The sequence below is a fragment of the Gossypium hirsutum genome, chromosome A07 (assembly GCF_007990345.1).
Source record: "Gossypium hirsutum isolate 1008001.06 chromosome A07, Gossypium_hirsutum_v2.1, whole genome shotgun sequence".
Taxonomy (NCBI): Eukaryota; Viridiplantae; Streptophyta; class Magnoliopsida; order Malvales; family Malvaceae; genus Gossypium; species Gossypium hirsutum.
The window spans coordinates 50,123,735-50,195,823 of NC_053430.1; the positions used below are offsets into that span (position 1 = coordinate 50,123,735).

The 72,089-nt window shown below is 33.7% G+C and overlaps 2 protein-coding genes and 1 non-coding gene across 4 annotated transcripts; 1 reads left to right on the top strand and 2 right to left on the bottom strand.

Moving 5' to 3' along the window:
- Positions 1–8,180: 8,180 nt before the first annotated feature.
- LOC107956831 (auxin-induced in root cultures protein 12) lies at positions 8,181–8,891 on the top strand. The gene has a single exon (XM_016892334.2). The coding sequence runs from the start codon at positions 8,181–8,183 to the stop codon at positions 8,889–8,891; it is 711 nt and encodes a 236-aa protein (XP_016747823.1).
- A 3,769-nt stretch (positions 8,892–12,660) lies between these two features.
- Positions 12,661–13,829, bottom strand: LOC107956833 (ras-related protein RABA5b). Of its 2 annotated transcripts, none has more exons than XM_016892336.2 (2): positions 13,278–13,829; positions 12,661–13,187 (listed from the first exon to the last, which is right to left on the bottom strand). In XM_016892336.2, exons 1-2 carry the CDS (start codon positions 13,615–13,617, stop codon positions 12,889–12,891), a joined length of 639 nt encoding a protein of 212 aa, XP_016747825.1. In that variant the 5' UTR covers positions 13,618–13,829; the 3' UTR covers positions 12,661–12,888. The 2 variants fall into 2 exon arrangements, with proteins under 2 accessions (XP_016747825.1, XP_016747824.1); XM_016892335.2 differs by having other exon boundaries at positions 12,661–13,202.
- Positions 13,830–31,309: 17,480 nt separating this feature from the next.
- LOC121204113 (small nucleolar RNA R71) lies at positions 31,310–31,416 on the bottom strand. The gene has a single exon (XR_005899041.1). It is a non-coding gene; the product is annotated as a small nucleolar RNA R71 (small nucleolar RNA).
- Between the last annotated feature and the right edge of the window lie 40,673 nt (positions 31,417–72,089).

A 72,089-nucleotide genomic window follows, 5' to 3' on the forward strand; every position in this document is an offset into this window, starting at 1 on the left:
AAAAAACACATTTTCTTTCATGGAAAAACCCTAGACTCTTAATTATTTTGCAAAATAGTCCCCTATTTTGAAAGCTCATGCTTTAGGGGTTCCAAAAATGTAAAAATTATCAAAAGAATGCATTAAAAACACTTACTTACTAGGGAAATATGTTGTTGAAATTTTCCAGCTCTCAAACCCCCCATGTTGCTGCCATTTTCGGTGAAAGAGAAGAAGAAAAATGAAAGAAAATGTCAACTTTTTCTTTATTTTATTTTATTACCAAAAAGTCACCTAATATCCCAGAAATTTTGGCTTTTTGACCAGTCTTGTCTCCCTTGGCCGGCCATCACACTTTCAATGGTCTAATTTCACTTTAAAGACCCCCAATTTAAGATTTAAAGCAATTTAACACCTTTAGGCATCAAAGCACAACTTTTACCTTTTATTCAATTTTGTCTCTTTTCGAAATTGGACTAGAAATCGCTAAAATTAATATACCAAAAGTTTTATTCACCTTTATAAACATGCTATATCACATAAAATAACATCAAAATAATTTTCTTCGGCCTCGAAATAGTGGTTCCGAAACCATTGTTCTAACTAGGCCCAAAATCGGGCTGTTACACATGTCTGGGACATGTATCGGCCATATTATGAAAGGCTAGTGTAAGACATGTCTAGGACATGCATCGACTACAAGATGTGTCAGTGTAAGACCATGTCTAGGACATGGCATCGACACGGATATGTGAGAGCTAGTGTAAGACCATGTCTGGGACATGGTGTCGGCCTCGATTTCGATAGTCAGTGTAAGACCATGTCTGGGACATGGCATCAGCATTATACCCTATGTTAAGGCTTAGTGAATATCTGATAGCTTTTCGAATGGTTCAACGGTGAGAGTTACGGTTTAAGCTAAATGAGAAAGGTTATGACCATATTGTGAGTGGTACAGGTACTTACATGAAGTTGATGATATGTTAATTCAATTCATGTTATATGATTTGTAAGGAATGAATATGAGCATGTTGAGTAACACAAGTATGTATGCCAAGCTCATGAGAAATGATTTCAGTTTATGATGCATATTTAGTGAAGATGTAAATAGACAATTCATGCTTCTGAGAATGATTTTGTGATGACCTTGTGATTATAGGTTTATACTTATGATGTATGAATATGTAACCTAACTAATGTGGTGAAAATGAATTAGTATGGTGTGAAAAACGTAGCATCGTTAATTTACATTAAAACAGTTTTGGACACCAGCCATAGTTTGACTTTAAAAATCTACCAAAAATTTTGGAAATTGAGTTAGAGGCTGAATAAAATATGAAATTAAATCCTAATGAGTCTAGTTTCACATAGAAGAAATGGTGTAAGCAAAAGAGCTTCATATTATAAAATATTTTAATTGTTGTGAGACAGAGTCAGAATGACTTCGAAATCCCCTATTCTGAATTTAGAAAATCATTGAAAATTTTTAAAAAATATTTATGAGTTATAGTTTATATTATTAGAATTCTTAATGAGTCTATTTTCAAGATAAATAGATGAGAACATCATTTGAGTCTGGTATTATGAGATAATTAATTTTTAGTGAAGAGGGGTCAGAATTGTCAGATAGTGAAAAAGGGTAACTTTAAGGAATAAACTATACTAATTGGCTGAACCAAAAATTCTAAAAATTTTAGGGTAATAAGATATGTGAACCTAGTTTCAGGGAAAATTTGCAAAACTTAATTTTGAGTTCTGTAGCTCCAGATAAAAATAATTTAGTGACTGTGACTCGAGAAAATAGCTTGACTTGAACATGAGTGAAAATGCAAATAGGGCTATATTACCATGAGAAGAAAGTTGAAAAATTGCTTATTATTTTCATACAGCCTTACTAAGCTATAAAGCTTACTCCCTTCCTTTCCTTTCCTTTAGTGTTTTTAGGTTAGCTCGGAGTTGGAGATCGTCAGAGGCAGCATCACACTATCAAGTCGCTATCTTTGGAATAATGAAGCATATATTAGAAATTTCAAATGAGTGGCATGTATAGGGATCTAGTTGATTGACATGTATTATTTTGCTTTGGCCAAATGTGTTGGCTTATATTGAGTTATATGTTTATGGCCATGAAATATGGCTCATATTGATTATGGCTTGTAAGCCTAGCTATTCATGTCATGTCTAATGTTTATAATGTGATTATGTTTGTTTTCCATGCACGGTTAGTAATATGACATGTGTGTTGGATGTATGCTCTATGACCAATTGAGGTGGTCATAGCCATATAGTAATTGCACGTTATAAACACAACGTGATAATGATTGAACATGAGTGCTTGATGAATAAGTTGGTAACCACAGTATAATGATAAAAGTGGTCATCAAAATAACAAGTCTTATGAATATGAAATAAGGAGTCTAGACTTAGTATTGCACGAGTAGATGCATTACTTGTAAGAGGACATGTTAATGTTTAGGATGTGTCTTAATAAAGAGTGTTTAATCATTAAAATGATGCCATGATTTGCGATTTTGATGTGCATAAGGTTGTAAAATATTATGGGTAACATGAAGGCTTGGAAAATAGCCTAAGTGTTGGCCACACGGCCGTGTGTCTCAACAGTGTGAGGGACATGGCCTGGAGACATGGGCATGTGGCCCAGCCGTGTGGTTTGATGTGCATGCTAACATCATACACAGAGAGTTACACGCCTGAGGACACGGGGGTGCCAAAGGCATATGGGCGTGTCCCTATGTACACACGAGCGTGTGACCTTGTTTCATGGGAAAATTTTCTAAGTTTTCCTGAATCTTCTTAAAGTTCTTGGTTTAGTCTCGAATCTATTCTGAAGAATGTTTTGGGCTTCGTAGACCCAAATAAGGGACGACATGCATGTGTTTGAAATTTTTTGAATTAAAAGAGATTTTATGGCCCGATTTTTGCATGAATGTGTATGTTTAAGTCCGGTAATGCCTCGTACGCTATTCCGGCGTCGGACATGGGTAAGGGGTGTTACATGGATTTAGAGGAATCCTTCTTCTACGCACTTAAACTAATAAAGCTTCTGATGATGTTAAATTAGAATAAAATTCCTGAACAACATCATCACTAAGGATGGATTGAACATCAAAGAATGAATTCTATTTTAGCTCTTCATTGGTTTCTCTAACATATTTTGACACATTCTCTTCATCATCATTCGCAAGTAGGAAACCTTTCTCTGGAAGCATCAATTTCTTTTTCAAGATTGTCTCATAACATTCTCTTGTGGTCTCATTATAAAACCATGGCTAAAATCTATCATTTTGCAAGGCTGAACTTTTCTTCTTATGTGACATAATGCGTGACCGAAAGATTTTTTCAACAGAACACAAATTAGCAACAATAAAAACTGACAAATGCTAAAGTAAAAGTACATAGGAATCGATAACTTCAAACATGGTTGCTGCTTCTTAGGGGTGGTGCAATAGGGTGACTTCATATGGTGTTAACGAAGTGTGGCGACTAAACACTATTGACTAGAAGAGTTGTTGATGGCTAAGTGTGGTGGCTAAGGAGAGCTGTCGGCGACAAATTATGGCCAAGAACCACAAATGGCTGACGATTTTGGGACAAGATGGGAAGAGAGAAAAAAAAGTAAGGGATGACAAGAGGGTTTTTAAGAGAGGAAACAATTGTTGATGCGTTTAAAGTAAGAGGGTGGTGTATTTATAGGAGGGTGGAGGCTAAAGAGATAAAGCAACAAAATTTTAATTAAATTAAAACAAGGGAGTTTCTTCAATAATTTAAATACAAAAACAAAGATAATCAATTTTAAATAAATTTAAATAATTGATAATTGTTAACTAAATAAACAAATTTAAAAATGATTTTGGCTGCCAACAATATAAAAATAAAATTTAACCATTATTTCAAAACAATTAAAATACCTATTTTTAGAAAAATTGCTCATTGGCCCAAAATTGATCATTTATTCCACAAATTCCCATATTAATGGGTTACTCGAAAAATAATTCCTAGAAATTTATAATAGAATAGATTCCCAGGAAAGATTTGAGGATTACAAAATGGTCTTACTTAAAGTCCAATCTCCTAGACAAAATTTTTTCTATTATAGTGATATCTGATTTATTGTCTAAGTAAATTATTTTAATTCAAAGTAACACTGATGGATCCAATACAGTGAGCGAATTCTCATTCTGTTCCATTTCACTATTCCAATAGTGTTTAAGACGCTAACCATTTACCTTAAAAGTTCCTCTTTTTCCATTATGCAATTCCACTACTCAATATGGATACACTCGGTGAATCATGTAAAGTCCAGTCCATCAAGACTTAAGTTTTTCAAGAAATAATTTCATCCTAGAGTTGAACAATAAGACTCGTTGACCTACTTTGAAATATCAAAACTGAATGTGCTTGTCATTCAATCTTTTTACCCTTTCTTTGCAAATCTTTCCATTCTCATACGAAAACTTAATTCTTTCAATTCATCTACTGAAACTTCCGTTTGTCCAAATTGAGTTGTTTGAGAGCTCAATAAGATCTGTGTTCAAGCTCTAAAGGTAGATGACATGCTTTTCCAAACACCAAACGATATGGAGACATCCATAACAAAGTTTTGTAAGTTGTTCGATAAGCCCATAGAGCTTCATCGAGTGTTCTAGACCAGTCTTTTCGATTAGGTCTCACCACTTTCTCAAGAATGTTCTTTATTTCTATGTTCGCCAACCCTTCTTGCCCATTCGTCTATGGATGGTAAGTTGTTGCAATCTTGTGCTTCATGTCATATTTATCGAGTAACCACTTAATCCATCTATTCACAAATTGAGACCTTTCATCACTTATTATGGCTTTTGGGGTTTTGAACCTAGTGAATATGTGCTTATGCAAAAAGTGCATAATTGTCTTGGCATCATTTACTAAACAAGCTTCTGCTTCGACACACTTAGACACATAATCAACTACCACTAAAATGTACTTGTTTCCATACGACGAAGGAAATGGATCAAAAAAATTAGTGCCCCACACATCAAATAATTTTACCTCCAGGATATTATTTAATGGCATCTCATTCCTCCTTGATATATTCCCTACTCTCTAACAACGATAACAATTCTTCACATGGGCATACGAATCCTTAAATAGGGTTGGATAAGTGATGATACGTTAATCGATTAGAGCCTAAAATGATAACTTGGTCATTTTTAGATAGTGGCCGGATAAGTGTTGGTATTATCTACAATAATGTTAATTTTAATTAATAATTAGATTAGATGTTTATATATCGTAAAATAGTGGATGGAAAAAGGGAGTTCATTTTTCTTTCATCCTCTCCATCACCTTTTTCTTCTTTATTGAGCTAGGAAAGTTCGACCAAGTTTTGTGCTCTTGCATGGTAAGCTAATTCGAGCCTGTTTTGCATGGAATTTGTGTTTTTAATATTGTTATACTTCAATCTAGCTAACTGTAGTGTTCGTTTCTAAAACTGTTAAAGATTTTATGAGTTTGCTATTGTTGAATGCTTAAAACTTTGGTGTTAAATGATTAGATTAGAAGAGATGTTATAAAAGAGGATCACTTGTTAAAATGAAAATTTGTGATTTTTGAATATCAGTTCTAAAATGTAGGTATTTTGAAACCAATTTAATATTTTTATAAACTTTGTTATAAAAGGGCCCAACTATATAGTGAGTTAGGTTTAAGGGAATTTCGAGTGATAGAATTGAGCTGATTATATGATTCATAAGCTGATGAGTGATATTGGTTGATGAAAAAATTTAATTTAATTATATTATAAATCAAAATTTGAATTCATTGAGAGAAGATCACGGGAAAGGGAATGTTGTTGAGTAGACTCCATTGTGGCGTGTTATCATTTCGTCGGGTAAGTTCATACAATATAAACATTGTTTAACTTTCTTTTATTTTTTTCTTTAATTGTATAATTGAAAATTTTGCAAGTCAGATTCAGTTTGTTGAGTATATAGAGAGAAGATATTAAATCATGACATAAAGGAATGAGAATGGGATTATAAAATGAAAGCATCCCGATGAACTTGGTAAAATACTTATACACAAGGTTGCAAGTTATTTCTTCATGATTCCGAGATCCAACATTTTTTACGGGCTTGAAGATACATGTGACCCAGCATTTCATTTTAAAGGTTTAGCATGCACTGGTAACCTTACATGGAAGACTTGATTATTAAAATTGGCGTCCGCAGTAGTGAAAGGAATGAGAATGAATCAAATATGAAAGTGTTAACATATTATGTTGTGCACTCGATATAATGCATGTTGATAATGTATACTCACGTACCTTGTTGACAATTTGTGTTGGTTGATAGGTAAACTATGTTCGAATATTTTAATTATCACATAATTATTATGTGAGGTAGGTTAATATTGAATTTGTATGAGTTTACTGAGTATTCTTAATACTTACGCCTAGGTTGCTTTTATCTTGTAGATTTTGAACGTTCAAAACATTTCAATCAGATAACAAGAAGTTCACACTATCCGCCTTGAGTTGTGGTAGACTTTTTATTTGATCTGGTTTGATCTAAATGGCATGCATATAAATAGTTGGTTATTTTGTAAACAAATATGTTAAATTTTGAAAGTGATTATTTGGGACCCTCTTAATGTATGTAAATAAAATGAACATAAGTTATATTATGTTATGCATTATAAGTTCTGTTGGACCTATCACAGTGTGGGATATTCGCAAAATATTTTTCCATTTCGATGTCCTTAGAAAATTACAAAATTAGATGTCTGCCTTACTTTCCATAATATTTGTGTTTGGGGGATAGTTCGTAGCTTAGCCATCTGCTATCTAATACGCAATTGGACTACCTTCAGGATCAGTCTGCGACATATTAGTCTACTACCTTCAGGATCAGTCTGCGACATATTAGTCTACGGCATGGTCCACCATGTATGTGTCAAGTATGTGTAAGTTATGTGAGCCTCGTGTGGTAACATCCTGTAATTTAGGTCTGACGACTGGACCGGGTAAGGGGTGTTACAACTTTAAACTTGACAACATGTGTTGAGTTGTTTAAATGAATTTATTAGGATTATGTTTACGGTAAACAATGAATATTGATGACATCCATGAACTCAATGACTGAGGGTGTCATGTTTATGCATTTATTTGGATTAGGTTTATGGTTACCTGTGAAATATTAAATACTTGCAAAATCAACAACCATATATGTTGAGATTCACACACTTGTTGTATTAAGTTTAAGTAAAATATTTAAAGTTTGAACATCCCTTAACTCCAATTGTAACCTTGAACTCAACACCACTTGGGATCGAGGAATTTTAATTATTATATAATTATTATATAGAATACTTAGAACCCATTGGGACAATAAAAAATTTACAGATCAAAATTTTCTATAGAACTCAACACCTAATTTTCTATAGAATTCAACACCTATGAATATCAAAGTAACCTTCCAAACAACATATTTCGAAAAATAAATTTCCCACTTACACATATCAATAAATAATATGAAATTCATTAATGTTAAAGTAAAAAAAAAAAAACTCTTAAGTCCTTTAAATAGGTGGCTAGAGCTCAGGACTGTATTACTGTAGAAAAAAAGAGTAAAATTGCATAACTTGGTGCACATTTACGAGGTATGCAACATTTTCAAGTGGTGTGGTTGAAATTTTGAGAGTAAAATGCATTGAAACTGTGTGCAGGTGAAAACAGCTTGGCCTTAAAAAATAAAGAGTTCAATACCTGGAAACAATATTAAATTCTTGTCTTCAACAAAAAAATGTATTATCTACAAGTATATTTTGTTTTAACAAAATGTTTACAAATATGCAATATATACTACCTAACAACAAAATTAAATATGCATATTCCATCAAAATACCAAAACAAACTAACAATCAATTATACAACCAACCAAACTACAAAATAAAAGCATAATATAGCTATAATAATATTAAAATAACATTTTCAAACTTAAATAGAATTCTAAAACAACTCATCTCTTAACTATAATAGTTAATTCAATAAATTTTGGTTAACAAAATCATGATTGTTTATTTTAATCGATTAATTAAAATTTAACCGAATTAGTATATATATTCCTCTTAAAAATCATAATACACAGCTCCATTCTCCCCTTTATATTCTCTCTTACCGAAGTAATCAAAAGCCAAAATTAAAAATGGGGTTTCTCTTTTCTCCATCTTGGATTCTATTGTTTTCTTATTGCGTCATTTTAATCTCACCCACACAATCATTGGTTTGTTCATCATTAAAAATTCGCAATAGCAATAAAGAATACGCCAATTGCATCCAACTCCCAACGTTTAACTCCACCCTACATTTCACCTACAATGTCATCAACTCCTCCCTTTCCATTGCGTTTTCAGCCACTCCGTCCGACACCAATGGTTGGATCGCTTGGGCCATCAACCCCATGGGAATAGGCATGGTTGGTTCTCAAGCCCTCGTTGCATTCAAAGACAAAGGCTTCGTGGTAGCTAAAACCTACAACATAAGCTCTTACAGCTCTATTGTTGAAGGGAAGCTATCTTTTGAGATATGGGACCTGGAAGCTAGGGTTGCCAACGACGGGAAGATGGTTATATATTGTTCTTTGAAAATCCCGGCCGGTGCCAAAAAGTTGAACCAAGTTTGGCAGGTAGGAGCGGCGGTGTCTAATGGTCAATTGATGAAGCACGAGCTTGGTAAAGCTAATCTGGGTTCAATGGGAGAATTAAACTTGGTGGAGACCGTAAGTTCGATTTCCACACCCCCTGAGCTTGAGCCTTTTCCAAAACTACAACTTTCTAGAAAATATTCGGGACATGGATCCAGGGTTAATGCGGGAATGTGGATCTTCGGTTTAATTTCCTTACTCCTTTTTATGTGATTTTTAGGATTACACTTATAATAACACTTTGTATTAGAGGGCAAAAGGTGTTCATGGATCAAATTGCTTTTTAGATTTTCCTTTTTTTTTTCCAGAAAAATCTAAATTTTATTAGGATGGATCCAAAACTCTAAACATTAGTCGTCATAAAATAGTAATATATATGTAAGTTATACCAATATTTCTATTTTTTAAAGGTAAAATTTAAATAATTTTATTATTAAATTATAATTTTCAATTTTCAATTAAAAAAAGTTAAAATCATATATTAAAAGATTAAAACATTTAATATCCAATGTCATCTCAACCTAAAGTTGAGTACACCCTCATTTTGTTATCTTCTTCATTTAATAAAGTTTAATATTGCTTTTCTTTTTCAAGTGTTGTGAAATTTTTTTAGTATTTTTGTTAAAAAAATACTTGTTGAGAAATAAATTTTTAATTTTATGAAGTAAAATATATATTTAAATAATGTTTAAGTTCATTAATATTATGATATTTGAATAATAATATAAAAATAATTTATTCTAACTCATTATTAATATTTTGATTATAAAATATATATTTTAAATATTTTAAAGCAATTAATATTAATAATTTTTAAAATTTAATTTGAATATATATATAAATTATATTTTAAATATTTAACAAATAATCATTACAAATTTAAATATATATGTTATAAAATTGTACTAGTTTTCTTTACTCGTGTGATGCACAGATTGATTGTATATATTATTAAATTATATTTAATTATTTCTTAAATTTTTATAATCTTTCGTTAATAATATGGTTACAAAATTAAAACATATTTGTAAAAATAATGAAAAACTTAAAAGTACTTTTTAAATGATTTTAAGGCTTACTGTGATTTATTATGTAAAATTGTAAATTGAATTATTTTAAACAACTTGGAAAATAAACTCATATTTCAATTTTACTTTTAGAAAATCATTTGTTAAAATTTTAAATTTAAAAATATTATACATTTACAAACATATTTTTAAAAAGGGAGCAAATATTAGACCTAATCGGGTAGCCCGACCCGAAGGATCGCTTGAAAAGTGAGAGAGTTTGAGCAAAAATATAGGTTTAGAAAATGGACTTGGACAAAAAATAAAGCTTATCTTCTAAAAAGGTCAGGCCTCGACTAAGCTTTTTTTTTTCTCAAGCATGACCCGACCAGAATTTCTAAAAAAAAATATTTTTTTTTTTACTTTTTTCATTATTTTGCTATCGTTTTACTATCATCTTGCTATTATATTGCTACTATTTTGTTATTATTGTTTGAATATTATATAACTCTTGTTTTATTATTAATTTTCTTACTATTTTAGAGATATGTATTTGCTAAGTTGCACCTATCTTAGTATTATTTAAGTTTTTTTTTCATTTGTTGGGAAATATTTATTTTAATGTTTTTAGTGTATTTGATGTAGTATATTTTTTTAATTTATTTTTATATAAAAAATTTAATACGGGCAGACCAGGTCGGCTCGGTTTTAGCATTTCTATCTAAGCCGGGCTTAAGTGAAATTTTAGGCTCATTTTTCAGGCCGGGTCTGGGCTTAAATTTTTTATTCAACCTAGCTCGAACTCGACTCGACCCATAATCAGCTTTAATAAATATCCATGTACAATTATTAAAAAAAAAGACAAAACTGTTGGAAAATTATTTACACTTTTTTCAGAAAAAAAATGTTTTTAAAAGCTTATTATAAAACTATGATTGAAAACATATTTATTTTTAATCAATTTTATAATATTTAAAAGTTCTAATTTAGATACTTTCTAATATAATTTAATTTGGATTATAGGAAATGCATTTTTAATTAATAATATTGAAAAGAATACTAAGAGAGTTAAATTACCTTATTGTATGGTTTTAAAAGTACATTTTTTAACTCGTGTGTTATGTTAGTTAACTTTTAAACATAATTCAGTAAAATATGTTTTATTTTTAAAATAAGTGTAAAAAATTTATAAAAATAGTTTTAATTTTTATATTTTTTAATTTTTAAGTTATTTTTTAACATTGTATTTAAATTTTAAATAAATTAACTGAAAATATAGATATTTATTAAACAGATTTTTAAAAAATATAAAAAAATTATATGTTAAAATTCTTTTAAGAATTATCATTTAATTAATATTGTTGTGATTTAGCAATTAATTGGTAATGCTCTTATCGCCTACAATAATACAAGAGTTTCAAAATGAAACCCAAATTTAAAATCAATGGCCTTTATTAACTCAAATTCGAGATGTTGAAAGAATTGTGAATTTTCATGTATTTTTTTAACATTAATCTTATTATAATTTTTTATTATGATATCTACTATTTTTGATATAATGCCTATAGAAAGATAATGCGATTCAGTGTACTCCAACTCATGTCTTTCTACACTGACAATAATATCAATACCAATTAAACTAAAACTTGATTGACTTATATATATATATCACTTTAGGTGGAAGCAAGATATATTATGTAATTGTTGATATTTTAATATTAATATATAATTCAAACTTAACAAACTTAAGTGATATTTTGAGTAAAAATATAAGCTTGAAAAATATATTCTAACAAAAAATAAAGCCCGTTTAAAAAACAGGTCGAGACTCATGTAAGACTTTTTTTACTCGAGCTCGGCCTGAATATGCAAAAAAAAAATTGCAGCTCTTTTTCCTTTTTTTAAAGAAAAATTATTTTGTTGCTATTTTCTTTTCTTTTTTTCACAATTTTGCTATTATTTCATAATTATGTTACTACTATTTTGTTATTATTATTTGGATATTGTATAACTCTTGTTTTATTATTAATTTTGTTATTATTTTAGAGACATTTGCTTGTTAAGTTGCATATATCTTAGTGTTATTTAAGTATATATATATATTTTAAAAATTTATTTTCAATTTGGTAGAAAATATTTATTTTAATATTTTTAGTATTTTTGATGTATTATATTTTTTATAAAAAATAATATAAAAAATTAATACGGACGGGCTGAGTCAAGCCCAGATTTTAGCATTTTTATTTGATTCAAGATTGGGTAAAAAATTAAGCTCAATTTTTAAGCTGAACTAGACCCATGGCCTAACAAATAGGCCTAAAATTTTGATTGAGCCCGGTCTATGAACACATATTCATGTATATATGTGTGATATTATTTTTTATATAGTGGATTATTTTTTATGTTTTTTTAAATGTTTATATATAAAGGATAAACGTGGATTGTATTCTAGTAATTTAAAAATAAAAGTTGGTGATTATAATTTTAAATTATCTACTATTAATTAAAAACATGAAATGGTGAATTATAATTTTAAATTAATATATTTTATTAATTTAAAATAAAAATAATTATATAAAAGATTGTGTTGTCGCATGTCAATATATATAATAGGTAATTTAAATATTATGTTATTACATATACAATCGTTTGAGTTCAAAAAACACTTGAAATATTTTTTAGATTTAGAAAGCACATTAAATTTCAAAAAAAGATTGTTTATGATTAGAAAAACACTTATTATTATTATTATCCAAAAACACATTTTTCAAAAATAAATATAATTTCTTGATATAACAAAGTAAATTTATTGTGAGGTCAAATTCTATTTTGCTATAGCTATGGAAATTTTAAAATTTAAAATCTTAAGACTCTAACATGATTTGGCTTTTTCTCAGGACTTTGAGAAAATAAATTGATGGCGTCAAACTTTGCCACCTTAAATAATGAAATAGCAACCCCATGACACCTTCATCTTCATTTAACATCTTTATCATATTCTTTGAAACCCCACTCTGTAGTAGAGGGATGAATTCCAGAATTGTGAAACAACTTCACAGAATGATAAAATAATGGGAATAGTACATCTAAGAATGCAAATGCAGTCTTATTTCGTAAACATCTCAAGATCAAAAATAAGCACCAACCCCGCCACCAGGGAAGAGTGTAGAATAGAACTGGAAGTTGAAGATTGTGGTGTATATTTATCTTGCACAGCAGGAGAAGCCCTCCTTGGGTGTGTTAGCCCCATCCTTGACAAGGTTTACTCGATTAACAGACAACTCCGCCTTATATGCCTCGGAATTCAGGGCTTTTCGGCATACATTGTTGTAGATTTCTCGGATAACAACCTCGAAAGCAGTCTGAACATTGGTCGATTCGAGGGCAGATGTCTCCATGAAGAATAAGTCTTCTTCTTCAGCAAGGCTTTTGCCTTCCTCCACACTCACATCTCTAATATTCTCCAAATCACATTTGTTACCTACCACCATTCTTGCCACAGCTGTATCACAATGGGCTGCAATGATTAATTACAATCAGGTTAAAGATTAATTACAAAAATGGAGAAAATGGAATAAAGAAACAAACTTACTGGAAAGTTCATCAAGCCAACGCTTAATGCTATCAAAGCTACTCCTTCTAGTAATATCATAAACAATAAGAGCGCCAACAGCTCCTCTATAGTAAGCAGAAGTAACAGCTCTAAACCTTTCTTGGCCAGCAGTATCCCAGATCTGAGCTTTAATTTCTTTGCCATCGATTTCAACCACTTGGGTCTGAAACTCTACTCCAATGGTAGCCTTGGAGTTGTTGTCAAACTCATTTCTAGCAAAACGTGAGAGAAGATTGGATTTCCCCACAGCAGATTCGCCTATAAGCACAATCTTGAACAAGTATTCCTCACCTCCCTCCTCTTCTTCCCGCCCACCCATTCCCCAAGCAGCTCAGCTTAGCTTTAACTAAGAGATCAGTTAAGTCTGTTGGGGTTGTTAACTTCAGTTATAGTGTTACCAACCACTGCTATAAGCTGTGCAAATTTCTGATCAATGATGAGTCTTTCAGTTTATTGTTTTGCACGCACTTGTTTTCTCGTTAGTTTCCTAACAGCCAAATAGCTTTGATAGCTCGTAGCTATAGTTTCACACGGCTGCTTTGGTGTCTCAAATGTGAAGTGGGTTTTAAATGGGAAGGAGTAGAAAATATCAAGCCACGGACTAGCTGCGTAACTGGCGGGGGTTTTACTGCTCATATTTCATCGGGTTTTGAGATTTATTGACTAGCTGCGTAATTGGCGGGGTTTTTGAGATTTATTGACTTTTTTGGTTCACTAAAATTGAATATTTTCAGTTCTGTTGGGTATTATTCCATTTTACACCTGATATTCAACAGTTTTCCAAAAATTCCTATTTATTTTATTTTTCTCAAAATATGCTCATTAGTTTTCCAATTACGGCCTGTCTTGGCCCTCCCAAATTTATATACTGAAAGAAATAATTGGGCGTCCAGTGTAACAGACAATCTGGATTAAGTTGAAGGCTTAAAGAAATGAATGTGAGGCAGCGACAAGATTTGTTTAGGATATATGTGACCAATTAGTGTTTATTTATTTGTTTTGGTAACTAGGTTTTTGAGATAAGAATGGATGTAAGTTTTAAGAGCTTGTGGGTTAGATTTTAAGATAAAAAGAGAATTGGTTAGTTACTAATTCTCTGGTTTGGGTATTCTCTAAAGAGGTAAATAGTTAGCCTCTTGAGTAAAGATTACACTCCTGATTACATAATTAAGAGATGAGGTGAATTACTACTACACCATATCTCATAATTGAATTAGATTTTTATTTGCCGATTATAGATATTATTAATATATTTGTAGATCTATATAATTGGGTCAGACTCGGGCCAAAAAGATTTTGTCCAAGTTCCAACTCAAAAATAAAATCAGGCCTATTATCTTATACAATTTTTTTTATCTTCATCTTTTTGTGCAAACCTTCCTAAATTTCAAACCAACTTTTGAATTTGGACAAATACCCTAACTCTTTTATAGGTTTACTCCATATTGGTTTGGTTTGTTATGTAATGTTTAAAATTTATAACAATTTTCTTTTCCATTTTATAATTTTCTTTTTAATATTAATATTATTTTTTCTGGAAACAAAAGTTATTAATTCATTTAATATGTTGAAAATTGAAAAAATTCCTAAAACCCTATTCTGTCGTGGCTTTTACACATGCCAAGTCATTATTGCACGTTTATACAGTGCTTCAGGTAGTTCTTAAGAAATAGAAAAACTTTAAATGAACGCTTAATCCCTAAGAAAACTGATAAACACACACAACTTTTAATGCTAAGAAAACTAATCCTAAACAATCTCTTAAAAAATCTTACAATTTTCTTTAGAAAAAATTCCCCTTTCATGCATCAGTACCAGATCCAAATTATTGTTGGATTTCAACCAAGTGTTTGGCTTATTTCTCAAATTCTATTACCCAGCCCCTCTATGTTCCCTGAATTCATCGGAATATAACCCATATCATGTAACACCCCACACCTATACCCTACGCCGGGACAGAATACGAGGTGTTACCTAACTCGGTCACATACATTCACACATTTCATAGTCATCAAAATTTGGTCAAACTTAAAACTTTTCCACTCTAAATCAAAAACTTCATAATAAAGGCCTACTAGGCTCTAAACATTCATTTAAAACCATTTGGGAATGATTCAGGTCTTACCACGAACCTTGAAAAATGTGACTAGCCACAGGGGCATACGCCCGTGTGGGAGGGGCAACACGCCCGTGTGACCAATTCGACATGGTCGTGCTGTTGGCCCATGTGACTCACACGGCCTAAGCAATACAAGGACAAGCTCGTGTCCCTCACATGTGTGGAATTAATTCTAAATTCACACCTACACGGGTTTTCGCATGGCCTGACACACACCCGTGTTCCTGGCCCGTGTCCCTCACATGGCCATGACACATCTGTGTCCTAGCCCGTGTGAAAAAACCTAGAAATTTTGTTTCTAACGTCAGCAATTATTAAGGGTCAAACGGCCAAGACATACACCCGTGTGCTAGGCCGTGCTTTTCACACGGCTGAGACACACGGGCGTGTCTCTGCCCGTGCGTTTACTACCATGCATACCGACTTGCAAATTTTACGTGCAGGGGACACACGGCCAGACCACAAGCCTATATGGTGGACCATGTGTCACACACGGCCTAGACACACGCTCGTGTGCCTATCTGTGTTGACAAAATAAAGCTATTTACCAAGCCTCTTTGCCACTCTTATTTACATAACCTGCATAAAATTAATCTCTACCAAACAAGGGCACATCATATAGCCAAACTAACCATGATGGACAACATTTTATTTGTGCGTTTTACTCATCCATGAAAATAATATCTTCTATATAGGTATCAAAATGAGCATTGACTATTATCCATGGCCTTATACAAAATAAATGTATTTATCCCAAGCCAACACATTTGGCTATTTCTCAATGACACAAAACATTAAATTCTAGCCCTATATATGCCATACACAAAAACAAGAAATCTAACTCTACCGAGTGCTTCGAATGATAGTGTGATCGTGGCCTCCGACGTCTGTTGATCCTGGAGCTATTTAGGTGACACTATAAGAAAATAGAGAAGAGAGGGAGTAAGCATAAAGCTTAGTAAGAAGTATGCAAACACATAGCAACAACTATACCATTCATCAACATGCTTTTGATATAATTAGGCATAAACACAACTTACTCATCACAATCCAATACTCATCATATAATATATATTGAACTCACGTCTCACACAGATTGAATAGGTACCTGTATCACTCACAACACGGTTATACTTTTCTCTTGATTTTAAACCATAACTCTCATCGTTGAACCATTCGGAACACTACAGGATATTCAATGAGCCTCAATATGGGGTAGGATGTCGATGCCATGTCTAGGACATGGTCTTACACTAGCTCAACTCGTAGTTGATGCATGTCTCAGACATGTCTTACATTGGCTTACGTCTCGAGGCTGATGCATGTCCCAGACATGTCTTACACTAGTTCTCGTATCAATGCCGATGCCATGTCCCAGACATGGTCTTACACTAGCTCTAGTAATATGGCCGATGCATGTCCCAAACATGTCTTACACTAGCTCACAATAACCTATATGTCATGACATGAATACCTGATTTATTTCTTATTGTTCAAACGAGAATTCTACTATTTATATTATCATCATGCATTCTCATTTCCAAAATCAAGTAATTCGTGCTAAATTAACTTATCACATATAATGACAATGTAGTTGTATTATTGCATACAACTTACCTCGGTTACAAAATATAGTGTCTAGTCAGTCAAATCAATTTGCTTGGCCTTCCCTCGGTCTAAGTTCGAAGTTTGAATTTCTTGATCTATAATAACAAAAATTCACAAATTTAATCACTTTATCGATCTAGGCACTCAATAATCTATACTTGGGCAAAATGACCATTTTGCCCCTAGACTTTTGTAAAATGACCATTTTACCCCTAGGTCCGAAAATCAATTTTTTCGACTTTCCTAATATCAAAAGCCTAGCCGAAGCCCTTTTACTCTTATGTAAAATACAAAATTTCCACTATCTCACACATTTATCATCAAATTTTTAACTTATGCAAAATAGTCCATATTAGGGTTTTCATGAGAAATCCCTTCACAAAAGTTGTTTATTACACATCTAATACTCATATTCTTCCATAAAATTTCAGAAAAATACACATGATTTCATGGAAAAACCCTAAAACCTCAACCATTTTGGAAAATAGTCCCCTTAATAGAAAGCTTATGCTTCAAGGGGTCAAAAAATGTAAAAATCATCAACAAAAAGTATGTAAATCACTTACTTGCAAGAGGAACAAGTTGCTGAAATTTTTAAAGCTCAAAACCCTTTAAAATGGCTAAAAAATTGGTGGTAGTGAAGAAGATGAGAATGTGATATCATCTTTTTCTTATTTCATTTCTATTTTAGTCAAATTAGCCACCAAACCTACCAAACTTGGACTTTTTGACCAAATTGTCTCCTATGGCCGGACATGCACTATATTAGGGTCTAATTGTCTTTTAAAGACCCTCCATTTAGTTCTCTAGCTATTTGGCACCTTTAGCTATTAAAATAGGACTTTTGCACTTTATGCGATTTAGTCATTTTTCGAAATTAAGCCCTCAAACGCTAAAATTACTTCACCAAAATTTTCATACACCCTTATAATCAGGCTATAACCCAAAAAAAATTAATAAAATAATTTTCTCGACTTCAAATTTGTGGTCTCGAAACCACTATTCCGACTATGCCCAAAATCGGGTTGTTACACATCAAACCCATTTTTAGACTCAAACCTTCAACATCGATCTCCCTTCATAAACCCCTTCTATCCCCGACGATGAATCTTTCCACTTCCTTTAGGAATTCTTCTATCCAGTAAATTGGGCCATCATATTGGTGACCTTTTGCTTCTAGCACATGTGCTGCTTCATTGGTGTAACAACCCATTTTTCAATGATGTTAGAAATAGTGGTTTTAGGACCACGACTTTAATGTATCAACCCATAAATATTAATTACTTAAATTTTACAAGGTCATTAGTGCCGTATTAAAAATTTGGTTAGGAAATTTTATCGTTTGGATAGTTAATTAAGTAAAAAGGACTAAATTGTAAAACCTATAAAAGTTTGTTTCTATTAGTGGAATGTGTTAAATGGCATAAGAAAGGTATTGTAAGGGTTTTAAATGGTAAATATACCATTTAAGATTTTATTGGACGGTTTAGGTTAGTTTGAAGTTGAAATTTCATTAGAAATTAAAAGTTAATTTAGTAATTAGACAAATCAATTAAGTAAAATAAAAGCTAACAAAAATTAAAAGGTAACATCTTCGTTATTTCTTTCATCCAAAACAAAACTCCATTTCCAAGGGAGAAGCAAGCTTTCGGTCATTTAGGGTTGTTTGATTTGGTAGGTAAATCTTGCATGTTTTTATTAATTTTTATGTTTTTGAACTCGTATTAGCTTGATCTAGCTAAATCGAGGATTAATTTGTAAAAGAATCAAATGTTAAAGGAATATGTCATTGATTATTTTAGTATATTCTTGAAGTTCTATAGTAGATTATTAAGCTTGGTTGTTAAATAAGACTATTTTGTAAAGTTGTTTTTAGTAATTTTAACGTTTAAGGACTAAAATGTGAAAATAGTAAAATTACTTGTACTTGTTGTGAATTAATAGTAAATTTGGATTGTAGTGAGGTCCTCAATAGTTAGGCTAAGTTGGGATTTAGTGAATTGGTTAAATTGCAAGTTTTGAACTTAGGGACTAAATCGCATAAAAGGTAAAATATTAGGGGTAATTTTGTAAAAAAATGCATAAAATGACTTATTAGCATAACATGAGTTAACTTTTCTGTTGGAACTGGTTAATTGAATGAAATTATTATTCTAGATCAAGAATGAGTTGAAAATCAAGGAAAAGAGAAAGTTGTTGAATAGTTCCTAAACTTTTGTCATTACTATAGTTTAGTCGGGTAAGTTCGTTCGTTTAATTTAATTCATTTTTTATGCTTATCTTGTAAAATTAATTTGTGAATGTTAGTTTAATATAGTCAAGGCTAAGGTAAGGAGAATTATATATATGATTTGTATATACCGTTGATTTATAATGTGAACTCCTATGTCGGATGAACGTACGATAAAGTACGATTGGCAAGCCAATAGGTTATAATGCGCGTTGTACGAGATTGATATGAAATAATATGATGATTCATTTATATTTCCTATTCACTAAATATATCGAAGTCTTGCATTTGTTACGGACTATCATGTTATATTACAGTGTTTTCTGGCATGTTACTGAGGGTGGATGTTAGTCTACAGGCTATGCACTTAGTGCCGAGGCATGTTAACGGTTGGATTGGCTTGCATGAGGGTTGGTGTGTTTCTGGATGGTTAACTGTGTACTCATATCCATATATCATTGACCAGGCAATGTTCTAGGGAAAACGAATTGTTATTGAATTGTGAAAAGTTTGCTCATAAACTCCTGATAGCTTTATGAATCAAAAATGAATAATCGAATCCTTATTTAAGTATTACTCACCTGTTGTTATCTACGATTGACATGAACTCTTTCTATTAATCTTGTTATTTGAATTATTATGTTTAATTCAATAAGCTTTGTCATTTTAATTGTTGAACTTACTAAGCTTTATGGAAGCTTACTTTGTTTTGTTTCCTTGTAGATAGTGTTTTGTGGAAATCGGGAGATCCTTTTGGTAGATTTTGGTAGATTTTGAATACAAACTTGGCTTATATGGCATGTAATAGGAGGATTTGAATTTTATTTGTAATGGTTCATAAATACTCACATTGTAAAACTTGTTATGCATGATGTTGTTGTGTGGAGTAACCATTTGAGATATGCATGCTTAGTACTAGTTAAAGCATAAGTGGATGTAGTTGAATTTGTATGAAATGGTAAGCTTTGATACTAGTAGTAGTACATACTTATGAGTTGAAAGTATGTATTTGAATTGTGGTGCCGGTAACACCTTAAACCTAGCTTAGATGAGAAGGCTAAGTTTAGAATATTATGTTGTCTTACCAGAACACAGTCATACTTAAAGCGAGCCTTTCACCAGTGTTAAGTTATAAAAACATCCAATATCTGGAACATAGTCAAATTCTAGAAATTAAAAAATAAAAAATTAAAACATAGGTTCACACACGTATATAAATATGATAGATGACCGAGTCCCACGTCTGCCAGCTGCTTATTTCTAAAAGTTTCCTGAAATTTATTCAAGTAGTTAGTGTGTTGCATTGTACAACTTAACATAAACAGACTAGCCCATGTGCAAGAACTCAAATATTATTGAATATTCAAATAACACTTCAATATCCTCAGTAAGATTTACAACCTAAAACAGATCTAGACACATAGACCTGGTACATAGTAGATGAGTACAGTTCTACGTATAACACAAATACGATTAGGTGCATGTGTCAGATATTAGTGTGTCACGTGGCTTGGGCACTCGCCCATGTACCTCACACAGCTCAGCACGCCCGTGTCCCTTGCCCGTATAACTCTAAATCTGAACTCAAAGAGTTACACGATATGGACAGACGCCCGTGTCCCCTACCCATGTGATTTCAAATCTGAACTCAATGAGTTACACAGCTTGGACACGCTCGTATGTCCTACCCATGTGACTTCTGCACATCGTTTCTCACACACGATTTAACACACGTCCGTGTGACCCCAAATTCAAACTCAAGGAGTTACACGATCCCCCACACGGGCTCTCATATGGCTGTGTGACCCATATAGCCTGCACACATGCCTGTATGGCAGCCTTGTGCCATCGAAAGCCCCGTTTTTTACAAAGAAAAACGTAGAAAAATAAAGGGGTTTCAATACCCATTTGTTATCTGACACTGTAGAAGCACCCAATTGCAACTTTTAAGCCTAAAATAAGTTTCGAACACTCAATTCAACATTACATTCGCAAAACCACAAGTATTGACAATCAAATTCTATCGAAACCTTTGACTCCCTACACGAAACGAGAAAAAGTTTACTTACAGCGGAATCCCAGTACACATTCAACTCCTAAGTAAAACGGGAGGTGTTAGACGTCTCTAGAGTCTCCCTTAGCGCACAAGAACAGAACATACAACAAGATTATCAGTCCTTACGACATTTCATCAAACACTCGTATCCTATTCTTGAGCCAAAACTCAGCTCTCTCAATATCATCATCAGTAGTAGCACGAAACTCTTCAGCCCCATATTTTATAATTTTATCAACCGGAGGCTTACTCAATTGAATCGTATTCACAACTTGTGGCATGACAGGAACTTGTGGAGGATTATGTGGGGGTGAAGGTTGTGGAGCAGCCAGATTAGTTCTAATATACTGAGTGAACCACTCATTCATCATCTAGAAGAAGGCTTGCTTAGCCTCTCCCTTGTGCCTACTCGTAAGCGGCCTAGAATCAGTCGGCGCTGCCCTTTGAGCAGGAGCAGGTGCATTACTTTCCACATCATCAGCTACAGCTTGACGGGGATCCATTTACCATATGATAAACACATTTTAACTGTCAGGAATCATCACACTATCATAGTTTATATATATGGTATGTATAGCTAGACTCTCACATGCTACGTTAGTCCTAAAATCGACTAATCTGTAGTTCTGATACCAATTAAATGTAACACCCTTAACCCATATCTGACGTTAGAATAAGGTTACGAGGCATTACCGAAAATCACACACAATTCACATACATACATTCATAACCAAAATCTATTCATATCAATCACATTGTCTCTTGTAAGGTCCTATGATACCTTAAAACATGCTTAGAAGAGGTTCAGGACTAAACCGATAACATTCACAAACTTTGGGAAACATAGAAAATTTCAAAGATATAAGGGTCACACGCCCGTGTGAACAGGCCGTGTGCTTCACACGGCTACCAAACACACCCGTGTCATAGACCGTGTGAAAACAGGGCATACATACTGACTTGCACCACACAGCTGAGGACACGGACATGTGCCAGGCCGTGTGAAATCTAAAAGGGTTACTGACTTGGGTCACACGGCCAACCATACGCCCATGTGTCTAGGCCGTGTCAAAACTGTAGGGTATACTGACTTTAATTCGAAGGGTATCCAAAGGGACACACGGCCGTGTAACATGACCGTGTGTGGCACACGGCTGAGACACATGCCCGTGTCTCTACCAGTATGAGCAAAAATAGGCCATTTGCAAAGCCAATTTGCCACCCTAATCTCAAGTACACAAAGTAACCAAATTTGGTATCATTTCATCACATATATAGGCATTCAAAACATGCAATTTCATATACATTTCATGCCATTTATACATCATCTTTTTCACTACTCAATTACACAACCAAAAACATGCCAAATCAAATTGATACTTTAACTAATATCCACATTTAAACACACCCCAAATCATCAAGCAATTACTAATCCAAAATGGCATCCAAACTTCATATTAAATTATACCAAAATTGACCATTTCTCAAGCATAACACATCATTAACAATTCACTAAATACTTATTCATCAACCCATCAAAATAACCATATCATATCTACCAAAACATAAGGCATCATAAATGCATAACATATCACATATTAACTCATAACATAAGTCAAGTTCAACTTTAACAACAACACCATTTACAAGCCAATTCACATGGCTAAATTCAGAGTTCCAAAACATACCAAAATGACACTAGCCTATACATGCCATATACCATATATAAAAAGCTTCAAAAATACCAACAAGAAGTTGATAGTGTGATGACGTATTCCCAACGATCCTCGAGTTCGAGCTAGCTTCGATAATCTATAAAAGCATGGAAAGAACACACAAAGTAAGCTTTAAAAGCTTATTAAGCCATATACAAATAAATCATTTTATGAATCAATATCATTACCATCAATTAAACTAGATATAAAAAAGCACAATTTAATACACCTTCAAGATCACAAACCTTTCTATTAATTAATTTATACTTCTCAAACATATCGATTCATCAATTACCTTCTCTTCTCAAAGCTCATATGAATTTCGTACATACTGAATCACTTAGCTCATTCACATATTCTTTCTCAAATTGACTTTGCCCGTTGAACCGTTTAGAATCGTTAAGGATACTTAGAAATCACATAAGCTCGTGCAATGCCATATCCCAGATATGGTCTTAAATGTTAACACATATCGATGCCACTGTCCCAGACAGGGTCTTACACAAAATCTATTAACGACGCCAATGTCCCAGACATGGTTTTACACTTAATCTCAATACAATGCCAATGTCCCAGACATGGTTTTACATGTAATCACATCTCGATAACCTAATGTCATGACATCTGTATCCTATACTATTCCTAAGGTTCGTACCGGACTTTCAGATGTCGAAACTCTGTCGATTCTTGCTCGTAAGTGCTCATTCAACATTTATAATAATTTAATGGCAGTAAGCACATATAATTCAATTTAAAAGCATTCATTTGTATATGAATTTACCTCGTAATCAGAATAAACGGATGGGTTGACTATTCGATAACTTTTGTTTTCCTCCGATCTAAATCTGATTTCTTTCGTTCTTGATCTATATACATTCAAAATTAACCCTTTTATTCATCAACACATTCAATTTCATCCTAAAAAACATATTTGGGCATTTTTACACTTTATCCCTTAAAATTACACATTTATTCAATTTAGTCCCTATTTCATAAATACACAAAATTCATAAAATTTGACAAAACTCATGCTTAGCCGAATTCTCTATAGGTCCCTAGAAGCCCATTATTTTTATTTATTTTACAATTTAACCCTTTCAATTTAGACTTTTCACAATTTAATCCTATTTAAGCATTTCCACTAAAAATCACTTTACAAAACATAGATATCTATCATCAAACTTTAATAATTCATCATCAAACATTAAAAAACACATGAAATCATCAATGGAAACTTTCAAAATCACCAAAAAATTCAGAAATTAAGGTACGAGCTAGCTAGTACTCAAAGCAACGATCACAAAAACGTAGAAATCATCAAAAACCGAGCAAAGAGCATACCTTAATCAAAGATTATCCTCGCCGAATATCAAAGCCCTAAAATGGTTTCTTCTTCACTTCATATTCGGTTGAAAAAGATGATAAAATGTCAAATTTTAACTTTGTTATATTCAATTAATCTTAATTGCCAAATTATAAATTTAACCTTAAATAATACCACAAAAAATTCATGATATAATTCCCATTAATGTCCATTAACATTTTCAATGGGTTAATAACATCATAAGGACCTCATAAATAACAAATCATAGCAAATAAACACTTTTAACTTATAGCACGCCACTTTTGCATTTTACGCGATTAAGTCCTTTATCTCAAATTAACCACTTAAACGAGAAAATTAGTACACGAAACTTTCACACGTACATATTCACATGTTGTAAACACATAAAATAATTTTAAAATAATTTTCTGACCTTAGATTTGTGGTTCTGAAACTACTGTTCCGATTTAGCTAAAACCGGGCTGTTACAATCTCATTTGATTGGTGATATGAAAATCATTTTTATATGCAAAATAATGTGCTTGCTGAAATGAGCCTAAATAATGGCTAATTATTTACTTATAAGTCTGTAACACCCCATACTTGACCCAATCATTGGATTCGAATTATAGAATACTACATTCCAAATTACTCAATTTCACGTATACTTTCAAATTTTATTATCTGCAAAAATAAAATAGTGAAAACAATAACACAATTGATATTGCTGCCAAGTAAATTCAAGAATTAAATGAATCTATGTCGTTAATAAAATTTTAAGTGAATATACAATAGTTTTACCAAGTAAACTTCACTTATTTAAAATGATCACTTAATATTTTGACTACCTAGTTTCATTTACAACAAAGACCTTGAGACTCCGCCTCTGGGTTGCCCCGTTGTGTGCAAGCTACAACTAAGAAACAAATATGCCGTTGCATAGTAAACTCTAGCTTGGTCCCTTCTCAAACTTTCACTAAAACATCCCACACCCAGCCTAGATGTTATGGCCGAATCTTGAGAAGTTACACAATCTCATTTAAAACTCTAAATTTCTTTTTAACTTGAAAAGTTGGGGTTTCGAAAATATTAATTTGGCAAATCTCTTACAAGTTTTTAGAAAATTTCTTGTTGAAGATATTTATTTTACAGAAAACATTTAAGTGGTTACTTTATTTTACAGTAGAAATTTCTAAGTTGTTAATTTTGAAAAATCGTGGTTCTAGTTTGTGAAATCGCACAATTTTATAGTTTAACGATGCTAACTATATCAAAAAGTCTAACAAAATAAACCAAAAATCGAAAAATAAGTCCAAAAGTACCAATTGTCTAAAAAGTCCATATTAAACAATAAGACTCTTAAAAACCATTGTATTACTGAGAATCCAACCCGAGCTTCTGCACACTGTCTGATCTTAAGTTTCCTGATTACTTGAGAAGAAAAATAATTAGGTGGGCTTACAAAGCTTAGTGTGCAACTTAACCCTTACATACAGAAATCATGAATCGAACAGCTACAAACATGACATATCTCACGATGCAACATGGTAGACAGATTAGATACAAATGGCATGGCATATCATGTAATGCAACATATTTCACATATTAGATACATATACAGATACAAATACAGACACAAATCCTACCCCCATCCGCTACAGGCTATCTTCGTTCATCCTTACACACCAATTAAGGTAATAAATACCCATCCAACCCCACACACCAAATAAGTCATCGTAAGTCACTATACAAAATGGCCAGACAAGGCTGCCAGAAATAATGTAGTAATCCGCCCGAGTCAGACAAGTGTGGTCAAGCCATCATAATAGATATGTTGTTAAACAACCAGATAGGGCAGATCATTAAACTGCCTACACTTCTTCCATCACATAATGATCCTACCCCAATGCACATACTTAAACATAATACATACACAAATGCTTGCAAATGAATCATGCTCTAAGATATTTCTCAAATTACATATTAGATGCAAAACTTACATTACTGACTTGCTTCAAACGTTACATATACAATATCAATATCAATATCACAGATTTCATATATAGAAGTCATACAAATCACATAACAGACCTTACAAAGTGGCTAACCTTAAAACGTACATCAAACACAACCCTAACTAAATTTTACTGAAAATGGGCCCACACATTGTGTGGTCCACATGGTCTTTTGGCACACATGGCCTGGAACACAACCGTGTGGTTTTTGACTTTGCACCATTCACTGATTTTCGGGATTGAAGATACACACCTGATTGATTCTGAATAGTGAAGTAATGACACAATTCCAGTCCCTAAAATAGTATTCAAAAAAACCAAATTAACAGTAATATACTAAAATTCGAACACTTTTTTTTGCTACAAGCACTAACTATTCAACCTTAATACCAATATTCGACCTTAAATAGAGCATTAGTCACTTACCTTTGAAAGAAACAACAACTTCTACCGACACCTAGATCGTCAGAGGAATCTTTGTCACCTGATATTCACCTAAATAGATTCAAAAACAAATAAATTGAAATTTGTAAACTAATCCACACACTTCGTGTCATATCACTAAAGAAAAAATAAACCAAAAATACTTATGAAAACAAACCTGTACTAAATTGAAGTGCCTTGATCACAATGATGAAAATCAAAATCAAACGTAGAAGTAAAGAAGTGAATGAGCAAAACGATATGAAGAATTTTGTGATAGAGATTCGAAAAGAAAAGAAAAGAGGATTAGGGAAAAGAACAAAAAATAGAACGTGAGAGAAAGGGAGAAATAGAGAAAGTGAATGGTTGAGGGAGATTTTTAGGGAGAGGTTTTTTTGTAATTAAAAAAAGGAAAAAAACTACCTATATGCCACCAAATCCCATTAATTAACCACTTATAAGATTTTACAAAGTTTGAATTTAACTCAACTACTAACCACATGGGTGGCACGCTTAGGGAGAAGTAAAAAAAAGTCTGCCTTTATGCACAACAGATTCGAACATGAGACCTCTGGGTAAGTTAATGCCTCACCAACATTCTCATTCTTGTCCATAAATACACAAAATTTAAAGTCAAGGTAGAAAGGCTAAGTCAAGGGTTGAGATAAAATTAAAAAATTCAAGGGAAAAGATTCGAACACAAAACTTCAAGCACATAAATAGAACAACTATCCACTGAAATAGATTATTTTACATGACGTGATTTAGAAATTTAAATCTAAGAATTTTAGGGCGTTACATTCACAATTCCTTATTTAGCTACAATATAACAACACAACTAAGTTCCGAAGAACTTTATGAGTTTCCATACCTTACTAACACAACATTGTCTCGTTTGCACACCGTGACTATGTTGGGGTTATATGCCATTCTCATTGTCACAAGAAATAATTTCTTGGTGGTTTTCACTTATTAACTTTATTCTCTTAAATTGCCTTTGTGGCTCCTTTTGCATCTATTCCCTCGAGAGGGAAATCCTCCCAAACTCTTACTTGAAACTGCTTGTAAAAGATAATCCATCTCTAATTTCTGTAACACTCCTTGCACTAGTGACTGCAAATATGCATTTAAAACTATTTTTTGGCAAATAATTACTATTACGAACTTTTAATAGTGGTTTATCCTACCGAACTCTAACTATTATTGTGATCCTCCTAGATCCATAAGGGAAACATTCTTGCAGCTTAATAAAGAAAGTTTGCTCATCCCTATCAAATGGACAGGTTGGATGGTACATTTCACAAAATGGACTTCGACATTAGATCGTCTTAACGGACATGCACATTTACGGTAGTTCTATGGTCGTAGACTTCCATTTGTCATAGTAAAGGCTCTCATATGTTCCCCGGGGGGCTCTAAAACATCCCATAAAAGGCTCTTACACGTCCTACATAAGGGACTCCCATATAAAGGTGCTTATTGAGTCTCTATATCATTTAATATCCTTTCCTGGCTCAGTCCAACTGAACCTCCTTCAAAGCCACATAAATAAAATGCATATGTAATCCCGTGTATGGCAATTCGAACCTGTACAAAGCCACATAAATATCATACATAACATATACAATAATTCACCAACAAATACTGTTTATTACACGACATATAACACGTCGATCATACCATTATGGAACATAATTACATTTACTACCAATCATTTATATCAATTCAATTCACAACACAACATCATATCGTGCCTTTTATTTACTTAACATAAAAAACCCAGTACCATACAATTGCATCTTATTATGCAACATATACCACGCCAAACATATCATTTATTCATAATGATCAGACTCATAACCAAGAGTATTTGCATGTCAACACTACATGCACACATAAGACATCAACACTTCACCATAACTGGATTCACCATTTGTAGAACACCTATTCATCATATTCAATGTTAATGACACAGAACACATACATAGTTAACTAAAAACTATATCAGAATCCAACTAAGACCATTAAAAACCATAGTTAACTAAAATCCTTAACTATCTTTTTTTTCTTGAATCTGCTAAGGCAAAAAGATTAGAAAACTTACCAACATGCAAGATTTCCAATTTTTGAGACTTAAACCTCAGTCTCACCCTATCATGCACAAACGTTCCATAATCTTTCTCTTTTCCATGGAAACCATAGAAAAGATGCAAAGAAAAATAAAAGAATCATATCATCGGAGAAGAATGCTTCTTCTATATATATATATATAGTCCTTTCGACCCATAGCACCAAAACCAATTTATAGCCACCTGGAAATACCAAAATCATCATGTCTCATATTAACATATACTTAGTTCAAAACTAATGGGAATATGGTTGCATAACTCTTGAAAAGAGTTATATTTGAAGCCTCTAGATTAGATTAATTGTTTGTAATTAAGTAAATATGTTTGAATTCTTAGATATTTTTAGGACATTACATAATAAAGCTTGGATTGTACTATACATATTATTATTTGTTACATCAATTATTGGGGAAGAAAGCTGTTGTTTGTAGTTGGCAGCAAGTGCAAAATGAAGAAAAAAAAAAGAAAAAGGGTAGGAAAATAAATGAAGTGAAATATTGCCATGATAAAATGTTGGTTAGATTGCCAAAAAAAATGCCATGGCAATTCCAGGAAGATGATGCAGCACTCAGTTCACATCACTCTCAACCAGTTGTACTTGTACCAGATAAATCACCCTGAAAAAGAGGAAGCAAAAGGTATGTGCTGAGAGGGAGGGACCTACCCTATAAATAAGAAGAGAAAAAAGAGAAAATATGAGTATCATAGAGAGAGAAAAAGAGAGAATAACGGTTTCTATCTCTCTGAATCATTTTCTCGTGTATTCTCAGAGGGAGAGTGAAAATGGTAGCAACTTACAGAGCATTGGACTTACAGATTCAAGGAAGGGGAAAAGAAATCTACCCTGAGTTTTGTATCAATTCTCATTATTATAGTGAAAGCTAGAGTAGTAAAAGCTTTCTGCAGTTTTGCCTTTATTTTTTATATGAGATTGTGATTTGTGAATTTAAACAATGACGTTGAATGGTTCTAGTATGAATTCTAATGTTCAACCTATGAGATAATTTTCTTTGGGTTGGAATTATTTTGTGTGAATTTTTATTAACTTTTAATGCCCATGGTTTGATTTTGAGTTGAATACTGTTTCATTCGATTTGAGATTATTTTTAATGCATGCATGCAAGCTCTAGGCATAGATGACTATGTAGCATGTTATTAGATTTAATTTAAATCTAAAAAGATAAATTAGATTGAATTATAATGGTTGATAAAGGCAAGTATTCGAAAGAATAACTATAGCACTCTAGACATAGAAGTTGCAACCTGTACATGGAAAGAGAGAAAAATCTAGATATCATTCTTGAGTTTGTAGACATACAACAACTCAGAATGATATCTCAAAGTTTGTCTTTCAAAAGAAGTAGACTGCAATAATGATTCCCTGAGCAGTAGAAGGATCAAGATTTTGCCATGACATTATTATGTTATAGAAATAAACCCAAATATTTTCAGCCTTTATCATCCAATAGTACACTCTCTTTCCCTCTTACTTTTTGGAATTGCCACAACATTTTAATTGCTATAGCATATTTTTAGTCATAATTGATTTTCTTAATCCTTCATTTCATCTCTTTAGCAATTATTCACTTGTCCCTTTTACTGAGTTCAATTAGTTAGTTTCATAGTAATAGCATAACTAATTATTTCAGTCAATTCCGATCCCTGTGGAGATGATACTCACTCATCATTTTATTACGTGATTTGACATGTATACTTGCACATTCGCATTACACAGTCACATGCGACAAGTTTTTTACGCAATTATCGAGGATCGACAAAATTTTGATGAAATATTTGGTGTGTTATTACCTCTTTAATTTTGTTTGTTTAGCTTAATTAGTTGTTTTGATCTTTTTTTCAGGATTTTATTTTGTTTGTGCAAGAGTAGAATTACTCCAACAATTGAAAAGTACTCTTTGATCCAAAAATTGGGAGAACCTTAAGAAGAAAGAGAAAAGAATTGCGAGAAATGGAAATAATTAGAAATGATCAAGTTAGAGAAGAGCAATTACATCAAGAAAGAAGGGATGCTGATATTCCTTAAATAATAGATGACAGAGACAGACCCATCAGAGAAAGAAAGAAGCCGTATATTCAGGCTCAGCATTTCGAGTTAAAGTTGGTAATGTTTCAAATGTTACAAACAGTGGCGAAATTTAGTGGGTTGCCTATTGAGGACCCAAGGTTGCATTTAAGGCTTTTTTCGGAAGTTTTTGATTCATTCAGGCAATAGGGTGTTCCTGAATATGCCCCGAAACTGAAGTCATTCCCTTATTCGTTGCGAGATCATGTCAGAGCATGGTTAAATGCATTACCATTTGGTACCGTGACATCTTGGAATAAACATTGTCAGAGGTTTCTACTGAGATTTAATCCTCTAAAAATGAATGTCAAACTAAGGAATGATTATACATCTTTTCGGAAATTTGAGGATGAAATATTATATGAAGCATGGGAATGATTCAAGGAGTTAATCAGAAAATGCCCGATGCATGGTTTCCAACATTAGATACAAATGGAAATATTTTATAATAGATTGAATTTGCATACAATGATGGTGGTTGATGAATCTGCCAATGTGACTTGGCTCAATAAATCTTACAATGAAGCTTATAAAATTATAGAAAGGATAGCAAAAAATGATTATCAATACCTCACTACCAAAGTAGGGGCCGGACGAAGAGTTGCTGGAGCAATGGAACTTGATACGATCACTTCCCTAACAACTCAAGTATCATTTTTAACGAATATGATTAAAACACTGAAAAGACTAGCTGCAGTGCAGGAAATGAAAGCAGCTGAGTTAGCATATGTTTATTGTGGAGAAGATCATGTTTTTGATGAATGCCCATAAAATCCAGCCTCATTTTATTATATGGGAGATTTCAATCGCAACAAAAACAACCCATATTCCAACACATATAATCTGGAGTGGAAGCAACATCTTAACTTCAGTTGGAGTATTCCAGGGGAGGAAATTCTAGCAATGTTATTCGACAGAATGCTGCGGGTGCATCACCTAATACAATCACCTTATACCATGACAAAATGTGCAGCAAAATCCAGCCTCGAGTTATTCATCGATGGAAGATTTATTGAAGGAATACATGACAAAGAATGATGTTATCATCTAAAGTCAAGCTGCATCTTTAAGAGCTTTAGAGAATCAAGTAGGGCAAATTGCCAAAGATTAACACCAAAACCATAAGGAGTACTGCCAAGTGATACTGAAAATTCACGATCTCAAGGAAAGGAGTAGTGTAAAGCTATTCTACTCAGAAGTTGCACGCAACTATCAAGAGGTTTTAATGACGCCACTATTAAAGAAAGTAGTTCAGATTTCACATAAGAAGAGTCCAGAACCAATAGTGGAGTAGGCTACAAAGGAAAAGAGTAACTAGAAAAATGTTGAAACAGATTCACCGTGCATTACCAATAAAAATGTCACGACAAAATAATCGCAAAAAATGGAAGGAAAGCCACTGCCACTTTTTCCTTAGTGTTTCCAAAACTCTAAGCAAGATTTCCAATTTAAGAAATTCTTGGATGTCTTGAAGCAACTACAGATCAACATACCGTTGGTGGAAGCATTTGGAATAAATTCCTAATTATGTGAAATTCATGAAAATTATCTTATCAAAGAAGAGAAGGTTGAAAGAGTTTAAAACTTTTGCTCTCACTAAAGGGTGCATAGCAATGCTGAGAAACAAATTACCACCAAAATTGAAGGATCTAGGGAGTTTTACTATACCTTGCTCTATTGGAAACCATTATGTAGGCAGAGCACTATGTGATTTGGGTGCAAGTATAAATACAATGCCTATGTCTATTTTCAAGAAGCTGGGAATAGGGAAAGCAAGACTTACAGCTGTCACTTTACAACTTGCTAATCGTTCATATGCACATCCAGAAGGTACAATAGAAAACGTGTTGGTAAGAGTTGACAAACTTATTTTTCTAACAGACCTTTTCTAGCAACTGACAGAATATTAATTAAGGTTCAAAAGGGTTAATTACTATGAGAGTTAATTATCAGCAGATAACTTTTAATGTTTTCAATGTTATGAAGTGTGTAGATAAAAATGAAGAATGCCATGTTATGGAGATAGTTGACACAATAGTTCAGGAAAAAATTGTAGATTTTTATCATAATAATTGTAGCAATGATGCAGATTTACTTGAGTTGATTGAAGCAGAAATGATTGAAGGGCTTGGTGAACTGATGGATGTTAAACAACTTGAGAATGGAGTGACGAAAAGTTTTGAATCATTAAATTTATCAAAAAAATCTTTTAAACCTCCTCGAGTATCCATAAAAGATCCTCCACTATTGGAATTAGAGCCTTTGTCAGCACATCTGAAGTATGCCTATTTGGGAGATAACAACACATTGCAAGTAATTGTTTCTGTGGCATTGAAAGTAAATCAAGAAGCTCATTTATTGAAAGTTCTGAAGAAATCCAAGAAAACATTGGGATGGACGATTGCAGATATCAATTGAATCAGTCTAGCAATCTGTATGCACAAAATAATACTAGAGGATTACCATGGCAAATCTATCGAGCAGCAGAGAAGACTGAATTCTATTATGAATGAAGTTCTTAAAAAGGAGATTATCAAATGGCTGGATGTTGGAATCATATACCCAATCTCGGATAGTTCTTGGGTGAGCTTTGTTCAATGTATACCTAAAAAAGGGGGTGTCACCATGGTAAGCAATGATAACAAAGAATTTGTTCCTACTCGTACTGTCAAGGGATAGAAGGTTTGTATGGACTATTGGAAGCACAACAGAGCCACAAGGAATAACCATTTTCCTCTACCATTTATCGATTAAATGCTAGATCGATTAGCGGGGAAAGCCGTCTATTGTTTTCTGCATGGTTATTCGGGGTATGACCAAATTGCTATAGCTCTTGCTGATCAAGAGAAGAGCACATTTATATGTCCTTATGGAACTTTTTCCTTTCGATGAATGCTATTTGGATTATGAAATGCCCCTACAACATTTTAGTGTTGCATGATGATAATCTTTTCAGACATTGTGGAAAAACTCTTAGAAGTATTCATGGATGACTTCTCGGTGTTTGGTGATACATTTGAAGATTTTTTAAAAATTTTGGAATTAGTTATTTGTCGATGTGAAGAAACCAAACTTATTCTAAATTGGGAGAAATGCCACTTCATGGTTTGTGAAGGCATCATTCTAGGGCAAAAAATTTAAAAGCAAGGAATTGCAGTCGACAAGGAAAAAATAAAAGTTATTGTGAAAGTTCCACCACCCTCCACAATTAAAGGTATTCACAGTTTTTTGTGCCATTCGAAATTCTACAAATGATTCATCAAGCTTTTCTCAAAAATATTAAAACACTTTTGTACATTGTTAGAATACAATAGACCTTTCAATTTTGATGATCAATGCTTATAGGCATTTGAGGAGTTGAAGAAACGACTAATCACAGCACAAATAGTCATAGCACTTGAGTAGAATTTACCTATTGAACTTATGTGTGATGCTAGTGATTTTGCCGTAGGGGCAATGCTTGGGAAAAAAAAACAAAGTCTTCCATGCAATCTACTTCACATGTCAGACGTTGACTAATTCACAACTAAATTATACTACCACCGAGAAGGAGGTATTAACTGTGGTATTTTCCTTTGACAAATTCAAGACTTATTAGTAGGCCCAAAAGTGATAGTTTATACGGATCACTTTGTCATTAAATACTTGGTAACAAAGAAAGATGCCAAGCCCAGTTTGATTCGATGGATATTGTTATTGTAGGAATTTGATCTAGAAATTAAAGATAAAAAAGACACAGAAAATCAAGTGGCTGATCACTTGTCTCAATTTGAAGCAGGACATGAAGACGGTCATATTCAATGCATCTAAGAGGATTTTGTAGATGAATAGTTATTAGTTGCCATGGCATTACTAGGGTATGCTAACATTGTAATTTTTTTGCTTAGTGGACTGCTGCCACCTAACCTCACAAATCGATGACAGAAAAAATTTCTCCATGATGCCAAGTAGTATTATTGGGATGGGCCATTTTTATTCAAACACTGTGCAAACCAGATCATTTAGAGGTGTGTTCCAGATGATAAGATTCAAAGTATTTTATTTCATTTTCATTCAGCACCATCCGGAGGGTACTTTGGGGGCATAAGAACTGTAGCAGAAGTTCTCCAATCTAGTTTTTATTAGATGAGAATGTTTAAAGATGCTCATGAATTTTTCCAAGTTTGCTATCACTATTAAAGAATTGGAACTCTATCGAGGAGGTATGAAATACCCTTGCAAACTATTTTAGAATTAGAACTATTTGACGTTTTGGGAATTGATTTTATGGTACCATTCTCACCTTCTTGGGGGAATGCATATATACTTTTAGTTGTTGATTATGTCTCCAACTGGGTTGAGGCTATTACTTTACTAGCAAATGATGCCAAATCAGTACTGAAATTTCTCCACAGGAATATTTTTACCAAGTTTGGTACTCGTGCTCTAATTAGTGATGAAGGTTCACACTTTGATTGCAAATTAGTTGTTAATGCTTTGAACAAGTTTGGAGTTAAGCATAACATTGCCACGACATACCATCCCTGGACAAATAGGCAAGCGAAAGTCTCTAATAGAGAGATTAAACAAATTTTGGATAAGGTAGTCAATCCCAACAAAAAAGATTGGTTATCTAGATTGGATGAAGTTTTATAGGCATGTCACACTACATTGAAGACGCCATTAAGGATGTTGCCCTTTAAGCTTGTTTATTGGAAACCTTTCCATTTGCCTGTTAAGCTTAAACATAAGACATATTGGGCAATTAAAAAATTGAATATAGATTGGCATGTTGCTGGTACCCATAGCCTGTTGGAGTTGAATAAGATGGAAGAATTTTGAGAACAAGCATATGAGAATGTCAAGTTATACAAAGAAAAGATTAAGTGATGGCATGACAACAAAATTTTTCCACGCAATTTGCACCTGGACAACAGGTCCTATTATTCAATTCCAGACTTAAATTATTTCTGGGCGAATTGAAATCTCATTGGTTTGGTCAATTCAAGGTAGTACATGTTTACACTTATAGAGGTGTAGATGTTAAAGACAGCAAGACTGGTTCCAATTTTAAAGTCAATGGCCAACGATTAAAGCACTACTTTAGATCCCCTATAATCTATGATAAAATTTCCATCAATTTTTGAAATGTTTAATATTTCTTTCTTATTTTATTCATTGTTTTTAAATTTTATGTTTTGTTTCTTCAATAAGTTTATTTACTTTTTTTTCTACAAGCACACTATGGCCCATGATTGTAGGCATTAGCCCATTCATCACATTAATTTTTTTTAAGAAGCACTTTACCAGACCCATGCCTCCATTCTCTGATTTTCCTAAGGAATTGTTGTTGGAGCCTGAAAAGGATGATGATGATGGTGAAGAACCTACTGCGGAGAAGTAGACCACCGAAAAAGAAGGAAAAAAAAGAGAAAATTGAATTTGTCCATGTTGAATTTGCAAAGGAGGACGTTGATGTGACTCAAGCTACTGCACCTGCAGACACCATGACTACGTTGACTATTGTACCTATGACTGAACAAGAACGAACAGTTCATCAACTGATTGATGATCTCACGAAGTTATACACTAATGATAAAGAAGAGATGCCTATTACCCGGCTAAAACAGAAGTATTACAAGCAAACTGTTGGAAAATATGTCCAAGATGATGTTGGTGAAATAGAAAGAAAGGAACACTACAAACATGCAACCAAGAAATCCACCCAATCCAAATAGAGTAACCTTAATTCTATCTAGGCTTTTGTTTCTTTTCTTTGATTTTATACTATATGTTTCATGCATTCATATTTAGGGTCATGGCATTCTTATAATTGATAGTTATTGTTTTTGCATTTTTCCATATTTCATTATTCATGCATTGAGGACAATGCATCCCTTAGGTTTAGGGGTGTGTTGTGTTGTACATATAGTATACTGTAGATAGATGCTTTAATGTTCATGCATTTTTTCATTCATTTTTCCATTACAAAAAATGTCAAATAGCTGATAAATTATAATGAGTATATTGTTATAGGTGATATTCAATGAGGATAATAACTCTTCGACTAATTTAGAAACTTGTGAACGTTGATTAAGCATGTTTAGCTTAGGATAATTGTTCGAAAAGTGATTCCTAAAAGTAGAACAACTTAAGTATCAATGCAATTAAGTCTGTAGTAGGATTGTTTTAATGCATCTAGAATTTCTTAATCCTAAATTCAATAATTTGGTTATGAATGATAAGGAATACCTTAGCAATATCTTTTCACTTTAATGTTTGAAACTGTTGAGTAGGTTAGTAATGTTTTGTTTACTCCGTCGTATTATTAATCAAAAAAATAAGTTCAAATAAGAGTTAAAAAAACAATTTAATAATAATTTAAGGACTCTCTACTGTAGTAATAGGTCGATTCGCTAAGGAGGTAGTTGTTTGCTCAATCCATCTCTTTAGTTAAAAACCTTAGCTTTATGATTGAAATATATTCAAATTGTGGCATGATATACTACCTGGTAATCTATTGTATGCTCCATTGAGATTGTCAAGTAAAAAAATTATGTGATAAGATGAATTCCCTACAGAAAATAATATTTGTGATTAAAATCTTGAAATGATTGAATAAGTGAGAATAGTGAAATTGAGTTTAGAGGAAAGATATTTTAAATATATTAGGAGAGGTATGCTATAGGCATAATTGTATAATTAATTAGGAACTTTTATTTTTTGGAAACATTTTTTGCACTTTCTTTGCTAAACATTCTTATAAAACTTGAACCAATTTTTTTTCTTGTAATTTAGAAGCCTACTAAGAATAGAGGTATTAAATATACTTCACATGGTTCAATAGTGCATATGGTAACTATGCGTTTTGTAAAATATTCATGCATTCATGCATACTCATATATATTTTACTTGAGGACAAGCAACAATGTTTCCTCAACCAGCCAGCTACTTGTTCTTATTTGCAAAAAGAACCTGCCATATTAGAGGACCTTTCAATTTAGTATGCCAAACTTTTTTGCTACGTAGGACTTTAAAAATTAGGGTGTGAAACTCTCCCACCCTAAAAGAAAATTTCGTCCCCCAAATTTCTTATAATCGAGAAAATATTATTTGCAGTAGGGCGACATGTATTAACTCCATACAAGGTACTTGAGAAAATCTTCATACCCAAATACCTGGTGGATTAATCGTATTACCATGTGAATGCATGCATGCGTGCCCATAAAACTAATCATTTTATAAAGCAAATTTAAAGTGCGGTTTTACTGCTAGTGTGTAAGTCAGTTGTAATATTTATAGTTCTGATGAAATACAAAGTATTTCAAGGGGTCAAACCCAAAGGATATGGCAATTGAGTGATAAATAACCTATACTACAGAGTCTAAGCGGCTACTGGTATGATTTTATAGTACGACAAATCATAACAAGAAAGTTTTGTAAGAAAATTATATATGCTAATCTAATGACCAAATTGTATATAGTACTAAACTATGAGATTAACCAATAAATAACTAATGGTGGTTGGTTGATTTCAATATGGTTCATTGGTCTTTGAATGAGAGACTTAATTTGCTTAAATTACTAAGTGGTTCAATTTTATCTCTCGATCTCAATTTTACCAACTGAGACAAATTAATCATATTTATCTTTCGACCCCACCGGTTAATTTGGGACTAATGAATTGGTGCACAACAAGATTACCTCTTAGTCTCACTTGTCTAGATATTCCCTTAGACGTGTTAATTCCTAAGTTTTTAGGTCTATTCGATTTAGTTCAATTTATTACGATTTCATCCATTTTCCAAAAAATCAACTTACATACTTCTCCATCAACCAACCCCCTTTAAGGTTTAACTACACATGCTGAAAATAAAACTAATGGACAGGTAAATGAAAAGCAAAAGAGCCATTAAAGTAAATCTTAAGAAAAATATAAAAATTTATATTTTTATGCAAGAAAACTTAAACAATATGAAACTAAAGGAACTCAACAAAAAAACTAAAGCAATAAACATAAAAGGAATAAACTTTAGTCGATTTAAATTAAAAGAAACTGAAATACATTAAACTAAAATTAGAAATGTCTTACAACCAAGGTACATAGACTGAAAGTGCGAATAAAACTAAGCTACATTGATAACTAACTGAACTAACACTAAGAATACTAAGAACAAGAAAAAATTGCAGAAATATAAACTCTAAAACTAAGAAAGAAGAAGAGAAAAAAACCCTATAACAGTTGAAGAAAAACTAAGAGAAAACCAAGAGAACCTAAAGCTTAAACTAAAATAATGTGTGTTTCTCTCTCCTCAGCCAAAATTGGCTATTTTAGGCTAATAGTTGATGAAACTTAGTTGCCAAAATTTCCCCTACACAAGCCTTGTGTTATTGGTGCGTTGGGTGGACAATGACTACCTTTGTTTGTCCAACTTTTTCCCCTCACAATATTGGTATCGCGATACCCTGGTCAATTTCAAACTTGGGGGTCTTCTTTGAGGGTGTTATTATGATGCCCAAATTGGATATCACGATACCATTGAAGGGTGGTCTCTAGTCTTCAAGTTTGTTGGAGGTACGATTCTAAGGTTTGGATATCGCGATACTCTTTCCTTTGGTTCTATTTTCACTCGTTTTCAATGTCCAACACATCTCTATACCACTCAACCACACGTTAGGGTCCCCAATGGAACTATTGGCCAAATTAGGTCATAAAAATGAGTAAAATAACGACATATACACTTATTAACTTAAAATCTAAACATTATCAATAACTGCATAATTTTCCATATCAAATCATGATAGATCAAGCTCCCCCACACTTAACTTTTTGTGTGTCATCAAGCAAACACACTAAACATGCAAAAAAAAAGGGCAACTCTTGGATTAAATCAGACAATTAAGTCACATAGTGGTAAACATCAAACTCGTACGAGAACCACCTCACGTGTAACTTAAGAGTGGTATCTAGATAACTTGTTTATTCCTAATGCAAACATAATTAGTTCACTAAGTTAAAATGTTAAAAGATGTAGAGATAATAGAAATGGACATATGTACAAGTGTTATCCATCAAAATAGATCATTAAGATTGCTCATATATAGTTAAAAAGAATTTCTCATATTCGTTCAAATAAATGCAAGCTATTCATAAATTAATGTGTAGGTGACTTATTTGGATCCTAAAGGTCTTCTAGGCTTGTAGCATTCTATAACAGCTCGGTTTTGACCCTAGTCAGAATAGTGGTTTCAAGACCACAAATTCGAGTTAGAAAAATATTTTAATATTAATTTCCGTGTATTTGGTAAGTGAATTGACATGTGTGAAAGTCTCATGTGAAAATTTAACTGTTTGTGTGCTTAATTTGTAAAAAGGACCTAATCGCATAAAATATAAAAGCTGTGTGCTAGATGTTTAAGTGCTTATTTGAGTTGGCTTTCTAGAGTAAAGGTCCTTATGTGGTTATTTGACCATTGGAAGTTTGAATGGACTAATAAGGGCATGTGTTAGGTGAATTTATAATTGTTTATAAAAGGGCAAAATGGGAAAATGTTTATTAAAGTAATTTATATGAAAACAAATTAGAAAATCATGTCATTTATGTGTTCATCCACCGAAATTGAAGAACAAAAAGAAACCATAAAGTCTTTTAGGTTTCGGCACATTGGAAGCTTAATTTGGGTATGTTTTTACTTCGGTTTTTGATAATTTTTACGTTTTTGAGATTGTTGCTAAGTGTACTATAAAGCCCATGCCTCAATTTCTGATTTTTTTGATGATTTGAAAATGTGTCATGGATGAATTCATGAGTTTTGTGTTGTTAAATGGTGAAATATGAAAGCTTGATGTTGAGTTTACATGTTTCGTCTTTGGATTTTGGTTGGATTTGAGTAAATTGGGCTAATTTGTGAAAATGTTATTTTGAGGGACTAAAATGTGAAATAAATGAAATGTATGGACTAGTATGAGTACTAGAATAATTCGGCCAAGCATAAGCATATGCAATTTATGTGTATTTTGTGATTTTGTGAATTAGGGACTAAAGTGTCAAAATGTAAAAAATGAGGGTTAAATTGTAAAATGCCCTAAATATGTATTTATAGATGGAATTGTATTAATTGGTGAATAAAAGGGTTAATTTTGAAAACCTATAGATCAAGAAAGGAGGAATTCGGACTTAGATCGAGGAAAGTCAAAGGTTATCGAGTAGATAGTCCGAGTCGACAAATTTTGAGTACGAGGTAAGTTCGTACTTAAAATATGATGTTAAGTATGTTTTGATGTCTTTATTATACATAGGTTGTATACAATTGAATTGGATAATATGGTGATGAAACAGAAGTTGTGGCACTAAGTGTGCAATTTAAACTAGCTTGGGCACTAAGTGTGCGATACCGACTTAGTCTTGGTTATTTGATATGGCACTAAGTGTGCGGAAATATTTAGCTTCGGCTAACCTTATAGCACTAAGTGTGCTGATGTATAAAATACTAATAACCTATGGAAAGTCTTATAACATTCAACATGAGGTAAATACAAAAGTGAATAAGTACGGAAAGCTTCAGGTATGTATAATGCCTAAGTGGTAGGTGATGTTATGTATATGAATCACATTGAGTTGATATAGTTATATGGATTGAAATTGTGCAAATACTCATAGGTTATCATTTTATGTTCATATACTATGAATGTTTTGAGTACAAGCTTACTAAGCTTTTGAAAGCTTACTCTGTGTGATTACTATCTGTTTTACAGTTATCGTAGCTACTGAAGGCTCGGGGATAGTCAAGGATCGTCACCACACTATCGACCTCATTTTGGTACTTTTCAAAATGTAAATATTTGAAGTATGGCATGTATAGGCTAGTAGTTGGGAAGTATGTTTTGTGATGTATATAGCTAGCCATGAGATTTGGCTAATTTGTGTTTGAACTCATATTTGATAGTGGCTTATGATATGTGCTGTTAATTTGCAATTATGGCATGTCTTAATTGGGTAAAGGAGAAGGTAAGTTTGGTGAGTTCATCGTATGAGAATGGATGATGTTTTTGATATAATCTTACATTATGTTTTAGCATAAAGAATGGTTGATTGGGTTGTACATATATGCTTGATTCCTTTTTTTTAGGTTGACCCATAATGGGGTGGCAAGCTGGCTTAAACCAAGCCTGCATTGTGCCACACAGTCAAAGGCCACGGGCGTGCTTTGTGGTCGTGTTTGTTTGGCAGTAACCTCTTAAAAATCACACGGCTTTGACACACGGGCGTGTTATAATGGTCGTGGGCATAAGTTAGTAGCTAACTAAGTATCGCACTGTAACACCCCTCTCCCATATCCCTCACCGGAATAGGATTCGAGGTGTTACCCGACTTAAACTCAGTCAATCACACAAAAACCGTGCTGAAAAATTTCAATCAATTTAAAAATTTTCTTTTCACATGCAATCTATCCCATATATGAGCTTACGAGGTCCAAAACATTAAAACCCTACATATGCCATAGACTCGAAATACTAGGATTTACTTACACCGATAACGTGAGCTCGACAGTGTGATAATATCTCCGGCGAACTCCAACCCGAGCAGGTAACTGAAGTCAACAATCTATAAAACAGAGAAACGTAACAACGGAGTAAGCTTTCATAAGCTTAGTAAGTCTTAAGCAATGCAAACAAATAAACGCAATTATACTTCGATTATTTAATTTCTTAATAGGCCAAATTCTAGGGATATTGCCATCTGGCCGAATATACACAAGCACATAATGCACGTTCCACGTTCTTATCACACTTAATCTGAATTCATATAACATATTTAAATTAAATACCCTCACATACTTTCACACCCTGACCAGGTGTATCATGATCATAGGTATAGTTTTAACATTTATTCACGTACGTATCACATTACTCCCTTATGATTCACTTCAAATCAAACTCACATATGAGTACATACTGCGTACCTGGCCCACTTTACGTATTAAATGTATTCATTTGACAATCTAGCACGAGGTACCTTATTCATAGGCTTTTCTCAAATCACTGGCATTGTAGCCTGCTAGGCTCGAGGCCCGATATCATTTCACCGGCTTTATAGCCTGCTAAGCTCGAAAGCCCGAATAGTATCTTACCGACATTATAGTCTGCTAAGCTCAAAGGCCCGAATAATCAAATCAACAAGTTCCATATAACATATTCATATCAATTGAGTACTAACATCATTCGAACGTATATATATTTATACATCTCAAACACTTTTCTTTCATCTCATTTTCACACTTAACATTTGATAGCTTATGCATAACATTTCACTCACATTCATTTCAAACTTATCATTCGATTATAAAAGCACATTGCATATTTACCAACATGTTATACTTGCCATTAGGCCATATAAGCATGATACAATACACTATCATTTCATCTTTAACATTCGGCTAAACCCTTATCTTACAAGGAACACCGAATTCACATAACATATCATTTCACCAGCATTACGTCTACTAGGCACGAAGGCCCGAATACACATCACCGGCACGAAGCCTGCTAGGCACGAAGGCCCGAATACACATCACCGGCACGAAGCCTTCTAGGCACGAAGGCCCGAATACACATCACCGGCATGAAGCCTGCTAGGCACGAAGGCCCGAATATAATACCAGCACTAGGCCTGCAGGATTTATCCCGGATATAATACCAGCACGAAGCCTGTGGGATTTAACCCGAATATTTTACCAGCACGAAGCCTGCGGGTCTTTAAGCCCGGATACACATCAAATATCATTCATATTTAATTATATATTAACATATCTCATTCAACATATCACATTTCCATTTCAACATTCAAACTTAACCCATAGTGACCATTCGACTATAAGTCATATGCATAAATTATTTATCGCGCAACTTAGTTCAAGTAGAACCAAAAGGTCATGATTCATCTAATATATACATATTGCTCACTGATTCGCACACAACCTTTCAAATTAGCAATTATAAGATGGTTCCGCACATAGCCCATCCTTATCGATAATTTACGATGGTTTTACCCTTACTCACATATATGTCATAGGCATTTTTACCTATGCTTCTCAATTCACATTCATGATTCAATTCCAATCGATTTAACATGCCTAAGTACATATCGCATACCTGAATAATTTACTTTACGGAACGAATCCACATATCGTATTAGCCCATAGTCTTATAGCACCACACTTTTAATGGTTTACCTCATCGAAGTTCACATTTAATCACTTTAGTGCCAAGCCATATTCGGCTATCACAAAGGACTAATAATAATAATTTTATACACATCATGGTTTCCTTTAGGTATTTAATAATCACAAATCGTGATATCTCCACCAGCACATATACAGCATAGTTTATTCATTGTAACACTCATTTAGTGCATCAAATTTCCAAATCCAATTCAACTTAAGCATAATAGCCATAATCGGCTTATAACCTTAAATCATTACATATTCGGCACATTAACTAAATAAAATTTACATTCCCTTTACCATATTAATTTAACTCTTGGGCATATAAAACGGAACCAAGCTTAAACACTTAAGAACTTACCTCGAATCCTGCCGAACAATTACAACGACTATTCGATTACTTTCTCTTTTCTTTTATCCGAATTTGCCCCTCTATGCTCTTGAGCTTAAAATTTAAAGATTTTAAACTAGTCATTATTCGACTATTCAAGCATCACTTTCAAAATATAATATATATATTCAACTTTCACACCTACTGATCATAGTAAGCTTATAAGAAATCAATAAGCAACTTAGTAACAAATTTTTGTCAATGTTTACCACATAATCATAATTTCACTGCAAGCTGTCTTCCTAAGCAATAGTCACTAAATCATTTATAACTGGATCTACGAAACTCCAAATCAAGTGCCATTAATTTTCTATGAAAATAGACCCATATATATTTTACCCATAAAATTTTCAGGATTTTTGGTTTGGCCAATCAATACCAGATTTTTCTTAAAGTTTCCCTTATTTCACTGCTTGACTAATCTAACCACTCTTCACTACGAATCAAATTTATCATTGTACAGAATTCAAAATATGTTCTCGTTTATTTCATTTGAAACTAGAGTCATTAAGGAGTCTAAGAATATAAACTTCATCTTATAACCATTTTTTTACAATTTATAATGATTTTATAAAAATAGAACAGAGGATCTAAAAGTCATTCTGACCCTGTCCCACATCACTTCAAATATCTCATCATCGGAAATTCTTTTGCTTACACGGTTTCTTTTATAAGAAACTAGACTCATCACATAATTTATTCAGATTCTAACTCATCTCTCACAATTTATGGTGATTTTCAAAAATCACGTTACTGCTGCTGTCCCAAGCAGATTTATTACCAATTCACTCTTTCACACATACCTTGCATGCATGTTATTTAAACATGCATATCACAAATCAATCATCACATACCTATAACTTCACTTAAGCATAATCTTCCTTTCATCATTTTAAAGCACAACATTACTCAATATTATCCAAGTTCACATTCGGCAATAATACACACAACATGTTAGCCGATTTTCCCCCCTTAGCATCTAAGGCACATGCATGCTCATTTGCTTGGCTCAACTTCATCTATTCTCCATTTTTTATCAAAAGAACATGAAACAACAACCATTTCTCTCATTTCCATTCATGACTGAATGCTCACAACACAACCAAAAATAAAAAATATGCTTCATGGGTTAAGGTAGAAACAAGAAAAACCCATGAACATCAAAATAGAAGCAAAGCACCATGAACTCACCTTGGATTTTCTTCCCCAAGTGACTGAACATTCAAGAGCTCTTTTCCTCTCCTTTTTCTTCTATTTTCGGCTACCATGAACAAGGATGGACAAAACTTTTCCCTTCCATCATTTTGTTATTTTTAGTCTTTATTTTATGACATAAAATGACACATATCAATTAGCACCATAACTTCATGTCTTAAATTATTATTATCTAATGCACATGTTGCTTCCCACCAACATCATGGCCGGCCACTACACATAAAATGGGGAGTTTGACATGCAAATCCTCCCATTTTACACTACAAATTATTTGCCCACTACAATTTGGCCTATAGCATTTTCAGAAATTTTCACATAGGTCCTATTTCATAATTTTACTCTCAAATGACAAAATCAAAGCATGAATTTTTCACACATGCACTTTCACATATAATAAACACAGAGTATAACATTTAATTATTTCTGTGACTCAGTTTTGTGATCCCGAAACTACTTTCCGACAGGGCCAAATTAGGGTTGTCACACGCACGACCATAGTACATGGGAGTGCCTATTGGTCGTCTGAAAAAGTCAGTATAGAACCTATTTTTGGCACGACTGGTTCACATGGGTGTGTCTAGTGCCCGTGTGTGACACACGGCCTAGTCGCACGGGCGTGTGACTTTAACAGTTTGAAAGAATTGGTTAAGTTCTGAAAATTCTAAATAGGTTCGATTTAGTTCCAACCTCTTCCTAATGCATGTTTAAGGTCTCATTGACCTAAGAAAGTGACTTATATTGATGTTTGACTATGATGTTATGATGTTTGTGAAATGAATACAAAGTTTTTCAATATGTTTGATAATGCCGCTTAACCCTAGTCCAGCGATGGATACAGGTTAAGGGTGTTACACATTCTAAGGCTTAGAACGAATCAGAATTCAAACAATGGGTACTCAAAATGGGCTCAAGTACTAGAAACGGCTAAGCACATGACATTGTTCCCTACTCATCCCCAATTTATTTACAAACCGACCTCTTTATTTCTCCAAAATGTTAGAAGGCATTTTAAAAAAATTAGGACAGAAAAGGATTGAGTACTAGACTCATTTAGGCTCGAGGCTTTACTATTAAAGCTTATAAGAAAACGGTACTCAAGGATCAAAGATATGGGTGCTAAAGGTATATAGTAGAATGTAAGCTTGTAAGCTCTAGGCTAATTCAAAACATGCTTAAGGTATTTCCTGTATCAATCACCTAATACCAATTCTTTCAAGCATAAATTTATGTAAATGAAAAATTAACAATTCAAATTATTTATGTAACATTCTAATTTAGGGCCTAGTCAGAACAATGGTTTTGAGACAAAAAATTTGAAGTAAAAATAATTATTTTATGATTATTATAAGGTCTAGGATGTGAATGCATGCTTGTGTGAAAAATTCATAAATAAATTCTATGCCTAAGATGCCCAATTTATTTTTAAGAGCTAAATTTAATAAGTTGCAAAACTTGAGTTCTAGAAGCTTTTAGCATGGAATAGAGTTGGATTATTAATTAGAAGCCCTTAAATAGTAATTTGACCAAGTTCTAAAATTTTGGACAAAAATGGACATGCATGGATAAAAATTCAAAGTTTAGTAAAAGGGGCATTTTGGTCATTTGGTTAATTAAAGAATAAAAAGGGAGAAATCAAGCAAAAATGTTGTTCATCTTCTCTAAGGGCGCCGAAAATTTGGGAGTCTCCATATCTAGGGTTTTCAACATTTCAAACTTGATTGTAAGTGCTCCCTAGCCACGTTTTTAATGTTCTTTGCATTTTTGAGACCTTTGAAGCTTAATCTATCTATTTTTTCCCATACTTTGAGTTACGGTTTATGTTCAAAAACTTACCCATATGTGACATGCATGTTCTTTGATGTTTAATGGAGGAATATGAAAGTTTGGTGTTAGATAAACATCTTTTGCTAAGTGGTTTTTCATGAAGACACCTAAAAAAGACTTGTTTGTAAAAAGGTGTAAAATGAGTAGTAGATATGTGAAACAAAAGAAAATGTCGGCTGTTATGAGCTAGTATATAATCTGTCTAGGCTTGTGTAACCAAGAAAAATACATGCATTTCATTTTACAGGCCTAGGGACCAAAGTGTAAAAATGTGCAAAGTCAGGGGTAAACAGGTAATTTTTCCATAGAGTGAATATTTGGGCTAAAATTGATGAATGTGATACATTAATAATTTAAATTGCTTATATAGACTCGGAAAGACCAATCCCGGAAGTAGACCGTGAAAAACAAAAGGTTTTGGAATAGCCGGAATTCAAAATTGAAACATCATCCAGGTAAGTTCGTGTAACTTCATTGAATATGTAAATATGTTGATTATAATTGTTATGTGGAATTGAATGTGTAATGTAAGAATATTGAGTTATGTGAAATTATTCATAAGTTAAGAATTAATTGAAAAGGGATTGTAATCCATTTGAATTTTTGAATTCCGATGGTTAGGTTATTCCTTAAACAAAATCGAATCCTGCATGTGTTGCAGAAAGGATTTAGCCTGGAAGGGTAATCCCGAAATGAGCCTATCAAATATATGTTTCAATTAGGATTTAGCCTAGACTGGTAATCCAGATTTGACTTTATAGGGAATTCTTTGTAATATAAATGATTTAGCCTGGACTGGTAATCCGACAAAGCCCTTAGAGTATATGGTGCAGCTAGAATTTAGCCTAGACTGGTAATTTTGCTATAGGATATGTGGCTCGAGGGTGTACTAAGAAGGTAGTACTAGATATGAATTGGCGGATGAAACATTCATCGGGAATTTAGTAATTCAATGGATGATATATATATAAGACATGAGAAACATGAAATAGAATGTGTACATGATATGATGAGCTCATCTATGCATCTTGTATTATTTGAGACTAACTTATTGATTAAGTGCATGTGTTTATGGAAAATTATCCAAAATTTATGGATAGTATAGCTTATTGAGATTACTTGTTTAAAATGACCGGTAAGTTTACTTTTCGTTATACGAACTTATTAAGCATGTAATGCTTACCCGATTTCCTTTCCTCTATCTTATAGTGCTTATGGACCCGTGAAGGTTGGAAGACAGTTGGAGCTTTGATCACACTATCAAAAATTTTGTTTTGGGTATAAAAGAAATATTCATTTTGATATAATGGCATGTATAGGGTAACTTATCTTTTGGCATATGTGTCATTTAATTTGGCCAAGTCTGATGGCTTTTGATGATTGATAAATCATTTTGTATATAGCCATGTGATATGGCTAATATGTGATTATTGAGTTGTAACTCTAATTAATTATGCATGTATGAATTGAGTTACACTCATGTTATGCATGATGGTTACTTGTGTTGACTAGGGTGATGAATGTCATTCATGTTTAGAGAAAGAATTATAATCAACAGGTGTAGCCACAATCTTGATAAAATGGTATAAATGAGGAGTAGGTTATTGCCAAAGATTTGTTATGGAATTTCTGTGGAATGACATAAGTCACTAGCTAAATTGAATATGTGCTAAGTGAACTCCGTATAGTCCTATATTAACGACATTTTGAGCAAAAATCAAGCCATCTTATAAGCCTTTGAAACTATGCTTGATCATGTTCAAAGGAGTGTGGCAATTGGCTTGGAAAATAGCCACAAAATTGTCCATATGGGTAGACACACAGGCATGTGTCTAGACCGTGTGTCACACACGGTCTACCCCATGGGCGTGTTGTTCGGTCGTGTGCCCCCTGCACCCTAGTTTTACAAGTCAGAATGCCCAGTAGTAAACACACGAGCTAAGACACAGGCGTGTGCTTTGGCCGTGTGAGAGACATGGCCTACCCACATAGGCATGTACTCTAGTCGTGTGAAGTCTACACTATTTTATGAAAAATCATTTAATTTTTAATTGACCACACGGTCTGGCCCCACGTGCGTGTGATACGGCCGTATGACCTTATTTTGGTACTGACGTCATAAACAGAGAGTTACACAGCCTGGGGACACGGGCGTGCCTAGGGTACACAGGCGTGTCCCCTTCATCACATGAGCATGTGACATTATTCTCGAACCATCACCAATGCGTGTTTTGGGCCTCATAAGCCCATATAAGGGACAATATGTATCTGTATGAATGATTTTAAATTGGATGAAATTATGACCCTTTTTTATGTGAGTATTAATGTAAATGTACGGTAACTCCTTGTGCCCTATCCCGGCCTCGGATATGGGTAAGGGGTATTACAATTTATCTACAAGGATCTGTATACTTAATTCATCCTATGGTACACTTTATACATTTTGATTTAGGTTATTTCCTCTAGCCTATTATACACATTAACTAACTGAATTAATCAGTCTACAATTAAGAATAAGAAATTATCTGGTATCATTAACTAACTTATTCAATATTTACAATTAATGACTTATTACCTAATTATAATCCAAGCACCATGCAACTACACACAACAAAAGTAAAAAAAAAATGCAAAATATTTTTTTGAATTTTTGAATTTTTTTAAAAAAGGTCTAAAAATGAAAATAAACACACTAAACAACATAAAAACAAGAAAAAACATGTACAACTATGTGCGTCCCCCCCACACTTAAACTACACATTGTCCCCAATGTGTTCTCAAAAAAGATAAGAGGTTACCGGACTTAGCTAGAATGGAGCGTTAGACTAGCTCGAGGGTCCACCTCCTCCTGGAAGCTCAAGAATGTTGTGTAGTCTTGTAGGGTAAAGCGCTACACATAGAACAATCACACAAACAAAAACAAAACAACCAAACAAAATATGAAAAATAGAAACAACAAGAACAAATCTAAAAGTAGTTTATAGTTTGCATGTTGCACAAATAAATAAAAATAAATAAATTGCCAAAGAATGTAATTAATCTAAGTCATCAGAGATCAATTCTAGCTCCACAAGGTACTTCCCTTTTTCTCTTGGCTCAAGAATTCGTAACGTCGGCTTAGTCTTCTCCAGGTCCTTCTAAAAAGATCCCTCCTCTCATCAGTCACACAGAGACGAACATTACTCTCACTATGTTCTAACTTTTTTGGGGTTTGTTGTTCCATATTTTTTTGTTCCTTTCTTTCCTTCTATTCTCTTGGTATTCCATCCCACTCATTTCTTGAACCTGAGATCTTTTTTGTTTCATTGGCCAAGCTGGCTTTTCTCCCCCATGGTTACTTGTACATCTTTCCACATACAACTTCATAACTTCAATCTTTTGGGAGTCGTAACATCTCGACTCCTCTAGCTCGTCAAGCCATTTTGAATTCCTTCCAAATTGCTTTCTATTTTTTTTGTTGGGTACGATTATGTCCACTCTTCCCCTTTCTTATGTCTTCATGCCCATTTGTCACGTTGCTCCTACTAGAGTGCATAGGTTTAGAAATGGTTCAAGCAACTCTATAGGCACTTTTGTAGCTTTGCATAGGTCTATGACTAGATGTGGGAAGAAAACCCCGACTTCGTCTTAGATCACACAACGTAGCATAAATTTGTAGATCCATGTCCTACACAAATACGTTTTCTCTAAAAAAATGAAAGCCAATAAAATGGCTCGGAAAGGATCAATAGTTCTAGAACTAGGGTCAGGGCTAATTTTTGTGTAGAGAAAATGTATCCAGAGTTTGGATAATGGAGTGAGTTGGGCCGGATTAAACGAGAGAGGTAGATTCATATAAATCTCTCATTCCCACTCTCCTCGAACTTCCGTCAGGTAAATCATTATAGAGTCCAAATCTATGCCATCGAAATTTCTTAACCCGAATAGTTCAATCTCATCATTTTCATAGAAATGAACCTTATAATACTTTAGGTAAGCATAGATAAAAATGAACTTTATCGTCAATAAAAAAATTTAGGTAAGCATAGATTTCGAGAACCACAAAGGGCACTACAAGCCTCTAAGGCCGAAAGAGAAATTCACGTCTCCCGTCGAATTGCACAAGGTCCAAAAATTCATCTTCAAAAGAGGCTTTAGAGTCAAACATGCATTCATGCATGAACGATCGTCCATGAACTTCATAGAAAAATATTTTACCTCCATTGACAAAATTTTTCAATTTCTATGTTCAATGGACTCAGTCAAAATATCGAGAAGTCCCATCAAGTTTAACCTTCTAGGATGCATAATGAAGGAGTCAAGAATATTAATGTAGAATAAAGAGAGTATAATATAAATTTTACAGTGCAATAAAACAAGAACGATACACCCGTAATAATGGTAGATAAAGTTGTTCAATAATGGTGAAGAAGAATTTGCAAGAGATTTGTGAGAACTCTTAGAGTAAGTTAGAGTAACAAGAAAACCATAAAAAAGGGGGTCAAAACCTAGAAAGAATTGACAAGAGATTTGTGAGAACTCTTAGAGATAAATGGTTAAGAGGTAAGGGTGGTATGTAGCTAAGGCATAAAACTGAGGGATTTAGGGCATTTTATGGTATTATGGGTTTAAAAACATTTAAAAACATACAGGTCACAAAAATATGATTTTTTTTAACTCTTTTCAAAATCAATGGTCACCTAAGTGGAGCTTCAAGTTACAACACTACATATTTACAGAATGGGAGTTACATACGCACAAACAGATTTAAAGCATTATTTTTGGATGATTCGTCATTCCACGGAAATGAAATTTCTACAAAGTCCTAGAAACTTTAACCCTTCGCTTGTTAATCATTAATTTGATCAATGCCTCTTTCAACAATTGCACAAGTCAATCCTATCTTAACTTAGGTCTTTTCAATATGTTCATTTTGAGCCATTTCTCATCAAAATCGAATCCACTCCATTAAACTTTCCGAGGGATCATCAATGATGGAATTACAAACTCAACTTCTTCTGACTTTTCTATCTTTATTTGAATGTTCCTTTTATGGGGCACATCTTCGGTCAACTTGTGATGTGGGATCTCGTCTACGATGTTCAAAAAATGTGGTGGCTCCTCTACACTTACCTTATTAAAACTGAGGGTCTTTTCGGTATCACCCAATACTTTATTCAATGCTTAGATCTCCATCTCTTGTTGAAGATCAACCTTCAAGTCATGCGATTCATTATCCTTATCGGAGGCTTCCTCCTCAACTTCGGCAATGGTTGACTCGACACAATTTTCCACTAGGACACTCTTCCCAACTCAGAGTCTGACGACTGCTAACTTGAGGTCTAACTAATACTGTATGGGTTTCATGTTTTCCTTGCATTCAAAAATGTCGTTCTCGAATGAGCTCCCCCTATTCGGTTGCTAGTGGTCCTCCTTAGGTTCTTTCCAATATGAACTATCATCCTTGAACGGATATGAGGGATAAAGTTCATCCCAACCACTTACCCAACCTTTTATCATCCCAACTAAGCATCAAAGAACCATCTGCTTCAGACACTAACGGTCCTTCGGGCCACCTATAATTAGTATTAAACATGACCCTCACTCAACCATCAACAAGAGAAAGTCAAGAAGCTCATTAAAACATAAATACAACACTGCATCTATAAATCCTGCTTTTGTTACTTATCTCTACATAAAAGTGCACAACTAAAAATTACTCAATCTTGCACCGTCTTCCTGGAAATAGAGCCAACAACTTGACCGCGTGCACATAAAATAAATGATTTTATAAAGAAAATTTAAACTGCAGTTTTACGGCAAGCATACAAATTAGTTGTGATATTTATAGTTCTGATGGAACACGAAGTATTCCAGTGGGTTGAACCCAAAAGAGATGATAATTGAGTGATAAAGAGCGTACACTATAGAGTCTAAGCGACTACTAGAATGATTTTATATTACGACAAATCATAACAAGAAAGTTTTACAAGAAAATTAATTATGCTAATCTAGGGACCAAATTGTAAAGACTACAAAACTGCAAGATTAACCAATAAATGACTAATGGTGGTCAGATGATTTTGATGTGGTTTGCTAGTCTTTGAATGTGGAGTTAAGTCACTTAAATTACTAAGCGGCTCAATTTTATCTCTCGATCTCAGTTTTACTAACTTAAACAAATTAATATGGTTTATCTTTCGATCTCATCAGTTAATTCAGGATTAAAGAATTGGTGCACAACAAGATTACCTCTCGGCCTCATTTGTCTAAATATTCCCTTACAGGTGTCAATTCCTAAGTTTTTAAGTCTACTAGATTTAGTCCAATTTATTATTATTTCATCCCTTATCTAAAAAACCAACTTACCCACATCACTATCAACCAACCCCCTTTAAAGTTTAGCTACTCATGTTGAAAATAAAGCTAATGGACATGGAAATGAAAAGCAAAAAAGCCATTAAAGTAAAGCTTAAGAAAAATATAAAAGTTTGGATCTTTATTCAAGAAAACTTAAAGAACATGAAATTAAAGGAATTCAACAAGAAAATATAAAGAAAAAAACATAAAAGGAACAAACCTTAGCTAATTTAAAGTAATAGAAACTGAAATACATTAAACTAAAATTAGAAATGTCTTACAACCAATTTATAGGGATTCGAAGTTCAAATAAAACTAAGCTATAGTGATAACTAACTAAAATAACACTAAGAACACTAAGATTATGAAGGAAGTGCAGAACAATAAACTCTAAAACTAAGAAAGGAGAAAACAAAACAAAACCTAGAAAAGTTGAAGAAAAACTATGAGAAAACCAAGAGAAAATAAAGCTAAAAACTACACTAATTTTGTACCTTTCCTTAGCCAAAATTGTTTGTTTTAGTCTGATGGTTGATGACATTTCGTTGCCAAAATTGCCTCTATATAGGTCTTGGGTGATTGGTGCGTCGGGTGGAAAAAAAACTACGCTTTTTGTCTAACTTTATCCCCTCATGATATTGGTATCGTGATAGCTAAGTAGAGGATAGCACGATGCCTGGGTTAGTTTTGAACTTAAAGATCTTCTTTAAGGGCAGATCTCATAATACACAAAGTGGATGTCACGATACCCTTTCTTTTGGTGTCATTTTTGCTCATTTTCAACCTCCAGCATGTTCCTATACCACTCAACCACACATTAGGGCCCCCAATGACATTATTTGCCAAATTGGGTCATAAAAATGAGTAAAAATGAGGTATTTACACTTATTAACTTAAAATTTAAATATTACAAAAAAAACAAACAAGAAGCTACATTGCTTGAGAATAAGGTCTTTAAGTGTACCGAGAAAGTCTACTTGTCCATATGAAATTATGGTAGATCCCATGCAACTGGCAATCTATAATCCTTGCATGGATGCTCTTGTGAAAAATCGCATGGGAAATTGTATTACAATCGTATCATGCAAATAGTCTATATGGCGGATAGTCTCATTAAAAAGACATGAGATAAGATACCATGGAGAGTAGGAACATATATCCTTAGCGGATAATGACTTCTTAACATCTATTCCTGGCGGATGCCAAATGGAAGAACCATAGCTTACCGGATGCTTAATTTCAAGGGCTGATTTGTTAGATATTCCCACATTTCTAAATCGCAAGGGTTTTTGGAAAAACCCCCGTAAGTCACCAACAATTGTTAAACGTAGATTAGGGAATGTGAATAGCTTATTACCATTTGAACTTGAAACTTCTAGAAGACTTTTGCCTTATATAACTAATCGTAGAGATAGTAAATCATTACTTCTCAAATTTTTTTTCCAAATTTCTCGTCTCTAGAGTTTCTTCTGAACCCTAATCCCTCTTACTTGTTTTCTCCGTCTATTTCTTTATTTCATCATCTGAGTACTTTTTCGTTCTTGACCAGAATGCAACCCAACCTAAAGGTAATCTTTCATCTCCATGATTCTTTGTATCTTAATATTCTTTAAATGGCTAGAGTTAAGGTGGGTTCAAGGAGTAGAATTAGTGGTCGTGCTGGTTGGAATCAAAGAGGTCGTGGTAGGGGATCTATTTGTGGTGGTGGGAACGAGCCACGAAATTGAAACGACTATGCTTTGGTGGAAACCTCGTTCTTCATATATACAACTGCCTAGAAAGAGATGGTTAGACACTTGGCCACTAGAGGATTTTGTCACCCCAACTTCGCTTATGATTTTAAAGTTGTACATGAGGGGTGTTATTTGAGTGACTGGAGTAACGGTTTCATTATCCCTCTCTATCTGTTGGAAGCAAGTTTCCACCTTCTACTAAACCCCTTCTTTTACACTGTACTAAACAAATATGAGATTGCTCCCGACCAACTCACGAGTCAACCTTCGTGGTCACTGGTGGCCTACTTCATCGATAGTTGCATTCGGAATGAGCCACCATGCTTGGTGTATTCTAACATTTCTATCAGTCGAAGGTCACCTCCCGCGGATCATCAGCAGGATTGGTACATTTTAGTACTTGCTAGGGTCATGAGCTTATAATTAAGAAATAGGCTTCTCATCTCCATATCAATCGTAAAATATATACTCGGGTGAAGAGAAAACTTGATGGTGATCTCGACTTTCCCATAAGTTGGTCCATTCTGAAAGAAGCTATCTATCGTCAACACCAATTTGTCAATTTTGAGATTGCGAATGCTCAACACAAAAGGTTGAAGGTAGGCCACACTTTAGAGTTAGAGAAGCTTCTAATAGTTAGAAACAATTTCTGCCACTGCTTGAGCAGGAAAAGTCCAAATGGTAGCCGAATAGTGGATCTTATGTATGATGCAGATCCTAGAAGTGTGATGTCTACTAATAAGCATGGTCATATAGGGTTGATTTTAGTTAGACCTAATCCTAGCAAGAAGAAGAAGGGAACATAAGAATTATTTTTATACAATTTGAAAGCTACCTTTGTCGTTGGTCTTCTATACCGGCAGCTGGTCAACGTGAGTCCTCCAGTACTACCTTTGTAAATAGTGAAGTTGACTCTTCTATTGCTACTGCAGGCTCTACTTCTACCAGTTTTTCAAACTTTCTACAACCCAAAATGGATGTTGAATAGTTAATAGACATTTTGCGAGAGGAAGAAGATGCTGCCCAATATGTAAGGGCCAGCAATAGTGGCCACAAGAGGCCCAGAGAAAAGGTTGGGTCCCCAAGAGTCGATAATAAGGGTGATGAGCTATTGGTTTGTCACATACTAGGGAAAGTGCCCATGATATCCAAGGAAAGAACCGTACTTCTTGATGTTCCTCTACTCCTCGATTTTTTACTAGAGCTTTCCAATCCCACGGACATGCGTGCACCTAAAACAATGCCAGTTCCTGTGAAACCTACCTTTGGCGCCACCCACTCCTTTTCACAGTTATCTCTCTTCTACTCCCTACAACTTACTTTCTCATCTGACAAGGTATAGACCTTCTTCTTTTGGAGGGACCGTCTCCAAGCAGGTCAGTGCTTCGTGCAAATAACTAATGCAATTGTGCAGTGTACACATCATTCAAGTAATAAAGTGATAAGTAAGTATCGTCTCCATAGGATCGAAAATTGGTAAGAAATTGAGTAAGTTATTATAATCCTATTAACTACGCTAAATAACAGGAAATACTCTCAGGTTGAATAGGATGTTTGTATAATAAATTAATAAAATCAAATGCTAAAAATAAAGAATTGGTATAGAAATTAAAATCTAGTGGCAAGTTACAGATAAAAGCAAGATTAATTATGTTGTTGAATGAATAGGGTTGGAATTATTTAGGTGAAATGCTCATATCAAAATAATGCCATGGCAAAATATTGTCTAATCAACTGCTCAGAGAGTCACTACTGTAAACTGTCTCTTTTGATAGCTAGATCTTAAGCTATAAATTACAATTACTATATGTCTACAGAACTATGGATTATTAACTACAATAAACATTCTTCTCTGCACAACTCGCAACATCTATGTCTAGAGTGCTATGACTATTCTGTCAAGTATTCACTTGCATCAAACGATTCAAGATCTAGTATATTTAAAATAAGCATAAATCGAATGAAATAGTGGCATAGACAATCTCAAATCATGAGCATTAAGGATGATAAAACATTCACCCAAATAACTCCAACCTAAAAAAGATTTAGTTCATGGATGGAAAAGTTAACACCTAAATAAAATCATTCATCAACATTCTAAAAATATGTTTGAATCACAGAAATCAAGAAAACAAAGGCAGGAATGTAGAATTTCTCGCCACACTCCAACTTCTCTTTTATCTTTCGATTATACATGAATCTAGGGTAGATGTCTCTTCGCTTTCTTCACTCATGTGATATGCTCTCTTAGTTGTTACCCTTCTCTTTCTCTGGAATTCTCTAATGGAGTTCTGCTCTACGTAGAGAAAAAACTGTTGTCACCAATTTTCCTTTCATACTCATTAGAAAAAACTGTTGTCACCAATTTTCCTTTCATACTCATTCTCCTCTCTCTTTTTTCTTCTTCTCTCTCTTTCTTTTATTGGGTAGATCCGTCCCACCTCAGCACACATTTTTTATTCCTCTTTTTAGTTTGGTTTTTTTTGGTACACGCACAACTGGCTGAGAGTGACGTGGATAGATTGCTGAGTCATCTTCTCAGAATTACAATGGAAATTCTGTTGGTAATCAATCTTACTATTTTCCATGGCAGTGTTTCACTTTCCTTATTTTCCCTCTTTATCTTGTTCCTCTTCCTACACCTGTGTTCACACAAAACCACACATTCTCTCCCCAAGTGATAAAAACAACAAATAATGATCATTATACTGCAATCAAGCTTTTTTACGCAATGTTCTAAAATATCCTAAAAATTCAAATCTATTTACTTAATTACGACTAATTAGTTCCATTTAAAGGCCTTAAATATAACTCTTCTCAAGAGTTATCAGTCAGTATCCCTACTCTCCTAACAAGATTAAGTAGAAGTGGGAAAGGGACCTATCTCTAGATTTGAGAGATAGTGTCTACCCCTCTTCTTCTTCTTTTAACCCCAAACATTCACTAGAAGAGTTGATGGGTTTTTCCAAGCTAATGGTGGCAGAATGTGGACTTTTTGATTGGGCAATTTTTGAAGTCTTTAGAGAGAAACAATTAAATTGTGGATTGTCTTGCGGGCAAAATATCCTATGGACTTCTATATTATGGAATGTTAAACTAAAATGTATTTAATCCTATTACATAGATGCATATCCAAAAACGGACTAATTCCCCCTTCATTTACAACATCAAAAGATAAACATAAATAATGTGGAATTTGACAAGTTCACATACTCATAGCCACCTATATACATGCCACAACCCAACTAAATAAATCAAGTCTACCAAATCTCTGAACAGATAGTGTGAGCTTCTTGCGGATTCGATCGATACGACTTGAATGTCCAAAACCTACAGTAAATGTAACAACATAGGAGTAAGTATTATGAATACTTAGGAAGCTCATACAAGATCAACCATCAACTTTCATCAACCATTGGCAGATTCAAATCTTGATCTATAACATAATTTAATTTAATTTTCATCAACCAAATATCATTCATCAACTTATTATGCATATGAGTCAGTTCAATTTAATCACTCTCAATTCTTTTAAACCTCACACATTATATAGTTGAGCCCTATTATAGCAATGATAATAGAATTCTCAAATTGGTTTTGAAATATTTACTCTTAAGTCCTAATATTCGAAACTAACAAATTTTCATCTTACAAAGTGGTCATTTTTCATAAGCCTTCTTCTAACCTAATCATTTACCACCTATATTTCAAGCATTCAATAATGAAAATCTCATAAATCTTTAACAGTTATAGAAATAGACACAACTATTAGCTAGATTGAAGTACAACGATCCCAAAAACACAAAATCCATGTAAAATAGGCTCAAATTACCTTACCATGCAAGAGCACAAAACTTGGCTAATAGTTGTACTTGGCTCCATCCACTATGTCCCGATATATAATCTAATTATTATATAAAATTAACATTATTCTAAATAATTCAAACACTTAATCAGCCACATCCTATAAAGGAAATGGCTAAATTTTCATTCTGAACCCTAATTGATAATGTAGTGTAACACCCCAAAACCCAACCCAAAGGTTTTAACTAGATTCTAGAGGTCAAATTGGCCACAAAAATGGATACAAAACAAAACACCGTTCAAATTTCCAAATTTCTTTTTGAAAATCATTTTTTTCTTATGTTTAACAAAAACCTCGTAATTACGCAATCTTACATTACCAAACATTTGATTTCTCGTACCATAAATAAATTTAAAACCAAATTACCTTTCAGAATTGAGCAAATTATTAATCAAAATTCCAAAATTAATTTTGCAGCAAAATATCTAATGTTTTACTATTGGTTGAAATTCATAAAGTTGACACTTAAAATTTAGTCAATTATTAAAGAAGGAAAAAATAGTTAATTGACCAATGCTCTTGCATGAGATTGTTGATCTAAATCAATAGCTAAAACCATACCATAGTTCATATAACTTATTTACAAATCCGATTGAAAATTGATAACCATATCTAAAAATAAACTTTATTAAAACCAAATTGAGACAAAAAAATTTGAGACCTCCGATTCACTGAGCCTGACACCTAACCTTGCAGATTACTTGAAAGGGGAAAACTAAGGGCGAGCTACAAGGTTCAATGTGAGTCTTAAACTAATGAAAATAAGCAGAGTCGTATAGTAGAAAACAATGTAGTGACAATAATTGAATAGTCACAAACAGTCAATTCCTAATCATATTAAAACAAAATATTACATTATGTTATCACAACCAAATCAAATTATATTAATGCAATTCATGCTCAAATGTAACCAATACCAAACCCAACCTATCAAACTGCTGCACACCATCTCCAACCATCCGACACACACCAAATAGGGTATGCTAGACCAGTCCATCCTCTACACACCAAATTTTGGGTTATGATAGACCCATCCAACCGGAACACACCTCAACGTGGTCATTTGCTACTTGATTTATTGTAGGTTTACCACTACTTAATATCAATGCAGTTTAACTGCTGAATCAAGTTTCCTTCACTTCATAATCAAATTCCAAACAATATGCACATGTAAAACATTTATTACGTACATATAAATATATCAAATCAAACATACTCATATCCAATCACAAAATAAATGTAGCACAATTTCCAATAATTACAATTAGTCATTTTGTACACCAAGTATTGCACACAATGTCATGTCATCAACTTAAGCAAATAACCAAAATTAAATCTTAGAATTTCATATGTATAAAAATATTCTAATAGAAATACACCTTTCATAGACCTACCACAACTAAGAGCTTAATCCTGCAAAGGAACACTCAAGTACTAAAACGAATCATTTAATGAATAATGAGTAAAAACTGCAAAAACAGGACCACACGATCGTGTGGGAAGGTTCAGACCATTTGACAGAGGTACACGATCGCGCGGCTGAGGAACATGCCCGTGTAACTGAGATACATGGTCCTATGGTTGAGAGACACATCCGTGTGACTGAGATACATGGTCATGTGGCTGAGAGACACGCCCTATAACAGCCCATTTTTCAGTGAGATCGAAATAGTGGTTTTAGGACAACCAATTTGACCCGAAAATAAAATTTATTTTTATTTCATTATATGATCCGTATTATAATAGGCATGTCATGTGAAAATTTTGATAGAAAAATTTTATTGTTTAAATGCTTAATTACGAGAAGGATTAAATCGCATAAAATGCAAAAGTTGAATTCTAGTAGCTATAAGGATTAAATAGCTATGGAAGTCAAATCTAGAGATCCTTATATGGTAATTAGACCATTAAGAAAAGCATGTAGATTTTTCTTGATGACTCATCCATGGAAAAATTGGAAAAGGTAAGGACTAAATTGGAAATCACTAAAATTAAAAGATGGTAATTAAATAAAAAGAAATAATCATCTAATTTCATATCATCTTCCCCCCAAAATTTCCATGTAAACCCTAGGAGAGAGGAAGACAACTTACCAAGCTTGAAAAGGTATGAAATCAAGTCTCGTTTTTAATGATTTTTTTATTTTTGAAACCGAGATAGTTTCATCTCTCTATTTAAGGGATTTATTTGAAAAGTTATCAAGGTATGAAATGTCAGTCATGGATGAATATGCTTAAAATTAGAAATTTATGGTAGAAAATAAAAGTTTGTTTATAAATGAACAACTTTTATAAAGTGATTTTCGATGAAAACATGATTTAGGGACTAAAATGAAAAGTTTTAAAATTTGATGAAAAATTATGAAATTTTATGAATACATATGCTGAAAAATTTGTAATGGGGCTTTGGTTAGGCTTGGAATAGGGAGTAATTTGCACAAGTTTCATTTTTTGAGCCTAGGGACAAAATCAAAATTTATGGAAAAGTTAAGGGTAAAATGGTAATTTTGCCTAGGTCTGAATTAAGTCCATTTAAATATGAAATTTGTGAAATTTATAGTTAAATTCATTTATATAGATTTGGAAAACACAAATTCGAGGTTAGATCGAGGAAAAGAAAAGGTTTCAGATTAGTAGACTTTTTACGCGAACAAGTGTCGAGGTAAGTTCGTCTAACTTAATCCGGCATGTAATTATGTTAATTGAATGTTGTGTTGGTATGTAATGTGATTTATGTTGATGTGCTTTACTTGTATGCTATGATGGAAAATTGATACATGCTTGAAATGGTGATAAAGGGATTAAGTCCTGATTGAATGTTGAATTCTGATGATTATATGCGCTTTCCCAAAACTAATAAGGTCCAACATTTGTTGCAGATGGGATTTAGCTCAGACGAGTAATCCCAATGACCTTGTTATAAAAATGATTTAGCCCAGACGGGTAATATCGATATAATACCTCTCAAGCATACGTTATGATTAGGGTTTAGTCTGGACTGGTAATCCTAATCGAGTTCCTCTAAGCTTACATTATATAAAGGTCTTAGCCTGGACAGGTAATCCTGTTATACAATATGTGGCTCGAGAGAGTGTTTCTTGGTTAAGTGTCCTAATGGTCACCCTTGAATAAGAATTGACGGATTATTGAATCGTACACCCCGAGTGTAATACGTGAGCAACCATCGGAATTAAATGGTTCAATGGACATATAACTCATGACGTCGCATGAAAATCTTGAGATGAAATGATAATGACATGGAAGAATATTGCTTGATGAGCTCATATATATTACTTGATTGATATGAAGATTTTGGTGACTAACATGTTTGATTGAATGTATGTGATTAGGCAATTTAGCCAAATGGATGGAAACATATCATTGTGTGCCTAGATTTAATAAGCAAGATTGGTAAGTTTAGTTTCCGTTATATGAACTTACTAAGCATGTAATGCTTACTCCTTTTTATTTTTCCCCTATTTTATAGTCCTCGGAAGCTCACGAGGGTTGAAGATCAGTGGAGCATCGTCATACTATGAACTAGTCATTTTGGGTATACTTAGTAAAATCATTTTGGTATATGGCATGTATAGGACAACTTGGCCAATAGTGACTTGAAATGTTATTTTGTAACCTAGCCATTGGAATGGATAGTAATGGTTTATTTTGGTGTGATTAAGTAGGTTATGATGATATATTTATATGTGATATGTTATGTATATGTGATCAAATGTTGCTATTGCTTAAGTTATTCCAAGGCAAGCTTATAAACACATATGCATGTAGTGATATGCCTTGTTGAATGATGAGGATTTCCTAATTAAAATGCTTGAATTGGTTGGTTTTGGATGTGTGTTTCAAGTGCAGGTCTTGGGTGAAATTTTGGGTGAGAAATGAAGCTAGAAATGACTTCATTTTGTCCACAAAGGTAGACACATGGCATGTATCTAGACCGTGTGTGGCACACAGCCTGGTAGCACGGGCATGTGGTTAGTCGTGTGTTCCCTGTACCTCTATTTTGAGAAAGAGAATGCTCAGAATTGAGCACAAGGGCAGAGACACGAGCGTGTGTGTCAGTCGTGTATGCCACACGGGCGTGTGTCTTAGCCGTGTGAAACCTGCACCAAATTTTGAATTGAATTAATTAACCACATGGCCTAGCACACGAGCGTGTGGCATGGCTGTGTGTACATGTCAGATAGTTACACAGGGTCGAACACGGCCTCCAACACGGGCGTGTCCCTTGGACCACACAGGTGTGTGAGCCCTACACCTTGAAAAATTTTGTAATTTCGCGAAAAATTCTTAGAGGTCCCGATTAAGTCTCAACTCGATTTTAATGCTTGTATTGGGTCTTGAGGGCCCAATTAAGGGACGTATGAATGATCTCGGTAAATAAATAGTAATTTATTTAAGTTATTCGTAAATGTTTCTGAATGTTCTGGTAATGCTCTAAAACCCTGTTTAGCGACGCATACGGGTTAAGGGTGTTACATTTAGTTGTATCAGAGTTACGGTTTAGCCGATTCTCAGATTTGACGTAGTAGACACGAGTTTAGCTATACATGCCATTATATAAATTGTGATAGTGTGATGACTCATAATCATTTTAAATGTGTTTTTTATATAGTAATGTCATCCAACTGAGCTAAAGCTGAGTCCGAGGAAGCTAAGAACAATGCTTCAGCTTTAGTTCAAAGAGTTGCGTCTGCATCCAGTAGTGAAAGGCCGGTGTCTGAGGGCCAAAGTGAGGAGGCAAAACAATCCTTCTTTCAAATGTGAATGAATTGTTTACCCAGTACTTGAGAACAAACCTTGCTGTACAACAACCTCCCCCACTTCCTCCCAAACCGATTCCTAAGGTACCACAGGGTGTTGAATCTGTTAGAATTGGTAAGCCTCCGATAGATAAAATTCGCAAACATGGGGCGAAAGAATTTAGAGCTACCGCTGATGATGATCCGGAAAGGGCTGAGTTTTGGTTCGAAAAAACTATCCGAGTTTTTGATGAACTATCCTGCACACCTGTCGAATGTTTGAAATGTGCAGTATCCTTACTGAAAGATACAGCTTATCATTGGTGGAATACCATAACCTCAGTGGTACCGAGGGAGAATGTCACATGGGAATTCTTCCAGGCTGAATTCTTCTAGGCTGAATTCAGGAAGAAATATGTTAGTAACAGGTTCATGGATCAGAAAAAGAAAGAATTTCTAGAGCTCAAACAAGGAAACATGACGGTATCTGAATATAATCGGGAATTTATTCGATTAAGCAAGTGTGCAAAAGAATGGGTTTTAACTGAGGCTAAAATATGTAAATGCTTTGAAGAAGACCTAAATGAATACATCAAATTGTTGATTAGAATTCTCAAGATAAGGGAATTTGTAGTGTTAGCTGATCGAGCACGCAAAGCTAAGGAACTGAGTAAAGAAAACAAACAAGTTGAAAGAGAGGCTGAGGTTTCTGGGAAAAAAACTATGACTAAGTCACAATCATTTGCTTCTAAGAAATTAAAGAAGTATTATAATCATGTTACCACCTCTACGGGATATTCTGGAAGAGAGCAGGGCTCTCAACATTCTAACTCGAGGTCTTCATCTCCTTTTGTGACCAGTGTGGGTAGTGTTGGTAACCCCAAACTGAAATGTAAACATTGTAACAAATTTCATCATGGGGAATGTCGGTCTAGAAGTGAAGCTTGTTTTAGATGTGGTTCACTTGAGCATTTTCTCAGAGATTGTCTAGAAAGAGTTGAAAAGGAGATAGAATCAGTTCCAAAGCCTAGTAATCCTGTCTCGAGGGGCAGACCAACCCGTCATCCCTGCAATGTTGGTGGTAGTCGAGGTACTACCAAGGATACTCCAGTTAGATCTGAGGTACGAGCACCTGCAAGGACATATGCTATTCGTGCTAGAGAAGATACCACTGCGCCGAATGTCATTACTGGTATATTTTCTCTACTTGATACTGATATTACTGCATTGATTGATCCTGGTTCCACACATTCATACATATACATGAACCTAGTTTCTATTAAAAATTTACCTGTTGAATTCACTGAATTTGTGGTTAAAGTTTCAAACCCCCTAGGCCAGTGTGTTATGGTGGATAAAGTTTGTAAGAACTGTCCATTAATGGTAAAAGTTATTGCTTTTCGATTGACTTGATGTTATTGTCATTTGATGAGTTTGATGTGATCTTAGGAATAGATTGGTTAACCTGATATGATGCAGTGGTGAATTATAAACAGAAATATATTGTATTGAAATGTGAGAATAATGAATTGCTAAAGTATCTGAGTCAAAGATTCAATTAGTGCCAGTAGTATGTGAATTTCCTCATGTATTCCCAGAAGAACTACCTGGTTTACCACCTGATTGAGAAGTGGAATTCTCTATAGATCTTGTTCCAGGAACGACACCGATATCCATAGTACTTTATAGAATGGCTCCTACTGAATTGAAAAAGCTAAAAGTACAGTTGCAAGAATTAATTAATAGAGGTTTTTCTCAACCTAGTTTCTCACCTTGGGGTGCGCCAGTTTTGTTTGTAAAGAAGAAGGATGGATCGTTGAGGCTGTGCATTGATTATAGACAGCTCAACAAAGTTACGATAAAGAACAAGTATCCATTGCCTCGAATCGATGAATTGTTTGACCAGTTAAAATGTGCCACTGTATTTTCGAAGATTGATCTTTGTTCTAGTTATTATCAACTATGGGTAAAAGAATCAAATGTACCAAAGACAGCTTTTAGAACCAGGTATGGACACTATGAGTTTCTTATGATGCCATTTGGCTTGACCAATGCACCTGCAGTGTTTATGGATTTGATGAACAGAATTTTTAGCTCGTATTTGGACCAGTTTGTGGTGGTATTTATAAATGATATCCTGGTTTACTCTCGGAATGAAAATGAGCATGCTGAGCATTTGAGAATAGTGTTGCAAACTTTGCAAGAGAAACAACTGTACACCAAATTCAGTAAATGTGAATTTTGGCTATGGGAAGTTAGTTTTCTTGGGCATATAGTATCTGCTGAAGGTGTCAGAGTAGACCCGAATAAAACTTTAGCCGTTGTTAATTGGAAGGCACCGAAGAATATGTCTGAAGTCCGAAGTTTTCTGGACTAGCTGGTTATTATCGAAGATTTGTAAAAAGTTTTTCAATGATAGCTTTTCTGATGAATCGTCTGCTGCAAAAAGATGTAAACTTCGAGTGGACTGATAAATGCCAGCAGAGTTTAGATAGATTAAAGGCTTTATTGACAGAAGCACCTGCGTTAGTCCAGCCAGAATCGGGTAAGGAATTTACAGTTTATAGTGATGCGTCATTAAATGGTTTAAGTTGTTTTTTGATGCAAGATGGTAAGAAAGTAGCCTATGCTTCACGACAGCTAAAGCCACATGAAAAGAACCACCCGACACATGATCTCAAATTGGCAGCCATAGTGTTTGCATTAAAAATTTGGCGGCATTACTTGTTTGGAGAAAAATGTCACATATTCACCGATCATAAAAGTCTGAAATATTTGATGTCACAGAAAGATTTTAATTTGAGACAGCGCAGATGGCTTGATTTGCTGAAAGATTATGATCTTGTTATTGATTACCATCCGAGAAAAGCTAATGTAGTGGCAGATACTTTGAGCAGAAAATCTCTGTATACTTTGCGAGCAATGAATACCCGATTATCATTGTCTGATGATGGTTCAATCTTAGCTGAGTTAAAAGCTAGACCAACATTTTGCAATAGATCTCTGAAGCTCAGAAAAATGATAGTAAGTTGCAAGCAAAACGGGTACAAAGTGAATTGACTCCTGACTCAGAATTTCAGATCGAGACTGATGGTTGTTTATTATTCAGAGGAAAAGTATGTGTGCCTAAAATTTTAGAATTAATACAGAAGATTTTGAATGAAGCTCACACTGGTAACATGTCTATTCATCCTGGTAGTAATAAAATATATAATGATCTAAAAAAGATGTACTGGTGGTCGGGAATGAAATGAGATATTTCTGAGTTTGTATCTAAGTGTTTGGTATGCCAGCAAGTAAAGGCTAAACATCAGTTGCCTTCTGGGCTATTACAGCCAGTTACAATACCAGAATGGAAATAGGAAAGAATTACTATGGACATTGTAACGAGATTACCCCTGTCTCCAAAGAACAAAGATGCCATTTGGGTAATTGTTGATCGGTTGACAAAGTCTGCACACTTTATTCTGGTACGTATGGATTATTCCTTGGATAGATTGCATGAATTATATGTTTCTGAGATTGTCAGATTGCATGGAGTGCCTATCTCTATTATTTCAAATAGCACTGCATTTCATCCCTAGATAGATGGTCAATCTGAACGGGTAATACAGATCTTGGAAGATATGCTTGGGTATTGTATACTTGAGTTTGAAGGTAACTGGGAAAGGTATTTTCCTTTGGCTGAATTTGTTTATAATAACAATTATCAGTCTAGTATTAAAATGGCACCGTATAAAGCCTTGTATGGTCGCAAATGTAGAACTCCATTTTACTAGACAGAACTTAGTGAGAAAATGTTACATTGAGTTGACTTGGTCCGAGAGACCGAGGAAAAGGTGAAGGTAATTTGAGACAGCTTGAAAGCAACCTCTGACCATCAAAATTCCTATGCTGATTTGAAACGAAAAGAAATAGAATTTCGAGTCGGTGACAAAGTATTCTTGAAAGTGTCGCCTTGGAAGAAAGTTCTTTGGTTTGGACGTAAGAGAAAAATAAGTCCACGCTTCATTGGACCATAAGAGATTACTGAAAGAATTGGACTAGTTGCTTATCGGTTAGCTTTTCCACTAAAGCTTGATCGGATTCATAATGTTTTTTATGTGTCTATATTGCGACAGTATCGATCCGATCCTTCACATGTTATCTCTCTGATAGAGGTAGAGATCCAGCCTGATATGACATATAGTGAAGAACTAATCAAAATCTTAGCTCGAGAAACAAAAAAGTTAAAAATAAAAAGGTAGCTTTAGTAAAAGTTCTTTGGCAATGACACGGTATAGAAGAGGCTACTTGGGAGCTGGAGGATACTATGAGGAAGCAATACCCGAATCGTTTTACTGGTAAGATTTTCGAGGACGAAAATCCCTAAAGGGGGAGAGTTGTAACAGCCCATTTTTCAATGAGATCAGAACAATGGTTTATGGACCACAAATTCGACCCAAAAATAAAGTTTATTTTTATTTCAATATATGATCCGTATTATAATAGGCATGTCGTGTGAAAATTTTGATATGAAAATTTTATCGATTAAGTACTTAATTACGAGATGGACTAAATTGCATAAAATGTGAAACTTGAATTCTAGTAACTATAAGGATTAAATAGCTATGGAATTCAAAACTAGAGGTCCTTATATGGTAATTAGAGCATTAAGAAAAGTATGTAGATTTTTCTTGATGACTCATCCATTGAAAAATTGGAAAAGGCAAGGGACTAAATTGGAAATCACTAAAATTAAAATATGGTAATTAAATAAAAAGAAATAATCATCTAATTTCATATCATCTTCCCCAAAATTTTCATGAAAACCCTAGGAAAGAGGAAGACAACTTACCAAGCTTGAAAAGGTATGAAATCAAGTCTCGTTTTTAATTATTTTTATATTTTTGAAACTGGGATTGTCTAATCTCTCTATTTAGGGGATTAATTTGAAAAGTTATCAAGGTATGAAATTTGGTTCATGGATGAATATGCTGAAAATTAGAAATTTATGGTAGAAAATGAAAGTTTGTTCATAAATAAACAACTTTTACAAAGTGATTTTTGATGAAAACATGATTCAGGGACTAAAATGAAAAGTTGTAAAATTTGATGAAAATTATAAAATTTTATGAATACATGTGTTGGTAAATTTGTAATGGGGCTTTGGTTAGGCTTGGAATAGGGAGAAATTTGCACAAGTTTCATTTTCCAGGCCTAGGGACAAAATCAAAATTTATGAAAAAGTTAGGGGCAAAATGATAATTTTACCTAGGACGTAAATTGAGTCCATTTAAATATAAAATGTATGAAATTTATAGTTAAATTCATTTATATAGATTTGGAAAACACTAATTCAAGGCTATTTCTACAGCAGATTTGTGAGGCTCAAAAATTTGATAATGAATTGCAAGGAAAACGAGCTCAGTGTAAGTCGACTTCTGATTCAGAGTTTCGAATAAGGCCTGATGACTGTTTGATGTTTTGGGATAGAATATGTGTACCAAGAAATATTGAGCTCATTCGGAAGATTCTAAACAAAACACACCGTAGTTGTTTATCAGTACATCCAGGAAGCACGAAAATGTATAACGGTTTGAAACAGCTTTATTGGTGGCACGGCATGAAACGAGATATCTCAAAAAAATTTTCAAAATGTTTGATTTGTCAGCAAGTCAAAGCTGAGCATCAAGTGTCGTCAGGTTTATTACAGCCTATTATGATCCCTGAGTGGAAGTGGGATAGAGTAATAGAGTAATAATGGATTTCGTATCGGGTTTGCCCTTATCTCCGAAAAAGAAAAATGCTGAAATCAGCTCATTTCATTCTGGTACGTACCAATTTCTTGCTTGATAAATTAGCTGAGTTGTATATTTCTGAAATTATGAGATTACATGGTGTTCCCCTCCTTATTGTTTCAAATAGAGATCCAAGATTTACTTCACCATTTTGGAAGAAATTATAAGAAGCTTTGGGTTCAAAGTTGCATTTTAGCATTGCATTTCACCCACAAACGGATGGTCAATCTGAACAAGCTATACAGATACTTGAGGATATGTTGCGTTGTTGCATTCTTGTGTTTGAAGTTAGTTGGGAGAAATATCTACCGCTGATTGAATTTGCTTACAATAATAGCTTCCAATCGAGTATAAAGATGGCACCGTACGAAGCTCTATACGGTCGTAAATGTCGAACACTTTGTACTAGAGTGAGCTCAGCAAAAATAAGATTCACGAGGTTCATCTAATCAAAGAGACTGAAGAAAAAGTGAAAGTAATTCGCGATAGTTTGAAAGTAACTTCGGATCGACAGAAATCGTACATAGACTTGAAATGGAAAGATATTGAGTTCTAGATCAAGGAGTGTTTTTGAAAGTGTCGTCATGGAAAAAGATATTGCGGTTTGGTCAGAAAGGGAAATTGAGTCCGCGATTCATCAGACCATATGAGATTACTGAGCGAGTTGGGCCAGTGGCATATCGACTATCTTTATCGTCTGAGTTAGAGAAAATACATAATATGTTTCATGTGTCGATGCTTTAACGATATCGATATAACCCTTCACATGCCATTTCCCTGATCGAGGTTAAAATTCAGTCTGATATGTCATATGCTGAAAAACCGATTCGAATTTTAGCTCGTGAGATCAAAGAGCTGAGAAATAAGAGAATCGCATTAGTGAAAGTATTATGGCATAGACACAGGGTTGAAGAAGCTACATGGAAACCTAATGATGCCATGAGAAAACATTACCCGAACCTATTCATTGATAAGATTTTCGGGGATAAAAATCCCTAAAGGGGAGAAGAGTTGTAACAGCCCGATTTTGGCTCAATCAGAAAAGTGGTTTTGGAACCACAAATACAATGTCAAAAAATTATTTTAATATTATTTTATGTGTTTACAACATAATAGCATGTATGTGTGAAAGTTTCATAAAGAAATTTTACTGTTTGAATGCTTAATTCGGTAAAAAGGACTAAATCGCGTAAAATGTAAAATGCATGTTCTATTAGTTAAAGGTGTCAAATAGCTTTGGCTTTTAATTATGGTGGCCTTAAATGGTAATTGCACCATTAAAATGGTGGGTGGACAATATTGTACATTAATATGATGATTTTAAATGGTTTATAACAAGGTTAATAATGTAATTTAGTATTAAATGATGAATTAAATTAAAAAAAAAACAAGCTATCACCTTGTTTTCTTCTTCACTTAGCCGAAAGTAGGAAATAAAACACCATTAAAAGGGTTTCAAAGGTTCGGCACATTCCTAACTTGATTAAGATCAAGAAAGAAAGAATTCGGATTTAAATCGGGAAAAAAGTAAGGTTATCAAGTAGTCGACCCAATCCATCAAATCCAAATATGAGGTAAGTTCGTATGTGATGATTACATTATAAATGTATGTTAAAATGCTTTAATATTGCATAATTTGTTTAAAATGGGATTATAGATAATGTATGAATTGTGAAAATGACTCTATGAATGCATTCGATAATAGAAACGAAAAGTGTGAAAGCTCGGTTGAACCTTAAGAATAGTTTTGGATACTATTGACATGTCAGTAAGTCATATGTTGAGTTGGCTTTGGGCCATGATACTAGCACTTCAGGTGCATATTTTACCGATTTGGCTTCTGGCCATGCATATCTGATGATTTGGCTTCAGGCCATGATAATAGTTCTTCGGATAATTTACCTTGATTTGGCTACGGGCCATGGTATAGGTACTTATCGTACAAGGCTCCTGAGTATCCGATTTCTATTCCAAATGGTTCAA

What these genes read in the sequence shown, in the direction of transcription:
- LOC107956831 (XM_016892334.2), top strand. Translation starts at nt 8,181, where the DNA reads ATGGGGTTTCTCTTTTCTCCATCTTGGATTCTATTGTTTTCTTATTGC.
- LOC107956833 (XM_016892335.2), bottom strand. Translation starts at nt 13,617, where the DNA reads ATGGGTGGGCGGGAAGAAGAGGAGGGAGGTGAGGAATACTTGTTCAAG. An exon ending in TTGGCTTGATGAACTTTCCA is followed by an intron (nt 13,203 to 13,277) that starts GTAAGTTTGTTT and finishes TAATCATTGCAG; the next exon opens with CCCATTGTGATACAGCTGTG.